At 38.2% G+C, this 72,089-nt stretch overlaps 1 long non-coding RNA gene across 1 annotated transcript; it reads right to left on the bottom strand.

The window, feature by feature from the left end:
* Positions 1-16,148: 16,148 nt before the first annotated feature.
* LOC110472836 (uncharacterized) lies at positions 16,149-46,486 on the bottom strand. Its single transcript, XR_013341713.1, has 5 exons — positions 46,437-46,486; positions 43,699-43,806; positions 40,714-40,770; positions 25,725-25,790; positions 16,149-16,315 (listed from the first exon to the last, which is right to left on the bottom strand). It is a non-coding gene; the product is annotated as an uncharacterized LOC110472836 (long non-coding RNA).
* Between the last annotated feature and the right edge of the window lie 25,603 nt (positions 46,487-72,089).

Here is a 72,089-nt window from a genome sequence, read left to right as displayed (position 1 = left end):
GTGTTTTGATGCTCTGTCAATAAAGCATCACCACACTGCCAGAGAACCATGAATGGAGATGTGTTTCCTCCTTAGCATGAAGGCAAAAAAAGAGAAGGACAGGGGAGAGGGAGTGACATGGTGTCTCTTGTCTTGTGGCATGGAGCTAGGGACTAGCAGTTCAATGTTTCATTTCCAGTGACTTAGGAAAGCCACCACTGAGAGTTTTCACCCGAGCCAAATGTGAAATATCAATGTCCTCTTCAGAGGATGGTGTCTGGCTACTTTAGACAAGCTGCAATCTCTGTTTTACTGTACATCTGTGTTGAGAATCCACTGCTGTCTGAGCATTGTTCTCCTGAAAAGCATAATAATATTTTATTTTCAGTGCTCTGTATCACTCATGTTACACAGAACTAACATCACCTATTACTGTGATGAAACATGGCAGCTGCTTAACAGAGCACAGTTATAGACAACTTCAGGAAATTAAAATTATATTGGGTTAAATTGGGACTCTGTTACACCTTGAAATAACACAGTAGTTATTCTGGACTGAGACAAATTTAACCAACGGAGTCTTAAAACCACTGCATGAAAAGTTGCAAAACAAACTGATTTTGTTTGTAGAACACCATTATTCATGGTAGAAAGTGCTGTTTGCCTCTTCCTTAAAAAATTGATAATGTTTTCTTATATCTGTTTCTGGGAGTTCTCACATCAAACTTCTTAGGTACCTCACACAGGTAACTGGGACTTGCTCAGAAATAATTGCTATGCTTTAACATAAAAAACACTGAGTGATTTTTCAGTGGCAGGTAGTGTGAAATCCAGAGCTGTTAACCATTTGGCACAACATACTTAAGTTCAGGGAAGCAAATCCCAAACAGAACTATTTATCCATGGAGAACACACATCATTGTCACAGGATATTGTGCATTCTTAAAAAAGTTCACGTGATTTCAAACAGCAGTTAGACAAATTCATGGCAGGAAAATCCACCAAGTGCTATTCAGTACTGAGGTACTTCTGCATGGGGATACCTGGCCTAGAGAAAGATGTTACCTGTTAATGTACACCAGGCAGTTACTGCAGCAGGGTTGTGCCAGTTTTCATTTTTTTTTTCCCTAGAAATCCAGTTAATCACTGACAGTGACAGGATCCTGAATTTGATCTGACTCAAGCAGCCATTCTTCTGTTCTTCCACCAGAATCTGCAGTTACTACAACTAGATATAGAATATTTACTGTGTACAGTTGATACAAACTATACAAAACCTTGTAAAATTAGGCACCATTACTGAAAATGCCCTAATCACTAAGTCAATATTCACCTCTACAGTAGTTAAATTTGTCACTGCATTTTAAGGGAAAAAAAAAAAAAATCTTGCAAGTCTAAAGCAGCAAGTGCTGATGACTGTGCTTTTAATGATGCACACCATATTACTACAGTTGTTTCTACCTTGCTGCAGTCTTTAGAAAAAACTTTAGAAAAACTTCAAAAATTTTGTTTCTTTTCATCTTGCTTATGGTGTATTGAAAAACTCTAGAGAAATATAAGAATTAAAATCAGTGTCTTAACAGAGAAACAGATAGCGAGTTTCATACTGCACTGAAACTTCAAATTTTTCCTCCCAAACTCTAACAATAAGGGGTTCAGAACAATCATAGTTTTGCTTCATTGATATATTTAATGTCAGTACACACTGAAAATTTTACATGTCATGTGAACAGTTGTATTATTCTCTTGTGAAAAAAGACCTAAAGCCTAATCTCATAATAAAGCAATCATGCCTGTCTTTACTCATTGCACACAGCTGTGATGTATTTGTAAGAATTATCTGCATTTGTATCAGTCAGTATGGATTGGAGTGTTGAGATGATTAAATGATTAAATATACAATTACACAAATGTAGCACTCAGTGTTTTACACTTTCCAATACTGAGTAAATACTAGGAAAAAAATTACATGCACAAAAATTTAAAGAGTCCTTGGAACACAGAAAAAAAAATGTAAAGTATACCAGTTTTTTAGCTAGTCCATTAAAAAAAAATCAATCTTTATGACTTCTGAAAATTGATATGCATTAGTTATGAGTCTTATGTGGTTTCTTCAATTTCTTTTTGTAAAATTTGCCAAGTTTTTTTTTTTTTTTTTTAATAACTGAAGCTGTGTATCTTATGTTAAAATTAGAAACTCTTCCTTTGTGGCCTTTTCAACTTAATTATACATCACAATAGTTTCTGATTTTAGAGCTATCACAGATTTAACCTCTAATCTCTCTTTATTACTAGCTAACTCTTTATTATCTAGCATAATAATGAAAATGCTAGACAAAGAAACAGCATCTCCAAAGTTTCCAGCTCAAAAGCATTAAAATAGATCTTTTCTCCTTAAAACTCATTGCTAGGTTTGACAGTATGGGCTTTATTTGAAGGCTGGGCTTTCAGCATTGCAAAGCCTTTTGAGAGAGAGAGCTGGACACAATCAGACACCCTTAGCTGCATCTAAATCTGGTATTACCTTCATTTCTATAAACCTGGAGTCAATCCAGTTAAGTTAAAGTGGTTATATAAAGTGGTTATATGGAAGAAAGGCAGTGTAAGATAGCAGTAATTCCTCCTTGGCCCTCCCACCTGTTTTGTACCATTTGAGACTGACTTCACTCTTTCCCCACTCTATGGCAGCCCTTTATGTTCTTAACAACTGTGCTGGTGTTTCTGGTGCTTTCCTCACACATCTTTGCCACGAGAGCCTTGGCTCCACCAGGGAGCCATCAGGAAAGAAAGGAAGGGGGTATGCCACTCTGAGGTCGAAATTTCACTTGTAGAAATGAATGCCAGGTGGGAGTTTGCCAGCCAAATAAATTGCATGTGGTTCAGCTGAATCCATTATACCTGGCAGAGAAATAACCCCATTGACAGAACCTTGCTCAGGGGTCTGAAGCTGCTGGGCTGCTGCTGTCCCCATGGGCCTTTATTTTGGCTAACAAAGGGGAAGCAGTGTTCATTATTTTCAACAAGTGGAAGGTTTTGGGAATGGCTAGAGAGGAGTGATCTTCTCCCAAGAGGCCAGAAATGCCCTTTGCCATGAACCAAGCCCCCTCCTTCAGCCTGCTGTGTTTATCACCTCCTATGAGGGTGGTTTCCTGGCAAGCAGAACACCAGAATTTGACCCACTGCAGCCTGGTACACCTGCTAAGTCTGCTGACTCTCACTGAGCTACACAAAAGACAAGTACAGTGTTCTGCTTTAATTTATTTGCTTCTCTTTGTTGTTAATGACTTGTTTTAGGAGAGGATGTATGGGCAATTGTGTGGCTTGTGTCCCAAGCAGCCAGGCACCACCAGGGTGCCTCTCTGCCTTCTCCCTCACCAGGAGAGGTTGACACCCATCTGCTGAGTCTTTTTCTTTTTCTTTTTCTTTTTCTTTTTCTTTTTCTTTTTCTTTTTCTTTTTCTTTTTCTTTTTCTTTTTCTTTTTCTTTTTCTTTTTCTTCTTCTTCTTCTTCTTCTTCTTCTTCTTCTTCTTCTTCTTCTTCTTCTTCTTCTTCTTCTTCTTCTTCTTCTTCTTCTTTTTCTTTTTCTTTTTCTTTTTCTTTTTCTTTCTCTCCCTCTCCCTCTCCCTCTCCCTTTCCCTTTCCCTTTCCCTTTCCTTTTCCCTTTCCCTTTCCCTTTCCCTTTCCCTTTCCCTTTCCCTTTCCCTTTCCCTTTCCCTTTCCCCTTCTCTTTCCCTCTCCTTTTTCTCTTTCCTTTTTCCTTTCCTTTTTTCTTTCCTTTCTGTTTTCCTTTTCCTTTTCTTCTTTTTCCTTTTCTTTTTCCTTTTCTCTTTCCTTTTATTTTTCCTTTTCTTTTTCCTTTTCATTTTTTTTCTTTTCTTCTTTTTCCTTTTCTTTTCCCTTTTCTCTTTCCTTTTATTTTTCCTTTTTCCTTTTCGTTTTTTTTCTTTTCTTCTTTTTTCTTTTCCTGAAGAAATATTGGATCAACTTTTTACAAAAAAAAAAAAAAACAAAAAAAAAACAAAAAAAAAAAAAAAAAAAAAAAAAACAAAAAAAAAGTTGAAGGAACACTCAGGCCATACTGTAGAGAGAAATACTCCTCAGCTTCATATTCCCTTGCCAGCACAATGTCAAACGAGTCAAGTCTGGCTTGAAACTAACACTGAGCTGTCTGCTGGATGCTCTGAGGAACTTCTCAGTGATAGGGATGTCCATCCAAACGAGCTTGCTCTCCCCAGCAATTTGCCATTAATCCTTCTTTGCTGCCACTGCTGGACTGACTGCAGCAAAACCACAATCCAAGCCTCTGCTTGTCTGAGGCAGAGAGAAAAACAAAATACAGGAATATTCCAGGCTAGCAGCACCAGGCAACTGAAATTCAAGGCCAACACCTCTCAGGGCTTCCACAAATAGATTTCAGTCCCCACCTACCCCTCTGGTTTCTAAAAGCCCCTGTTTCTCATAATCTCTCACACAATTTTTTATTGGGGAAAAAAATTGGGAAGCAGGAGTCTAGTATTACCTGCCTTGAACAAATGGGAATTGATGATGTGAGAAACTTGCTCAAAATCAAGCATCAGCATTGAGATAGAGGAAACAATAGAACTCATAACTCCAGAATCACAATTTTCGTCCCAAACCTTAGGCAATCATTCCTTCCCTTACATTAGGAATTCAGTGTAGGTGTAAGGGATACTTCCTGAGTAGGGTGAAACCACATAGCAGCACACCCTGCTCTCCTCCTGACTCTCATGCAAGATTATTGGCAGTGGCTGAGTTCAACATCAAGACAGAAAGCTTTGAAATTAGGGATCCCTGTCTGGATTTTGTGCCTTTCTCAGCATAATTCCACGTACCCCAGGCACACTGACATCCAGGGCACAGTACATCACACCAGCAGAGTTTTATTTCCCTTGCTCTGTGCTGGAGTGCATGACAGCAAAGTCAGTCCATTCCCAAGATGCAAGTTCATTCTTAATTTCTGAAATGTCCTTATTTTCTTACTGTGCTTATTTGGGTAATCACACTGCACCCCTGGGGCTCAGATTTGGAGTGTGCAATTCAAGCTGTGCTCTGTTGTATTATGATGCAATGTAATACAGGATAAATGCTTGCTTCCTCTGGGATACTGTATTTTAAGGCACACTGCTGCCAACACCTAGGTTTCTAAAACACAACTAATGACAACATTGAAAAATCAGGAGGTACTGGTTCAAACTCAGTAAAGGATGGAAAAAAAAATCGAGTGAAATAGCTAAAATTATAAATACTGCAGTCAATTTCAAATACAAAGCTTTTTGACAGGTATTTCTTGAACTTTGGGTGTTCTTTGGACTTTAATGCAGCCAATTCCAAAGATAAAATACAGACTCTTTCCCCTGCCTACTCTGCTATTTTGGCATAGAATCCAATTTCAGTATCTCTAACAAAAGCATAATTAGACTCACGATTACAGATGTGGGACATCAACTCCCACCACATTTTAAGTTGCAGCTTTAAGACCCATTTTCCCCAGCCTACTGCAACTACTTTTATTCTGCATAAAGCTTTCTCCTTTGTTCAAAATCTTCAGCTGTTTATAAATGTTTAACTATAAGGCAATACAAAAAAGCTGGATGTTAATCTATATAAAAAGGAAAGTCAGACATAACAAAGAGCTGCAAATATTCTAAGTTGATAACAAGAATAATCAGAAAATCCCAAAACCTACACTCGCAGTTGGCTATTGGCAATTCAATAACTTCAAAACAGGTCTCATTACACAGGGATTCCTCCTGGGCCTTTTCGAAATTTCTTTCCTAGGTGTTTATCATGGACAGAATCACTGTTGAGGTGGATGGGATGTATTCACCAATACACATGGACAGAATCACTGTGGAGGTGGATGGGATATATTCACCAATATCCACGTACCCAAACACACAGTGGGTAATTGGCTTTTGTCACATTACTGCATTTAACTCCAAAAACTCATGTTGTCATAATGGGAATAAATGAATGGCTGCAACAGAGGATAAACAGTGCTGCTTGCTAAGAAAATTGCTCAAAACTGGACCAGCCTGAATCCACTGTACACTGAGCTTTAGACTCACTAATTTCTTTGTGTGGTTTAACATCAGGCTGTCACCTCCAGCACACTGAAAACATGGGAAAACATGGTACCTGTGATTCTCACCCAGGAAATTATCAATGGCTTCCAGCTCAGACAGAGACCTGCCAACCTCTCAGCTTCTCACTGAAGATTTAGAGGCTGAAAATACAGAGGGAAGGCAGAGGTAGGATTAGCCCCACTGCAGTCAGCAGCCCCTCTACTCTGGCCAAAACACACCTGCTGCTGTGCTGCTTTGCATTGACACACTGCTTTGTGCAAATGGGCTCATCTCCTCGCCCACCACACAGCATTTACCTGATAAAATAAAGTCAAAAATACTTTTGGACCACTCTGGTTCCTACTGTGTGCAGCTCTGAAGGACAAATTTTCAGGTTACTATTTTTGCAAGCCTTAGCTGTGCTGTCTGCATCACCTAGTTTGCATCACAGGGCGCAGGGAAATTAAATATCCAGAAATTCATCAAAGGCTGAGGGCACACAAATGTCTTGTAAGTTCCTCTCCTGCTGTTGCTCAGGGACAGAGTAAAGAGATGTTTCTGTCTGTGGCATCTGGCTTGCTTGGCAATCTGAATCAAATGCCTTGAATCTGCAAACCTTCAGCTTTTGAAACAAGTAAACATTGGGTTTTAATGAGACTGAAATAAACAGATTGAGGAAATGCTAAACTGTATTCTTGGTCCTTGAAGGAACCCAGGGGAGTAGCAACAGGAGCACATGAGCGAGGTAAAAAATTACAGCAAGCTAACATCAAGCAATCCAACATAAAAATAAATGTATTCCTATCAAACAAAACCTGTGTGAGGTGCATCTCTCTGCTGGATACAATGTCAAAATATCTGCTTTTTCCATCCAGAGACTGACTGACATGTGAAGGCAAATGCTGTGTTTCTCCAGCTGTCTGGGCTACTGAGAAACAGAGGCAGCAGACACTTGGACAAAGGATCACTTTTATTTATGATGTCAAAATGTCTAAACTTCATATCACCTATCCCAAATCCAGCTGGACTAAATTTGCTAAAATTTCTCCTTGTAACTATAGGAATTTAATTTATATTACAAAACATTTACTGTCAACAGTGAAGTCTCTTTGTATAAAAAGACTAGTTATGAAAATATATATATTCATATGAAATAATTGGATATATGAATAGATATATGAGTGGGTTACTTTCTTTTCTCTCTCCATGTAAACAAGCAGGACAAGCCATTTAAGATAGATTAAATGTTACATTCTTTTTTTGACAAATGACAGAATCTCTCCAAAATACCCCAAGGTTTTGACTGATTCACGTAATTGTTTTGTCTTATTTTTTTGCAATCTGTTGAGTGAGAATATTGAAGTACATACTGTAGTTCACTCTTAGAAGTACTTTAAAAAGCTAGCATTATATTCAATTCCTGACAAACCTATGCAACATCCTTGAAATCAAAGGCTAGCTTCTCCCATCCGTTTTCACTACATTTTTTAGAAGATAATACAGTTTTTTTATTTGCTTGTTGTTTGCTATTCACATAGGCTAGCTATATGTTAGCTATAATTTCATCACCAAAGATTTATTATCTGAGAAATTCAAAAGTGATCACAAACCTAAGATTAGAGAAACCAAATGATTCTAGTGGAGTACTTCAAAGTATTTTAGGTGTCTTGAACCACTTGTGTTTCACATGTAATCCTTTTGGGTAAGTTCACAGAATATATTGGGTAACAAACCAGACAGCTCAATAGGTCATTGGCAATCCTGCAGATACCACACTCAGCTGAAAGGAGCTCCTATGAGAATTAGCAGAATTTGGTTCAGTATTTCTACAGCATTTGAAACTGAAGAATGCTACATGGACACTTAATAATACCCATGGTAATAAGGAGCCTTGAGAGCCCCAGCTCAGCATATCACTTAATATGTGCTTAAAGCCAGGCATGTTCTTTGGGTGTCAGGGTGATTATGGGTCCCAAGCAGTTCTGCAGGGCTGTATATGCATGGAGGGAAAATATCCTTCCTGACCCCCCCGTGGGCAATCATCTCAGCTCCTGGAGCATGAAATTAGAGTGGCCTTATCTTTGCTTGCATACTCTAACTACAAATGTTATTAGTGATCATAAATTTAACAAGCCCTATTTTAAAATCCATCCACAGCATTATTGCATGACTTTTGAAGACAGTCCTTTTCGAGAACTTACAACTTTTCCCCTTACATCCTTTAATTTCATTTGAGTGAACTGGGGGAGGAAGGTCACCGTCAAACCTGCTGAAATGCAAATATTAACAGTAGTCCATTTCTTCCACCTTAAAACAAACAGACACTTCCCAATGGGTAGAAATAATAGCATTAGAATAAATACCACTCTGTCCTTCCCTGGAGTCTATGAAAAACTTTACACCTTGGGCAAAAGAATCCTCAGATCCCACATTTTGAAGTGTTCTGGTCTAGTTCAAGTTTGTATCTCTTATAAACACAGTTAGCTTTTTTATTTAGCCCTTCTTTTAATGAGGAAGCCCCACCACAGCTCAGCAGAAATGATTGATCACCAGACAGAGAAATCACCAACACAAAGATAATTGGCTGTATTTGGATGACAGCAGAAAGAGCAGTGCAGGTTAACTTTTCTGTTCAGAGGGATTATTTGTGGGTATTCCTACTATTTGAAAGGAGAGAAAAGGTGAATGGCAGTGCTGCTTCCCACACGTGGAAAACCCATCTATGCACAATGAGCAACACGCGTTTTTCACTCCAGATGACTTTGTACTATAGCCTGAGGAAAAACAACAAAACCACAGTGAAAACAAACCCTTTAAAGCCTGTGGTGGGGCAGAGTAGATTTTTCACTTGACCTTTCCTGAAACCCTTCCCCCAGCAGATGAGCTCCCACTGAGACTGAGACCATGAGCAGCAGACAAGCAGATGTTAATAGCATCTTCAGTGAGCCGCTGTGCTGGTCCAGAGCTCCTGCTGAAAATGCTACTGGGCTTCATCCTCCCTCCTGTAGGCGTCTGTGCTCACACAACCACTCTGAAAGGATTGCACTTCTGCTGCAGGATCATGGAATGGAAAAAACAGAGCTGCGAGGGAAAAAGACATTTCCTGAACATCTCTCCAGAAAGCTTATTTAACAGTCAGATGGGAAAAGGCTGGCCTATCTTTTCCTTCTTGCTTCCAAGCCTTTTGAATACTCTGTGATTTACATTGCATTCGAACCTTCAGCACTGCTCACCCTCTTGGCAATTCCCTCCTTTCTATTCCATTCCCAGTCCAAGTGTCTTTGATTAAAGTAAAACCACTATATCAGAAACCTACTGAAGCAGCTGACTCCAAATATCTACAACAGCAAAAAAACCCAACCAACCAACCAAACAAACAAAAAAACCCAACCAAACAACAAACAAACAAACAAACAAACAAACAAACAAAAAACCACACAAAAAAAACCCTATCGGTTTAAAGCACCTGCAATTAACAGAAATAAAACTAAAGAAAAAAAATAGAAGAATAAAGAAAGCATCCATAAAAATAAAGGAAAAGGCCAACTGAAACTTTTAATAATTTCTATGGGATTTCTAATTCCTGTGTATTGGATAAGGTGGTAAGAGTTGAAGGAAATGAGGACTTGAACCAAAATACCATTAAAATTAACTTGTAGCAAAGGAAGCAGATGAAATAGAAAAGCAAATACAGAACTTGTCTGTGGTACTGCTGGATCAACCTCCTGGTCAATGAACATGGAACAGACATGAATGCATGTCATGATTTTCTATGCCTTGGACTGGAAGTAAAATATCTTCTTTTGAAAATATAATCCTATATATATATATTTTTTTTTTCCTTTGAGGGAGAATGACTTTTTAATGTGAAAAAAAATGCAGGTGCAACAATGGCTCCTAAATGTGCCAAAATGAGGTCTCCAATTGGTAAATGGGTAACAGCTTTTCTTGTCTTACTTTACCCCTTTGCTGGAGCTTCTGAACATTATTCAAAAATAAATGCATTTTAAGTGTATGGTTGAATTTAGGTGGAAAGTGCTATTGCATCTCCTTTTTTTTTTTCCTTTTGCTCTTCCGTCTTCTAATTGCTTCAAATGATTTTGAGCTGCAAGGCTTTTACATTAATGGCTGCCCACATTCAGCTGAATTCAAAATCCTCTTTACTATGAATACTGAAGGACAACACACGCAACACTAAAACCATCTAGATGGTTTATTTTACTCAAGCACCAGTCACATTAACATGTGAAAGACACTACTTCATGTGTTTAAAGACTTAGGAAAAGAAAGAGGCATGGGGTAATGCAGGAAGATCTGACTGAAAAGAAAGATGCTCACTGCTTTGCATGATGTCAACCAAAGAGACATCAGACTGGTGGATGTAAAAGCTATACATCCTTTTAACTGGCTTCTAAGCACCACAAAGCACCTCTCTGTAACTTTTCATGACATATTAAGAACTCTTTTGATGCTTTAGTGTTTTGCACCACACCCTGAGGTGACCTATACTGTTATGATATTATGATCGTTATTACTTTTAATGATAATAATGGGATTTATGCCATTCTTACAGCGGCCACAGGAGGAGAGGGCTCTTCCTCAGAGCCAAAGAACTGCACCTAGAGGGGTGAAGAAAACACTAAAGCATGGTGTACTTGTGCTGCTTTGTCCCACAGGAGTTCATTTAGTTGGATGCTGGGACTGACAAGGTTAGTGCACAGCGTGGCAGGTGATGATGGGGCCCATCTGTGCCTGGAAAAAGGGACTGCTGGCCTGATGTCTGTCAAAGCCTAAATTAGGTCTTGAGGTGACACTTCTATCCTTGATGTAGTGGGGAAATGAATATTACTTTAATTTGGAGACAAAGCATCAGGGATATGAAGGTGACACGTTGTTTTACACAGAAGTGCACAAAAACCACCTTCAGAAACTTAATACACCGAGAGATATTTTGTTTTTCCTTTTAGTGCTTAAGTCAACTGTATATCACCCAAGAGTATAAAACCAAATATGACAAAATAAAAATGGAAAAAAGGGCAGATGAGGAATAGGCATATTCCCTGTTTTTTTCTCCCATATCCACAGAAAGACCTCTGCAGGATGAAATGCTTTGGATGTAGCTTGTGACTTGAACCGTAAATATCCAACAAATATGAACTTAAACATAAAAGGAGGTATTCCCTATGAAGCAGAGTGACCTTTCTCTCCCTCTGTCCTTTATAATTTGAAGACATGATTTCCTTTGGAATGCTGTCTACCTGACCCTAGTACTCCAAGCAGTGACAGAATTTGGTCTGCTGCTGTGGCACAGAGCTCCTCTCAGGTTGCCTTGATGAGTCTTCAAGCCTGACCATGAAATGATTAAACTTTTTTGGCTTCCCAGGTGCTTGTCCTTTTCTCTCCTGCTGCAGAGGATGTGATCTGCCCACTTTGCAAAGGTGAGCCCAGGAAGACAGAGCATGTGGGAGGAAGGAGTGGGGGCTTGGTCTCCAATTGCTTCTTTTCAAAGGCTTTCTTGTTGAGCATGGAACAAAACAAATTCCCCCACAAATGCTCCCAGAGAAGCTTTATTTCAGCTTTTATTCCATTTGTTTGTTTCTTCAAAAAGACTGCCATTATCACGGGGAGAGAACATAGAGAGAACAAGCAAAATTTAAACAACATCCTGCTCTGAAACATTCTGGTTACGGCAGAGAGCATCTGTGCCACAGTATTTTAAATAGGCTTTTGGAGGAGAAGTAGCTCTGACAAGATGCTAATTTAGTCCTTTTGACTCCCTCACTTCAAAGTGAATCTATCTGGAAATTCTCAGAGGAAACAAAGTTTTGCTGAAAAATGCCAAATTCTTGACCCTGACCTATTTTGTTTGCAACAACAGGGGTGATAAAAACTTCTGCCAGAGAAAGTAGTATTTCTAGGATGTCAAATAGATTCATCCCTGCTTCTGAGTCACTGGGAACCCTGCCTGGCAATTTCTGTCATCAGCTGAAGAGTAAGGTCGATCTCAGTTTGCCTGGTTTTTAATTGGCCTTCCACTGGCAAGAACTGTCTGAAAAATAAACAAAAAGCAAAAAAAATCCCATCAAAAAAAGCAAATAAACCAACCTCAACCAACCAACTAACCAAAAATAAAACCCCTCACTGGCAAAGCAGAAAAAAACAATCCCCTCCCACATACAGGGAAAGCAAAACCTCCTTTTTTGTGAGGTGACCTTGATTTTTTTCTCTGTCAGTAAAGAAAATATGACTGCACTGTCAATACTGGAAGTTACTGATCTGAGATCACTTGGGCTTTATCTACACAAGGGATTTACACATATTTTCCCACTGAGGGGGAAGCAGCAATAATAGAGACTGCAGTGAAAAAGTTCTGGAGGCACAACCTATATTTTGTCTTTCCAAATGACTTATCAGCTTTTCAGGTGTTAGAATACATTTTTCTAGGAAAGAGAATGGAGGAAAAATCGCTGATATTTCTACTTCCACTAAATCCAGGCCAATGTTTCACTTGGGAAAAATTGGTGGGAACACGCTGAAAGCAATGAATTAATGTTTATTCACAACCAACCAGAGTATCTGTATTTTCATACATGAACACAAACCCACAGAGGGAGTAGCACCAGGCAACAACTGACACTAGATGGATTTTTTCATTTCCTGAGTATGGCAGTATGTTACATACCAGGAAAAATTTGCCACTGGCCTAACACTTCCATTTCACAGTACACAATACACACCATTTCAGAGGATGCTGCTGAAGTCTTTGCCTTTACTAATTTAAATATTTGCCCATCTCACAAATCTCAGCTCAGTTTCTCCTGCTTCATTGCCTCACCACTCGATGGCACGCTGTGGTTTACTGCACATGAAAAATACCAATCCTGCAAACTGGCAGATGCAGAAAAGAGCTATGATAAATTATTTTTTTCTTAAAATTTAATTAATCCAGCCACTAACATTCATTGACTCAATTTCTTAAAGCCTTGCAACGACATCTATCCTCTGGCTAGTTTCCACTGTTTATCTGTAGATAAAGTTTCTTCTCTGATAGTACTTGTGCTACTCTGATGATTTCTGAGCAATCCTTGCTCTTGGACGCTGCAAAAGTAACAGTGAAATTAGCACTCATATTCTATGAGAACTGAAAGCTTCCTCACATGAGTTGCTCAAAGGAAAAACTTCTCTTTTCTGCTTGTATTGACATGAATGAGGAAAGGAACAAAATTGGCCTCAGCTACTCAGTGCCTGATTAACAAAATACATGCTGCTGAGGCATGCTTGAAGGCTAGTAATTCAATTTAAAGGTATACATTAGAAGCACACATTACAGCTGATTCTGTGCACTTTTAAGTGGCTTAACTACCAGGTTTCCAGAGAGGAGGTGGAACTCTTGCTGAGGTGTTCCCTCAGTACAGAACAGCACGTTATGACAGACTGTCAGTTATCCCAAATTAACTGGAGTTGTGCACTACCCTTTTTTTCTCAATGTTGTTTTCTAATAAGGAAAAAATCTCCTTGTTCTCATATCCATCCCAACAAGTACTAATGCAAGCAAACTTACACCAGAATATTTCATAACCTGTCACAAAAGCTTGAACAAATTTTAAAAAATGGACAAAGCATTGCTTATTCTGCCATTTACCAAAACTTCTGTTTCAAAACTGCATTAATACTAACTGCACTCTTTTAAGAAAAAAAAAATATATTAACTTTAATTTCTATCATAATTCAGCCATCAATAACAATACCACAGTTTTGTTTGTTATCTCATTAGCCTGGTGTTCCTCATGCTTCTTTTCATAAACACTATTGAAGAGTGTTATTATAACCTTGCTGTTCATTTAATTGCCTTTAAAAATCATGATGATCAGAGAAGTCTAAAGAATTTTTGGCATCAGATTCCAAGCTTTCCACCTGGTTTCACTTCAGGATCCATAATTTCCCTGTGGCTGGCAACCCCCACTGCTGCAGCTGCATTTCTGTCAGGGTCACAAGTGCAGCTGGGGTACAGAAATCTTACACGAGGAACTGTGGTAGCTTGACCAGATCATTAAATCCAGATTTTTCCCCGTCAAATTCTTTGTCTAGCCCGGAAATTCAATATAGCAGAAGACAGGGATTCTGCATTTTAAGTGACTTGCAAGATGTGTTTATTTTTTTCTTAGATTAAGAGATCTCCAGTTGTGGGAAGCTACAGAAGTTCCACCAGCCAAGATTTTCAGGATCAGCTGGAAGCAGAAGTGGAAAAATGGAGCATCTTTCATTATTTCCTCAGAACTAAGTGTAGACTATGTGATCAAATTTTATCCATATACTTAAATCTGGAAACACTCAATTTTGGTTTCAAGGTTTCTGTGCATCAAGATCAATATACTTGATATATAATAAAAAAATTACATGGAAAAAGGCATTTTTAACCTATTTCTAAATTGAACTTAAGCTAATAGCACGGTTCATTTAATCTATAAATTTTACATCTGGAAGCAACACATATGGAAAGTTACAGATTAATAGAATTTTGTTCAGGTCCACCACAGTCCTGTACTCTGGAAAGTCTGAATATTTGTTCTGAAATTCTGTATTATGCTTATGGTATGACCTCTAAACTCTGTGCTATATAGAGATCTGAATTGTAATTAATAAGACAGTATTGTCCACAACACAGTTAAATACTTTGAAATGTTCCAGATGCAAAAGTAAATCAGAGTTTGTGTTTTTCTCTGAATATCTAAATAAAATTACTTATATGGGAACATGTAAATGGCTGTAGATTATAAATCACAGAATCCTGAAATCTACACTTATACTTCTACAAACAAGGTTTGCTGGTGGATGCAGTAAAGAGATGTAGCTTTCTGAGATGTGGATGCAAGTCACTTCCCCAGATCTAAATATCAAAGGTTAAGGGGTATCTGCAAACTCAGTATAAATGCATATCTGAGTATATGTAACAAACACTGCAGTGGAACTCATCCAAATAACAGCACAAACACTTCTTTGAATGATAAGGAATTCAAAGTCAAGTACAAACTTTCTAAGATGTTCTGTAAGCAGTTATTTCAAAGGAGGTTGAAGGTGTTCAATAGCCTTGAAAAATCACAGACACAATTGTGCAGAGCACATAGCAATACAGGTACTGGTATTATTACTCTTTTCCTCAAGAGTTTTGAGAGAGAATCCCTGGCACAGACTGTTTCAGATTCCTGCCAATATTTCAGGCTCCAGCCCAAACAATCATACCAGTTGCATAAGCCACTTTCCCAAAAATGCATTACTAGTCAATAATTTTGCACTTACAGATGCACATCTCCTACTCTTTAAAAGCATTGTTAGTGGAACTGGGGGGGTGTCCAGGGAGGAAACATAGCTTCCAGTATTTTACACATAAAAATATTAAATAAATATTAAATTTTAATGATGAACTTTACCATTCTTTTATTTGCCATCAGTTAAAAACTAACCTGAATACTTCTTCCAATCAAAGAATGTTCCTTCAGAGCTCTTCAATTCACCTGAAGCTTTCTAGTGTGTCAGAACTTGTATCATCTGAACAGCTGCAAGGGTTTGCAGTGCCATTTCCTTATTTCACAATCCTCTGTGAGGTGACAGAAGCAATTCCAAAGACTTTATTGCCATTAGAAGTGATGACTGTCAAGGATACAGAACTGCTCAAAGTTAGAAAAGGAAGGAAGCAGAAGGAACAACCCCCAGTAAGATGTTTCCCCCAAAATGAGCATAAAAGCAGAAAATTCAGGCTTCTTATTGGAATCATTCTTTGTCTCCTCTGAATCTTTGGATAAACTAAGCTCTTGCTAATGATCAAATTGACAATAAGGGGATAGCAGTCTCCTAATCCAAGTTTGCCAGCAATGTGCCAATGGTCAAAGAAAATGAATGCCCACCTACTGTACATTCTTGCTTTTTCTTCTACTATTTTAGTCTGGTTTGCCACTCATGCCAGTACTTTCCATGCATCATCATTTAGTGGCATGTTGAATTTTGACTATACTTTTCAGAAATGAGATGCCACATATGAACACAGAAATAGGGTTTAAATGGAAATAATTTTACAGCTCTAATTACATGGCATGTTTGGCACTGCCATCAATAATGAATGCTTGCTTAGTTACTCATAGAATTATTATTCTAGCAAGTGGTTTTCACTACCTCCAAAAAAATCAAATCCATCTTACCTGTCTCCGGAATTTACACACCAAGCCATCAAATGTTTATATGATGAGGATTTTATCCTATGAAAAGAACAATAATCCAAACAATTCAATGTATTATTCCATAAAAGTCAGAAATAAAGGGCTGTTAAACTAGATTAAAAGTTGGGTTGAAAATCACCTTCCTATTCCCAAGTAATAAGAATGCCATCATCTAAAGCTATAGCTTTTGATCTTGCTCATTTAAAATCAGAAAACATAATTTTTTAGATATTTCTAACAAGCATGGTAAGCTGAATGGGATACAAAATATGCTAAGTAGTATAGCAGGATAAAAATGCTTTACTGAATTCAAGACATTTCAGGGCATGGGTCTCCACCATCTTTTTGTTTTACATATGGACTGAACTCTTCCACAAGAAGTGATGCAAGTCTTTTTGTGGGGAAAAAGTAGAAACATACTAACTTTGCTATGTAACTCAAACTATATATTTCATTATGTAGATGTCTTTTTCCTTACAGGCCTTAAAGTCCCAGCAAGGTTATCAGAGATCTTTAAACACATAAGTCTTTCATTCAGCTTTTTAAATATCTGGCTTATTTCCCGATGCAGGAATTGGCTACAGTAATTCAGGTACAAATGAAACTGCCAAGAGGCAGCTGCACTCCGAGTACTCAGCCAAACACACGCTCTGACTCCAGCTTTTTACTGCTATGGTTTTGTTTCACAACATCAATAAGGCATTTCAGCTGTAATGCTCTTTAGGGATTATTACTGAACTTCTTGGGTGGTTTGAGCTACTCAGCCTCTGGCTCTGTGACTCCACATAGGCACAAAATTGTGCAGCATTCTATGTTGTTGGAACTCAAAATGTCTCTCAGACATTTTTTGGAGGTTCCAGGCTTTGGTCAGGAGCATTCTAGATCCTGGCAAGCAGCTGCAAACAGCTGTGATTTTGAGTTTGAGCCATGGAATGAGTTACCAACTTTGGAGGTGGAACAAGCAGTCACAAAGGGTTAGACAGCATAGTAAAAGTAGTTACAAAACAAAAGGGGAAATTTTTTAATATTGTACAGGGGGGTTTTAGCACCTGTACAGGGGGGTTTTTACTTTGTACATGGGGGTCAGAAGTTCTAAGATGGAGAAAAGTGGGCTGATCCTGTTCTTCCTCCTTCTTCTTCCTTGCCTCCATGTTCTTGGTGATGTTGGCACTCACAGATTAGTTTAGAGTAGAAAAGCACTTTGTAATATAGGTAGTAGGTATTGGGGGATAACTGTAACCATGTAACACGTAATGTACCATATAAAAGATAGAAAAGCACCATTTGATATAGGTAATAGGCATTGGGAAAAACTGTAAACATGTAACATGTAATGTACCATATAAAAGACAACAGCAGCCCTGGGTGGGGAGAGAAGAAGCAGTCGGGGTCAGAGAGGATGTCAGGGTGTGTGTGTGCCTCTGCCTGAGCTGTGAGCAAACCACAGCAGCCCAGAAGAAAATCTTTTAGATAACTTGCAATAAACTGCCTTGAGACCGAACAACAAGAGGCTGTGGAGATTTTCTTTGGAAGCTCGGGTTGGAGGAGAGACTGACACTTTGTAGGTATTCATTTCCATGAGTCACACCCCACACCGCTGGCAGAGGCAGCAGCCCACAAAAGCAAGTTTCCTCCTTGTCCCTTAGCCTGGAAGAGCCTGGATGAAGACATCATGCCTTACATCCCCATGAAATCTCTTGTCACCCAGTACTGGCCCACCCCACTGGGCCATCACGAGAGAGAATCAATTTATAAACTGTTGAAATAAATCTCAAAGGAACATTTTTTTCCTTTTGTTTGACTATAGTCCTAGAGGAGAAGGTGACTGGCTGTCGCTATAGGACACGAGAAAGCATGAGCCACTGCGATGGCAAGGCAAAAAAGAAGAAAGTTTATTTTTCTGACTCCAACTTTTATACTTTTCCAAAGGTGACAGTGGATTGGAGAGTGAATGGGCCACCTCTCCAAAGACATTGGACAAACCACCAGTACATCAAGTTTCTCCACCCCCACAAAGAAATGCAAAACAATATGTTGTTTATAGAAAATGTGTGGGAAAGTTTTCTAACATAATGTAAACTCAGAAGGCTTTAGAAAATCTTAAGAATCAGGGTGACAGACTGACTAATCTTAGAGTTTTCTGAATGTAGATGTTGCAAAAAAAAAAAAAAAAAAAAAGCAGATAAAGTTATTGCATCAATTTGATTTAAGTATCTTGCACTTTAAACAGATGAGAAGTTTCCTAAAGAAATTTTGATATTTAACTTTCCTTTGGACAGGAACTACTGGATCATTCCAAATTGGGCAACTTTAAATCAGAATTGCTGAATGGCAAACAAAGTTCTTCTTTAAATGAAAGGTATTCAGAAATCATAGGCTTGTTCCAATACATCTGTGTTCTAAACTGCCTGAAGGTGAAAGCCATCTGAAAAGCAGCCTAACCCCCGCTCACAGCAAGAGGAAACTATTGCTGTTTCACCACTTTTGCATGTTTTATCAGGTTCATTTACATGACTCCACTTGGCTGAAATGTGTTTAAAGAATCTATTTGATTTAAATATTTAAACTATGAATAGTTTACTAGAAAGGTTCTTCCATTGGTTTCTCATTCTCAGTACATTTCTGGAAACTTTCTCACATCTGTGTAAATTATGTTATTCAGCATTGACCATTTTAGTCTGATCACCTGGAAGTCATGCAGCAACAGAATAATCTTAAAGGGTTATATGTGTGTCAATTTTATAAAATGATTGCATGCTCTGATTTATTCCAGCTGCAGAGAAGCCAGGTTCATTTTCTCCCTTTCTCAGCTTGGTTCTGCCCACAAGAGAGAATCTCTATCTTGCATTCTCTTATCTTCAGATAAATAAGATGAGGTATTCCTCAGGCAGAACAAATAGGAATTAGATCTCTGCAAGATCTAATTCCTGCAACGAGATTGAGTCCGAACCCTTTCAAAAATTCCTCATGAAAATTCCCTGTTTACTTCTGAGTGTCTGTCCTACCCCTGTGCTTTGTTTTGTCTGCAGTCTTCTGGGAATTTTTTTGCTGCTATTGTTATGGAAGTGTGATAACTGAAGTGAGCACATCTCCCTTTTCCTCACCCAAAATTGCTGCTGTAAATTTCCAAGAAACCTGGTAAGACGTTGTGGCATTCCATTTTTCCACAGCTTCACAGTGGGTTTTCACATAGACTTGTCAACAGGCAAGTATAGTTGTGTTATCTATCTATAGGTAGAAACCACAGATACTATAAATTAGGTAACCTCTAGAATTGGCTTTGGTATGCTCACCACATAAATAAAATAAAATAAAATAAAATAAAATAAAATAAAATAAAATGAAATAAAATAAAATAAAATAAAATAAAATAAAATAAAATTATAAAAAAATAAAATAATGGAGAAAGAGCATTCTTTTGAAAGACATCAGTTAAGCATTAGTGCTATATGTCTTTAATGTGGTTTTTAGGTAGCTTAGTCAGAAAAAAATGAAAGTTTCACGTACTTTCTTTTCAGAAAAAAAGCTGAAAATCAAATGGGGCAAATATTTCTGGGAAAATAGTTGCAAGCTTGTGACTGAAAGTACAGAAAGAAAGGAGCTTGAAAAAATATTGTTTCCTTCATTCTGTTGTATAAAACCAAATGGAAACAATCTGCTGGAATTCACACGCTTGTAACTCATAAAACAAAAAGTGGGAAAATGTTGAACCAAATTTTATTCAGAGTTTTCCCCTAAATAGAAGGAATTTCAGATCTGAAACTTCTCATTCTACTCCAGTTCCATCCTATGTAACTTCACTGGAAGAAATGTCCTCCAGTTGGGTATTTGAGACAAATCAAGTGACACGATGCCAAAAGGTCACTGCACTCTGACAGAAAAGAGTCCAAGACACATCAGGCAGGTGATGCCCAAAGGCCTAAGAGAGAAAATTGATGCACACACCGTGGATCTTTCCAGCCTTGAGAGGGAAGCTGAAATTCTGCAATGGCTCAGAGAAAGGCTTGCTCATCTTCCTCGGTGCCATTGGTGTGACATCCCCATCAGCACACGGTGCTGAGGCAGGACAAATCTGTGCTCAGAGCAGGGCACTGAGTTGCTCTCCAGTCTCTCAGATCTCACTGCCCCAAGTTACATGACAAAGGCAGAGTGCTGAGAAAAGTTGGCAAAGGAACCCAGACTCTGCTCCTGCACATGCTATCTCCAGATTTATTACTCCAGAGTCACACTTCCTAACAATAAGCAGTAGAAAAATTATCACATTTTAAGCAAACTTATCTTTAAGAGAAATCAATTTTTTAAAAGTGAAATCAAACACTTTTAATTAAACTGTTCTTATCTCAGCATACAAATAGTTTTTTGGAACTATTGGTTCAGATTCTTTTGTTAAAGAACACAGATACAGTATGGGAAGGATACAGATACAGCATAGTAAGGAAAAATCAGCATGTATCTCAGTAACAAACTTGGAGGGGGTTGCAATTAGGACTGCAGAAATTCAATTTTGTTTACTTCTATAATATAAAAATGCATTAGGCAGTGGGAACAATCAGACTTGGGTATGGCAGGATTCTCTCAAAAAAAATGTTAAAGACAGAAGCCCACGAAACAGGTGAATTTTCTTGTGGCCTATCCTTGTGTTAGATAAGGACAAGGGACAACATAAACCTCATATTCTAATTTGACATGAGTGTACCTGACTGGGCAGATTATACCAAGGGAATGAATGAATAACAGACAACGTCACCATCCTAAAGCTGTACTTGTGCTAGAGCTTGACTTACAGTGAGCTTTTATGTTCAAGATATAAAAAAAACCCCAAATTAATACAGAACCCAGAAAACAATAGCATTGCAGTAATCCTACCCAGCTATCTTCATTTTCTCTAGCTTTAGCTTCTATCAGAGCCTCCTTAGGTGCTCTGCTGTGCTCATTTTTGTTAAAAACTTGTTTCAGAATTGGGATTCCAGAAAATGAGAAAGATTATTCTTCCACAGATTTCAGAGCACTGCTGGGTGAAAGCTCTGGCAGGAATGACTCCATCCCTGAAGGAGCCAGTTCCAAGCAGGCAGAGCTCCAAGGCAGAATGGAGGCACACCAGAGTTTTCCAAGAGGGCTTTGTTCCTGGAAAGGTAAAGCTGTGACCATGCCCAGATTGCTCCAGGACAGCAGCCAGAGGCTGCACCATAGAAACACCTGCAGGGTTGTATAAGAATATTGAAATGGGAGGGGAAATCATAGATGTGGATGTAGGTGGGGGTGTCTTTATCACCTGGCATCCCTCTCTGCCTCAGGAGACCCTTTTCACTGTGGGTGCTTGGAGGCAATTAGCAGCCATCATTAGCAGGTGGCAAAGAAGAGCTGAGAGGCTTGGGAGGAGGCAGGCAGATCCCAGCACTGGCAGATGGAGCTGCTGGAGCTGCAGGGACGTCCTAAGACTCTTCTGACACTTTGTCCCTAAGCCATGATCACCTGCTTGCTGCAATCTCCTCAGCAGGCCACCTCTTTTGCCCCAGCCAGAGCCTTGTTCTCCTCGTTCAACTAGTTCTTGTTCAACTAGTTCTCCTTGTTCAACTTGTTCTCCTCCTGTTTCTTACAAATAATCCCCTCTTGGTGAGCAGCTCCTTCAGCTGCTCCCTGGATCCCTCCTCTCCTTTGCTGTCTCATCCTTCCCTGTGAAGTCTTTGCACCACATCACTCTGCAAGTCAAGCATTTTCTTCTTCCATCACCTTCTTCTCTTTACCCTTTAGCTGCTCCAGGGCATAGCATTTTTTTGCAGGTTTCTAAGGTCCCAAGGTGGGCAATGGCCTCCTGAAATCCCACTGACTCCCAGGATTACAGCATGTCTGTTCTTTGTGATTTTACTTTTTTTTTTAGTATTTTTAGTGTTGTGAAATATTAAACTGCTGCCACCCACCACCACAGCCCAGCCTGCTGTTAATGTGCATGAGGAGAACACATAAATAATACTAACAAGACTTTGTGAGTAAATGTGGGGGAAAAAAAGCTACTTAGTTTTGTGGAAAACATATTTCTGACTATTTTACTAAACAGGCAAAAGCCTACTTTCTTCTTCACATACTAGGCTGCCCGTGTTCTGCAGAACACATGTGCAGCAGTTTCACATGTTATTTTCAAGTGCTATAAATAGTTCTCTTAAAATACAAATTGATGCAACCAAATGGCATGGCCTAATAAGAAAATGGAGAAAGATCAAGAGCAACATGCAATATGCAGAAGTACATAATCACACACTCTTGTGTCATGTGAAATCATTCTAAATATAACTCTATGATGATGATAAGAGAAGTACTGACAAGAGATGCAGGACAGGGGATGTGTAGATCACAGGGAGAAGGTCACAGCTTCTCTGCCAGAAGTGCTGGGACAGTGAAGTAGGAGATGGCATAGTCACATACACACCTAGGCAGGAGAAAACCTGCAACACCACTGGGATGTGCAGTGAACCCTGTTTAAGGTTTTGAAGGCATCAGCACAAATTCACTGTCAGTGCAGCCTGTCAGTGTACAGAATCAGGGCCAGATACAAGACAGACAGCAGTCTGAAAGCTTGGGAGCAAACATAACACACTCGGGCATCTTTTAATCCAGATGCCCACCAGCCAGAAACCCTTTGGTGTCTACTGGTACCTGTTGGCAAGCCTTTTCTTACCTTGAAGTGGCCAATCCCTCATCCACCAAAAAAAGCACTACCTCATCACTACTTAGCCTGCTGTGCTGTCCCTCCAAGACAGGGTTTTAGGGACAGAAGACTCAAGACCTTCCTTGACTCTTCTTCTGGTATCTCACCCACATACTCATTGATTCATGTGATGTCATTCCACTCATCATCTTTCATGTTGGTAAGAGGGAATTCTAACCTGTCCCTCCATACCTGATACCTCTCTCAGCCCATCTGTCACCAAAGCCCACTGTGACTGCTGGTCCACAGCTCCATTTTGCTTCTTCCTGTATGACTTTTGCCACAGACTTCTCTGTTTATTCTTTGTTTTCAAAGGTGCTTCCTCTGTTCAGCTGCAGTCTGCCTTAGCAGAAACCACTGGGACCGCCATGCCTTCTCCCACTGCTTTTTCATAGTGAACACAAATGTTTCCTTTCCTCCTATTCCTCACACACTCTGCCACTGCCAGTCCCAAGTTCACTCCTAGGAACATGGAGGCTTCAAATCTGACAAGCAGCGTTGAAAGCAGACCAAAGTGCCTGGGTTCTCAGCCTCTTACTTGCTAATTTTTAATTTATATGAAAAAACCACTATACCTTCAGGCTAGACAAACCATTCTGCAAATGAACATGAGTACTGCAAGTTTTTCTTAGTGCCTTTAGCTAGGCCAGACCATGGCTCATTTTCTGTAGATATCTCATTTTCTTCTCATTTCATAACACTTGTGAATAGGTGCATTTCTTTTTCTGAAGTCATACCAGAGACTTGGAGTGAGTTGAATCTCTTTGGGGAATATTTGGCTTTTATGTAAATGTTCAGATGATAAACAAAGACTTAGGAATCATCACTTGTGTGTGTAAGTGATGACATTGCTTCTCAGTTACACTCCACAGTGACTTCGTAATGAATGTTTAATTCTCTGGAGTATTGGCAAATATTTTTACTTGGTTTTCTGTAGCTATTTCAGCTGAGTTTTGATATTTTTCTTTATCTGTCCTATTTACTAATACTTCTGGTTTGCCCAGAGGCATCTATTGGAAACATGAAAAAGTTAGGATCCAACCACATATTAGTCTGTAAATGAAATGTTTTCCTTGAGCTGGAAATGTTTTGAATTCAGTACAATTTCTAATCATCATCTGGCACAAGAAGCAGCAGTCAACACAATATAATTGTGTGCTGAGAATTGTTAGCAGGAAAGTTAGAAATACTAGTAAAGATTAAGCTTAACAATAAAAATTATATGACATAAAAATAAATAATGGTCGGCTGCCTTTAAGGGCTAAGGCAGTAATTTTGAAAAAAATAAACATAAATGCCATCAAGAACATTCTGAAAATACTAGTAATAAACACATAAACAAATCATGAAAAAAGCAGAATAAACTGAGAACTCTTACAGAAGAGGAGCTAGATGCACTGAGGGCATTTTCAGTGGATTTCAAATTCTTATAGTACCAGTTATTAATTTAAATCCTGTCCAAACCATGAATGACTGAACCGAGAGAATTATCTACAGCAATCAATTAATATCAGTAAATTTCTCTGCTTTGAACTGTCCATAAATCATTATTTACAGTGTATGAATTATCATTTAATCATTTAGAAATACATGTTTTATGCATTGTATGAGCCCATGGAATGCTTGCAAATTATTTGCTGTTCAAAACTTGATGTTTGTGCAGTGAATTTCATCTTAGTCACATATTACAAAGTACAGCAGTATTTTTACAAGTTTTGCCATACATTCTGTGTGATTTAAAATAAACTTCTAGATGCCAGTTGGGAAAAAAAAAATAGAAAATTTCATGCTGAAAGCTGATTGCAGCTGCTTTCAGAATACTATTCTATCCAGAGATGAGCACATGCTTGGATAGAGATAATTCTTGTAATAAATGCTAGTCTTTCATAGCATGGAAAGAAATCCTATGCCTACAATTGCACCAAGATTGTAAGGCAACTATTATTCAATGCCACATACCATATAATTGAAAACCAGTAAAAAATCTTGATATATTTACAGGGATTTTCCTGAAGAAGTAGGTGCTAAAGATAGGGATTTGCATGCTGTAGGCTGAAAAACAGAATAGTCATGAGGAGCCCATCGTGAGACATGAGCCACAGCTTCTCAGAAAGTGTTGAAGAGGGATGATTACAGACCTCCAGATGAAAAGCTGCCTGGGCTGCTGCCAATGAGTTCAGGGGAACCTGTGCATTTGCAAATAATTGGATTAGTCCCTGAAAACCTCTTTTGTCTAAACAGTACCCAAAACATCCACTTTACATCTTCATAATATCTGTCCTTCATTGAAAAAAACGTTTCCATAACTAACCAGCTGGTCACCAGTTCATGGAAGGAACTCCTGCTAGAAGAGAGGGCAGCTGCAAAGCCTGTGAACTTCCTCAAAGACCATCCTGAGCAGTGGGATGGTCTAGTCTGTAAATAAGTTTTATAGTTCTCTTCCTGGATTATTTTCTTGCATTTTGATTTTTCCCCTTGGTAACTCTAAAGTGTAAAAATACATATATGTTTTAAAAAATATAGAGAGAAGTATTTGGAACAGGACTCAACAAATATTCATGGAAAAATACCTTGATCTGAATATGTCCAAGGTACCTCTTATCTGTGAATATGCAGTTAAATCAATTATGTGAAGGTGTGATCAGCAGAGGCCAAAGAGATAGCAGAAACCTTCTAAGGCAATTTCAAGTTCCTATCTGAAGGAACTGCTGGTTCAATAGATGTTTGCATCCATTGCCTGCTTACCATTATCATAGTTTAAACCCAGGCAGCAACTAATACCACTCGCTCCTCCAGTGGGATGGGGGAAACCTTGGAAGAGAAAAAGAAAATTTGTGAGTTGAGATAAAGACAGTTTAACAGCTAAAGCAAAAGTGGGGCACAAGCAAAGCAAAATGAAGAATTCCTTCATCACTTCTCATGGGCAGGCAGGTGTTCAGGTATTCCCAGAAGAGTGGGGCTCCATCACAAGTAACAGGGACACGGGAAAATGACAATCATCACTGCAAATGTCTCCCCTTCTTCCCTACCCTCTGCATGCTGAGCATGATGCCAGACAGTGTGGGATTTCCCCTGCTCAGCTGTGGTCAGCTATCCCATCTGTGTCCCCTCAGAGCTCCCTGAGCACCCTCAGCCTCCTCGCTGCTGGGGCAAGGAGCAGAAAAGGTCTCGACATTGTGCGAGCCCTGCTCAGCAGTACAGCATCTCTGTTTTAATAACACTTTCCAGCACAAATCCAAAACACAGACCCAAACTAGCTACTGTGAGGAAAGTTAACCCAATCAAAACCAGGCCAGATATAGAAGAAGTTGCCTCACTGAAATGAATAAAATATGTTCATATCGGCTAAGTCAGAATTTCACTCCAATCACTTAACAGCCTATGTGAATATTTTTGTCTTGGTCCTGCTCCCAGAGTGTGGATGATAGGAGTGTTGTAAGAAACCAGCTTGAAATTTAAGTTTCTTTGGGTTTTGTCACAAATTTACAAATCAGTTTATTTTCCCAGAGAACAGGACAAGTGCAAAGCAAAAATAGACTCCTTTGCTGAGAAAGCATGGCTTAACTATTAAATTGTAGTGATATTAAAAAGGGGTGAAAAAAAGCCCCAACCCAACCCTAATCTTAAAGCCCACATACCAAAATATGTAAATTTTACAAAGCATTGTGTTAGATGAAATCACAATTAATACATGGCCCATCATAACAATTTCCAGGAATTATTTAAAGAATTACAGTGGATATAACTGGATTTTACATTAGGCTTACAGTAACCATGGGACATTAATTTTGACAAAGACACAGTTCCCCCTGTCACAATTGAGATGCATTATTTCAGCAGTTTGTGAAAGCTGAACATTTGTTATTTGAATCACATTAATTTTATCAGAAAAGGCAGATATTTTCTTCAAAGTCAAAATGGTCCCCCTGCTGTGCATTCAGATCTTAAAAAAAAAAAAAACAAACCTCTAGAACTGGGCTTAAAAGGAAAAATGCAAAGAGTGCTACACACAGGTCCTTGAAGTACACCTTGATACACCACTCTTCCCCATGCTATCACAAAATCCTTTTGATAGGTAATTATAAGGGATAGGTAATCTTAGTGACATACTTAGGAGGGGAAAATGTGACTTGGCTGCCTGGAATATGAAAGAATGCCACAAATTAGATCTAGTCAAGTAGTACAAAAAGTCATTCATTAACATAGACACAAAAAGAAAGTACCAAGTTAGCGCTATCATTATTCAAGGAGGTCAAAATTAGTCCTTCATGTACATTCAGTTCATCAGCAATTTATTTGCAAGAACTTCCATGAATCCTAAAAAACCCCAGAATTCTAGCACCAGCAATTATCTTGAAAAACTTCATGAAATGTGCATTTTTATTCAACACTCAGCCTTTCCTATTTTAAATTCTTCCAATGAGGAAGTATTTTGTGCCAGCCACTAAACAGTCCCACTGGGCCAGTGCTGACCCAAGGCTGGTCAGGGATGTAAAATAAAGAACTGATTCTTGCCCACTACCATCTGTATTTGCCTCAGTGGCCACCACACATCATCTGTAATACAAACTAGTAACTTGCATAGAGCAAATGAAAGGAAGTCTGTTTGGCTAGAATTCTTAGACAATATTTGTTTGACTAGGAGATGAGAATTATCACGCTGGATGAAAATATTGATTAATCTAAATGATAACCCAGCTCCACAAGGCATGAAAATAATTCTCAGTAAGAGAGAAAAGCTTATGCAGCTGAAGATCTGCAGTTCACTGGACAGCTTGTGTGCTGGTGGGCATTTTTCCACCTTTAAATTTTTTCTTCTGCATAAAACAAACCTGGAAGCTGTCATGATCCATGTCTTTTTTTGTATGTAAAGACATCTACTAAATAAAGGCAAATGGATTTTGAAAATGGCAAACACATTCCACGTAGGAAAAACAAGGAGAAGAAATAGAAATTGTTTTCTCTTTCATTTCTCTCTGTGCACCTCTATGAAAATCCTGAGAGGGAGAGGAATGTGCTTGCCACAGTTCTGGCTTTCCGATGTTATCTTCACCTTTGTGAAAATGAGACTCCTCTAAGACTTTGGATATCCTTAGGTCAATAAGATCAGAAAACTCATGAAGATAAAGAGTCACATCAGCCAAGAGTGGTGCCAAAGACAGTTTGGCAGTCAGCAAAGAGAAGGATAAGGTGTGCTAGCTAGCAAGTGTACTCATTAATACTGCTCCTCAAAATTCTGATTGAGCAAGCTGTGTTCTGGCAAGAGCATGGGTGTAGGACGCAATGCACATCAGGGCAGCCCCAGCACTGTGACTCTGTCCATGATGGGACACTGATACCAAGGAGGTGAATCTGGTCACCTTTGTGAGGAAACTGGAGAACCAGTGGAGAACTGTGCAAATGATGTGAGCTTCTGGGAGAGTAAAACATTCCTGCACCTTCTGAATATGAAAATATTTTTGAAAAACCTATGCAAGACCAGTGCTGAGGGGATGGGGAAAAACCCAAAAAAACAACAATCCACATCTCAAATTTTCCTGTAGGTTTTTCAGTAGGAGGAGGTTATTGGATTGGCTATTAGCATGGGGCCCATTTCTTCCAGAATTTATTGTCTAGGATGCATATTGAGGGCTCATTATTCCACCTCGATATATTTTTGAGCTGTGGGTGTTCTGCATGATTAACAAAGACAAATATCATATTTTACCAAGGTTTATTCCACTCTAGGCAATTGGATTTAGTCCATAACAGAGAAAATCAAATACAGGATTAGGAAATGCCATTTTTTCTCAAATACAAGCTTGTCAACCTATGGAATTTGTGTAAAAATATATTTAAATGGATATTTGTAGGATGTTTGAACACCAAATGGTATTTTTCTTTTTTTTTTTTTATTAAATGTATTACTTGTCAGAGCGAGTAGCTAATAGAGTTGGCAGAAGACATGGAGTGCACAAGAAGTTATCGAACTGTGTAATAAAGACTCCTTGGTCACTACCACAACTTTATAAGTGTTACTTTCTTTTGGATAATTAAGGGCACTCAGAATTTCACCTCTCAGTAGCTGGACTCTGACTTAGGATGTCCTTGAGGGGCAATGACAGGGACGGGGCCTCTCAGAATAGTGACAGATGATTTTCATACTACTGGCATTGCTTATGGTTGAAGTCAGATTTCCCCTAACACTGGAAATACATGGAGATTTAGAAAATAACTTCATAAACTTGTGCAGGACCTTGGTGTTTATTGTCTGCATATGGACAGATTTTGAAATTTGTCTTACCAAGACATCAATGAACATGAAAAGCATTTAAAAGTTGCAAGCACCCAGCTTATGTTAAATTGTATTGGTTGCCTAAGATATTTCCTGGGCATACTCAGATTTGCTATAGCCTTTTGGCCTGCAGCATACACAGTCCTGACAAATATACAAAAATTTAGCTATTCTTTTCTGCTAATATCTCCGAAGCTTAACAGACCATTTCTTGGACTGGCATCTGATGAAAGGCCATTTTTATGTCCCACTATGTGCCATGACCTAGCATTCCAGAAGAATGTGTGGTACATCCATTTTTCCCCTTCTGTGCAAACACATTACAAAACATCAGTTGGTATGAAAATCTTGAAAGTACCTGCTGTCGGGTAGATATGTTTGTTGTTTTTTGTTTTTGTTTTGTTTTTGTTTTTTTTTTTCTTCTTGTTGAGATGGTTTACCTATAAAAAAATATATACTTTTATAATTTATGTGGTTGAATATGGTTACTTGCCTTTAAAAAGGGAATCCTTTGTTATAGCCAACTAGTAAAAGACAACCACTGTAACAAGGAGTCAGTTTTGCACATTGCCCCTGCAGTCATTCACCATTTTGTTCTGCACTGTGGCACAGTTTTCATACCAGTCACGGGTGGATTCTACCTTTTATCCAGAGTTTGATAAAACCTTGTGGGTCACAGACTCTCCAAGGAGGAGATGAGGACTAAGTTGAAATTGGATCAAGACCAAGAGGAAGAGAAGCAAGTTTAACCCTCCAGATCCTGTTCAAGTATGCTCACAAAAAGGCTGTGGAATAAAAGGAATTGGAAAGAGATGTGGGTAGCACCATCTGTCCCTGTTTTTTAAATTAAAAAAGGAGATTCCCTGCTGTAGGCGCCAAGATATGGGTGCGAGGGTCTACTTTACAGAGAGGATTTAATTTTGTCACTCTTAGTGGAGAAGGGACCCATTTGGCTCTGCAGTATTTAAACCACATCCCTGTGTTATAATTCCCCATCAGTCCAGCCCAAGTATCTCCCTGGCTGAATCCAGCTCAGCATCAGCCGAATTCCCCTGTGAGATGCGGACCTGTCCCAGCACAAAGAGCCCTGTGCCACGGAAGAGCTGAGTGCCTCGGACAGTTCTGCTTCGTTTGCTGAGCTGCCCAGCATGGCCATGCCCTCTGCACCTTCTGGGATGCCACTCAAACCTTTTGAGGGTTGTTTTGGGAGCCACTTGTTGGAATCTGAGGTATTGATGATTCCCAGATTGTAGAAAGTCTCTGTCTTTCAGCCCCATTGCCAAAGAAGAAGCCATAATTGGTCTGTGCTGGTTTCAAGGTTGTTTATTCTTGTTTATCTCTAACATGTTCTGCTGCCCTGCCACAGGTCTGTCCTTCAGTGGGATGTTGCAAACATTATATACCAGAAACTACCTGGGCTGGATTGACAATAACGTGCCAATATCTGTCACCTACGTTGGACAGTGTGTCCCCAGCCTGAACCAACAGAAAAATGCCAACACCACAGTGACACATGGAGGGCATGAAGAAGGAGAAAAAGGACAAGACACACCCAATTTCCTCCATCTTGTCCCCTTTGGACCCCTCATCTAGAATCCTAAAATTTTACTTTTGCACCCATGCCACACATAATTATTACTGATATCAAACCCTCAGAGCTTGTAATTCATGCTGTAAGATTGAAAACTCTTTTCCATGGGCAGAGATCACAGCCAGTGTCTCTGGGGGCTCTGTCCAGGGGGTACAGGGCAGCCAGAGGGATGCCCTGGAGTCCCGCAGCCGCTGCCTGCGGTCGGTGCTGCCGAGGAGCTGCTGCACACGCGCAGCAGCCGCGCACAGCGCTGAGCTGTGATCACACACAGCCCCTCTGCACCTCTGTGCACAGCCTGGCTGCCCCTCACCAGCCCTGGCAGGAGGGAGCACCCCCTGTCCCCACTGAGGTGACACTCTCAGACCTGTCCATCCACTCCGCTGCTCGCGGGCACATTTATTAGGACATTATCAAATATATGAGGTTGGTCAGCCTCTTTAATAAGGCCTATTGCTCTCTCCTTCATCTTTATTTCAGGCAACTGGTAAGCTACCTTTTTTTTGTTTTTTTTTTAATATAACCAGTTTCATTACTCAAGGGAACACCCTCCTGTGGCAGTATGAGTTTGCTTTGAAACTGCAGTATGTTACACAGCCATCTGCTTTTGTAGGAAAAGTGTGAGAGTTAATGCATTTTTTAAACAGAATTCCTGCCCAATACGTATACTTGTCTATACCATCTCTCACCCATCCATCAGTGAGTCTCTGAAGTGTGGTACAAATTATTGTCCAGCTTCTGCCTATGTTAAACATATTAGCAGATTTAGTTCTCTTGGGACATCCCTTTCATGATACTTTATCTATGTTCTTTCATTTCCTTAAGTAAACACATCAGGCTATTTTTGCATACATATAGATAGCATCATGCCATGCATCACGATTCTCCAGCATCACACATATTGCTAAAACAAGCAAAGGACTTATTCCAGAAGACTTAATGTCAACTACAAGGCTAGATCTTAAAGCTTATAAATATAATAAGTACATACAGCATCATGCCATGCATCACTATTCTTCAGCATCACTCATATTGCTAAAACAAGAAAAAGACTTATTCCAGAAGACTTAATGTCAACTACAAGACTAGATCTTAAAGCTTGTAAATATAATAAGTAGTGGAATTGCATTTTATAAAATAGTAAAAGTCTCCATCAGGCAATCAGGAGTGGTTTGTTTTTCAGATATTTCCCTGTTAATGTAAACATCTGCTGCCCTGGGCTTTGACAGTAGAAAAGCAGCTCTTACCCACCCAACCACGTAAATTGTCAACACTTCAGCTGCCTGTGCCTCTACCAGTTGCAAAATAATGGCAAGAGCTGCAGCAAAATTTTTTACTATCACATGCCAACTACTGCTCTGCTGTATTGCTCCCATGTTTCCCTCTGCCCACTTCAAGGGGCTGAAGAGGTAAAGAGAACAGTCTGCTCCCAATGACAGTAGTGATAACAACCATTATTACACACACAGTCACAAAAAAATGAAGGTTTTCATAGAAAGCTGCTGCCTGCCATGTAAATTAGTTATTCACTATTCACCAATCTTGTTAGTTAACAAATGCTCAGTGTTTCATTAGTTCCCTTGACAGCTGCTCCAGGGAAAAAAATTTCCTTTGAGACTGACACAATGAAGCTGGCATTTCTGCTCATTCTGCATATGCTACCAAAGGGTTTAACCCTCCCAAATTCCTGCCAGAATAAGTCTGAAAGTCCTGTCTTTTTTCAGAAGAGAGTAAAATACTAGAAAAAGAGGGTCAGGAATGGTTAACCTCTATAGTTAGCACTCCTGAGTTATCAGCAGTAGGCACGGTCTCTACAAGTTAGAGCACATTTTACTGTATATCAAGGTATTGTAAATTTTATTTAAATTTCCACTAATAAAAGAAACAAGCACAGCTTCCAAGAGGGAGGAAAGGCAGCTTGACTTTCACACTTGACACTGTATCACACTTTTAAAAACAAGACAATCTGCTCCCTCTCCTGATATCTAACAAGCAGCAAAAAAATCACAGGCTAGTTCAAACTACTTGCATAATTTGGTATTAACTCTTAGAGTTCCTGATTGAGATGCAATATTCACTCTTACAAATGCATCATTTTCCCCTACATTTTTAATTTTTTATCTCTAGGACTCAAAGAAATGGATCAGTTATTATTGATCTATTCTTTTCTTTTCACTACATTTCCCCCTTAATAACATTATTTTAATTTTATCTATGATTTCTTTATCAGTGAAAAAAGCTTTGGACTATATTGAAACCTTAAAAAAATTGGCTCTTTTTTACAATAATACTTCCCTTTATTTATCTGAAACAATATTTTATCTCCAGTCAAATATCATTGGTAGAAATATGCACATTCTTCTGAGCTGAAGTAATAATGACAAACTTCCCACACATATACCCTTAACCTGCAGATCAGCAGCCCTGCAATGTATTGGTCTGAGAAGTAAACAAAATTATGAAGGTAGACTTAGAAAATACATTTTTATATTAAAAACTACACTCCCAGTATTCTAGGTTACCTCTTTCACGTTACAATCCCCTGTTTTAAAGAACCATCTTCTATATTTGACCTCATTCAAGGATATAGCATGGGAAAGAAAAGTTATGCGTTTACTGAGAGTAAAGCAATTATATATATGTTGTATACTCTTACCTAAAAGTCTGATATAAGTCCTTCTGGAGGAGCATGAGATTTTCAGTTGACTTGATGGTAACTATATTAGTGGTAACTGAAAACCTTAGCTTTAATAACCACTGATTTCATTACTAGGGCTGAAGTTTCATGTTTTTTTTTTTTTATTATATGGGACAAAAAATGTTTCAACCAGTCAATTTTCTCTATATTAAGCTATGACTAAATTACCCAGCTTAAAAATTGATCTTCTCTCAGCAGAATGAGGGTAGATGCCAATGCTTATTTACATGGCAGTCATGAGATCAATTTGACTTAGCTAAATTTTTCTGAAGCCTGAATTAAAAACAAAGCTGTTAGATAAGTTATTAGATAAAATCACAGTCACAGATTATGTGAAAGAAAGACCATCAGATTTATATTGCTTTTCCTCCATTCTTTTGCAAGAATGTGATCAAAGAGAAAACAGATGGGTGGAGAAAGTGCAAGTAGACCAGTTACAGAACATGGCTTGGACATGTGCTAAAGATAAGATATTTGAAAGCTTGCAGAGAAAAAGTTAAAGTCATGCAGGCTTTGCATAGAGATGCATTTTAAAATTTTAGAGTACTCTTTCTGCAGATTCAGATGACATACCCACTTTATAAAATTTACAGTTAACAAAAATACAGGAAAAATTGAAAACACAATTTCTCTCTTCTAATGCTGTAGATTATACCTGTACACCAAAGTGGAGCAATGGTTGCAAAACAGTGCAGCACTCTCATGTTAACTTTTATCTTACTATTGTAACACAAAGAAAATAGGCAGTTAATGACAGATTCCTTGAATTCTTGTACCAAAAGCTTAGATTTATGCCTCCAGAGTTAATGCCACCTGCATTAGCTTAAGTAAAACAATTCTGTGTAGATACAACCTGAACATCTGCAAAATGGAAACTGAAGAACACTAAGTTTGCATAGTTTTTTGATGATGGCATCAGACACAGTGGAAAGGTCCAAGGAGAATGTTCAGAGTTAGTTCTGAGAATATTTTCTGCTTATGTTCATACTGTAACATGACAGTCATGCAGTCTGAACAGAAAATGTTGAAAATGTCACTGTGCAGCTGGTGGCATTCTCATTGGAGATGTGCTTCTCATTTGTTTTTAGGTTATGATCAGACATTCTCAGATGAGTAAAGCAGAATTAAGAGAAATCAAAGAGGACAAGGTAATAATAAAAATAAGGAAATTCAGAAAAAATAACACAGAGGTATGTATAAAGTTTCACTAAAAACACAAGACCAAGAGAAGTACTACTCCTAATAATCCAAAAGAGGAAGCAAAGGGATGATCAAAAGAGGTGAACTCTACAGATATGGTGATTGATGGACAGAGGTGCAAGGAGGGTATAAAACAATCCCCAAACACAACTTAGTGCTTATGTGGGCGTCCATGAAATTCAGAAATCAACGTTCAGCAAGTGGAATTTGTTGTCTTGCTTCATGGTGAATACTTTAGAGTTCATGTGCTGGCTGACAGCTAAGTCACAATGTGATGAAACCTTAACTAAGTGGAGGGACTTGCTGGGGACACCAACGAAGAGGGAGGCCACCAGCTTGAACTGGAAATGAGAAAAACTCCCAAGGAAAGCAATAGGAAAGAGTGGGAAATCTGGAAATCTACAGCCAAGGAACAATCAAAGGACTGGCATTATTTTGTAAGAAGGTTGGTAGAGTAGACTTGTGTGTGCAAATATGAAAATAAGAAAAAAGTCACAAAAGAAGGGTAACATACTATTTTCCATGTGTACTGGGTTAGGACAAGCAATACCAGACTTTGTTTCTAACAACTGATTTTTAGATGAATGAGGAAAATGAGTGGCTTGGTGTTACCCTCAGGGGACTTCTAAAGAAGAGATGAGAGAAAAAAAAAAAATCAAAAGAATACTTCTTTCTCAGAGTATTGATACAGAATTAAGGGATGCCTGCAGAACAGGAATCCAAGGTTTGCACTCTATACTGGTCACACAATTCACATGTGCAAGCTAGAAAAAGTTTGAAAATCAGGAGATAGCTGCTGTTAATTTGTCCTTGAACAACTGCAAAACTTCTGTACGAATTTGTAAAGAAGACATTACATACAGCAAAATCCTCTCTCAGCCACATTGCTAAGGACTGGGTTAGTAGCCAGAGGAAGCATTTTTGGCTCTGCAGCACAACTTCTGCTTGCTCATGAGGAAGTCAACTCATCTGTCCATATCTGTGACAGTTCATCCGTCCATACCTGTGAAATGAGGAACGAGTAAGGTGGGAAAAGGTTATCAAACTTATGCACATTTCTAACCATGTGAGACCAACAGAAATGGCAAAACACACGCACAAGTGTCGATCTGCTGCACATAAAAGCACATGGCCATTGTTGGAAGATTGACCTTGGACTAATGCAGACACGGCCATGAGAACAGTTTGCACATAAAAACCCTGAACAGTAGATCTTACAACGTTAATGCAAATCTGCGTGTTGGTTTCCTGTGCTTAAGACTTTATTTTCATGAATATGTAAATTTCATTAAGAACTATTCAGACCCCAGTGTCTGGGGGTGGGGAGGGAGGAGAGAAGAGCATCACGTGTAAAGGCTGCCAGCTGCCCTGCAGTCTGCTCGGGATGAGATGAGGTCACTGAGTATTTACACAAGGAGGAAAAAAAATGGAGGAAATATTGGATCAGCAGGTGATTAAAGGACACAAAGAAAATCAGGATAACAGCACTAGAATCATTGTACATGTGTCAATATCAAATTGCACCTGCAGAGAAAAAGCCAAAATATTTATCCTGAGTTAAACCCAACTGGAGTAAGGGTTACATTAAACAGTGAAATCTGTTTTTTTCAAAGGAGATTTTAAAACAATAACTTCATGTCCAAATCACAAAAGGGTCTCCTCCCTTGTGTGGTCGAGTTATTACTGTAAAGCTGCTTTCTTCAGTTCAGGATTAAAATTCCTTTTATCTTTGCTTAGATCTCCTCTGCAATATATTTAACAGAATCAGACATTTAAAGTGACTCACTAACAATTAGTCTTCTGCTTCTGAACAGAGAACTCTTTGAATGTGTATGCAGTAGGAATGTTTTGGGGATGTTCTTTCTTGCAAGATGAAATTTTTAAAAAGACATGTTTCTCTAAACGAAAAGACAAGAAAATCATTCAGTGGTAAAAAAAAGATGTTTGAATCTCAACTGTACAGAGGGGCGATAATGTTCACTCCAGAATGTCAAAAGCAGCATCACTGAAAAATTAGATTGGAACACTGAATTGTATGCAACTTAATTATATTAACAAAGTTACAGAAATCCAGAAGCTTAACAGCTGTTCCATATCTGAGCTGTGGTAAACAGAGCCTCAGCAATCTCTGCCTGAGCCATTCAAGCACCAGACAAAATTCAAAGCTGATTCAGTTGTTTATAGGCTAAAAACATCCAAAAATGTACAAAATCCACAGCCATTTGCCCATTCTTCCCAAAATGGTTAAATATGCAGTAAAAAAAAAGTGCTTATGCCCTTTCTTGCAGCAGGAAGGAAAGAGCCAGCCTGACCCATCCTGACCAGGACAGCCTTTCTCCCCTGAGCCAGATTATTAGGATTATTGGTATGGTTTACCCAGCCACACAGGGAGAAAATGCAGCTGAATATTTTCCAAAAATGCTCAAAAGTTTATCATGTTGAGAGTAAAGACTTGCTCACAGAATTTTTTGGAAAAAAAAAAAAAAACAGCTTCTTCTTACCTTGTGGTACACTCAGCTAAGTAAAAAATTACAAGGAGATTATTTGTTGCAGTATTTCAGCTCCCCAGCTTCCTAAAGAAAAATCTAATATCTGATAATATGTGTAAGAGAAATGTGGGAGCAGTGGAGACCAGAAGTTCCTATGCTGGGTTCAAGTCCACTGAGCTTGCAAAGCTCAGAGCTTGGAGAGATTTTCCAGTTCTCCCAAGGGAGATTGGTTGCCTAATTAACCCAGTTTACCCATCCTCAGGAATCTTGATGATGACAGAAATCCAGAAATTATTACTCAGGGGCTCCTATACTGAATTATTGCAACTGTTCTAGAATGATTATTTCTTGTTATTGAGGATAGAGGTTTGATTTCTCTGCAATTTTTTTTAACATCAGGGAAAAATATAAGGTCCATGACTAATAAAATAGGATTCAGACTCATTATATTCTCTTTCCTTTGGAACTCTATCTATAGTCATAGTCCAACTGAGCTTCTACTTACCTTTTCAACTGTTTATTGAAAAAGCTTCTTTTTCTTTACTGATTTATATACATAAAGTTTTCTGTTCTGTTTCTTTGCTCCTCTGGTTTTCCCACTTCTTATCAGTCTAACCTATAGCTTGTTCTTAGAGCTGAAAGCCCTTGGGAAAGAAAAGAGCTTGTCTTTCACAAATATATTTTGCTGTCTAATAAAACACTTTTACTCATTCTCTGTGGCTTTTGGTAAATACAGTGGCCAACTAAAAATTACATTGTTCTTAATTTTACCACTGACAGGTTTTTGCAACTTGCAAAAGCAAGTTTAATCTTGATTAAATAGAGTGTGTTCAAGTATAGATAAGATGCAATCAACTACGACTAGCTGACTGATTAAGTGAGAAAAAACAGGGAAGGGAGAGGCTGGCTCACTTTGAGTCTTCTCCTTTTTATTAAGAGTACTTTCAATACCGTAAAAACACCTAACTTTTTAGATAAATTAGAAATCAGAAAAGAGAAAACAACCCCCTATTCAACATAAATTCAGCCCAGATTTCTAGTAAACACAAGAAGTAGTTAAAAAAATTTAAGTCTCAAGTTTATGTACAGAACAAGTATTCTTTGTAACTAAATTTCCAACATCCTACCCACAAAAAACTGTCAATCCCAGCATCCTTCAGATTGCCTATAATTTATATAAATCAGAAACAAGCATAATGCTTTTTTCCAGGCATCATTCATTCCTTACCAAGCATTACTTTCCCCACCTGGGAAGAGGATGATAAAAACACTCCTTCAATGAAATAACTGTTGCTGCAATGCAATGGCATGACTGAGATTAAAATCCACACTTCCCAGCTGACTCTCACACATGAGAAGGAACAATCACCCTGGACTGAAGACTGGTTTAGGACAACCATCCCCACTCAAGGCTCTGAGGGATATTATGGGATAATTTTTATACCACTCATAAGACTTTTGCAACTCCATGAGTAGAAGTTGTGGCTTTTGCAAATTTAGAAGAGACTCATTCTATAAAAAAAAAAGAATTTATAATGCACTTCAGCAGTGAGCACACATACACAAGCAGGAAGGAAGCTCTCCCACATAATGAGAAAAATAAGCCTACCACAAAGTTTTCCTATTAATAAATATGTATTTTAAAAAATCAAAAGTCTGTTCCAGCTTAGACAAATATTTGTGGTGTTTCCAGGCGCAGTGGTAATCTTATATATTCAGATTGTTCCAGAGACATTTTAGCCATTGTTTGGAAACATTTCTGAGCAAATTTGCAATTTGGTGAATAGGATGAGCATCTTCATGGCTGAAAGGAAAATGCCAGTCTTTCCCCAATACTGTTTCAAGTGATCTCAAGATTTGCCCAGTCACTGCAGGAAAGTAAAGTCTTTTGACTCCTGCGTGCCCCTCAGGAAATCTGTTGTGCTGCAGACAAGAGGTGTTCCTTCTGATGAGCATTTTCAGTGCCAAATCACAAATATAGCCAGACAAATGATAGTGCAGCACTTTAAAAGCACATTTTCCCAATCTATTAAAATATTCATTAATTAGTGATTATTAGTATAATTAATTAGATAATTAGAGTACATTACAGACTGTTATCATTGTAGATGATGGTTAGTAGCAGCATCACATTGTTTTATTATTTTTAATTACTCTTTTTACTGTTTTTCAACTGGATGGTGCCCTTAGACAGTGCATTGAAGAATGGGGGAAGCATAAACTGTTTTTACTCCAGAAGCAACTCTCAGAGGCACCAGAACTTAGAAAACCCTCAAATTCCTCCTGCAAAACACTGCTGGAAGCAGGGAAACTGCCTGGGGCACCAAAACTGAAAGCTAATTGGTTTGGACTGGGGTAGACAAGGGAAAAGGATGTTTTTGTTCCTCCTTTAAGTCTCTCTGGGTATTTGCTTGTAAGCACCTCTGTGATTCCCTCCCACTGAGCAGAATTTGTTCACATGTTACCTGGCTGTGAAGATTCAGGGAACAAACTTGACTCCTCCATCCCTCCTGTAAAGCTGAACTGGGCACAAGACACACCATCCCCAAATTATTATTATTATTATTATTATTATTAGTAGTAGTAGTAGTAGTAGTAGTAGTAATAATAATAATAATAATTATTATTATTATTATTATTATTATTATTATTATTAATAATAATAATAATAAATAATATCATCTTCCCTTTTCCAGCATCACACACAGGAGGGCAGCTACAGGCACAGACTGCATCCTGTTCCACTGCCTCAAGTTGGAGCTACATTACTTTAATATAAGTTTCCTATGACATCTGAAGTAAAATTAACATTTCACAACTGAAACAAATTTCTAGGTGGTTTCCTCAATCTTGTCAAAGAAATTACATAGATAGCTATGAAATATCCAGAGGTTCAGAAAGAAAAGCAGAGGCATCCCAAAATTAGACTTGCCTCTATCCTATTTCATCAGTAAAAGTTAATAGCACACAAACCAATTTGCAGCTTTACTGTTCTAAGATTCCATACATTTCTCTATATGGCAAAAAACTTATCACAAACATTTTTTCTTTTTCAAAAAAATTTTTGGCTATATGTGAGTTTAATAAGTAATGTAAAATGGGCAGGCAGGTGACTTTGAACCAAGTTCCTCTGAGAGAAGTAGTAACAGTGGTATATAGGACAAAAAATTGTTCTCAGTCTATGAGAAAGTACAAATAATTCACAAAAATTAGGCATTTGGAGTGAATGTGAATGGAACCATTTACAGTGATTGATCCAGGAGGATCCAGCTAACCCAGTAGCTTATTAGCAATAACAAGAATTCATAGAAATATAAAAAATTGTCATTACTAAAAGCAAATGACCTGTGGAGGCAGAAAGATTAATCAATAAGAGTAACTCCCAAATAAAAGTCAGTGGTCTTTATGTGGGCTCTTTCTCATCTTTCTGCCCATTTGAATTCCTGATGAATTAAAATTGTTACCACGAAAAATATGTCTCATACCTGCAGTGCCCAGAGGTGTCCCAGAGCTGTCCTGAGTTTTGTGCTCTTTCAAAGTCTCTGAAGTAAAAAAAAAAAAAAAAAAAAAAAAAAAAAAAAAAAAAAAAAAGATAAAAAAAAATCTAAAACTGAACTGGAGCATGATTCTGAGAAAAGTCTGAAAGAAGGGCTCAGGGCACTCCAGAGCCTCTGATGGGAGCAGGTTGAAGAGGTGTTTTCCTGAATGACTTCATCCTCATTGCAGAAGGCAAGGACACTCAGCAAGAATCCATTAGACAGCCAAGCAACATCCCAAGTCATGTTGAGTGTTTTCCATGCCATCACACAGAATAAGCATAGGATAACTTCAGTCCAAAATCCACTGTGTTGTAGCTATGTCACTGGCCATTTGGACAGCATTTTGGACAGCAAGACTTCCTGCTTGATCTTCTCCATCAGTGACATGGAAGAAGGGAAGGGTCTGAGATCCAGACCAAATACAACTGGGCTAACAGCAGCCAAGGGCCCTATTTCCAAGCACTATGTGAGATTTCCTGGCTTTTAACCAAGAGCATTTTAGTCAATGCAGTTAGAGAAACTCAGTATTTTCTATCTAGTTCCCAGTTCTCCCTGACAGATTTTATTTGTGTTTGCAGTATTGATGATACATCACACACTTGTACCATGACATCCCAATGGTGGTCACTTAAATCACTGTTAGATCTCACAGAAGATTGCTTCTGTCTGAGTGGGGCACTGACATTTCCTTGTTAAAGGCTCTCACCCTTAGGGGAGTTTCTGTCACCAGAGCTATTAACAGTGATCTGGATCTAAATACTGTGCTGTATTACCTGCATCCAGATGGTATAAAAATGGAAATTCCGGTAAGATTAAGGCTTGACCTTTGGATGAAAACCATTCTTTCTCTGGTTACTGCCTGAGGTACTCTGAGGTGTTTCTTTCCAAGCATAAAAGCAAAATGGTGACTTATGATTAACATGAGAGAAAAAGAGCTTGTCCACGACTTTATGACAGGGGAAGTCAATTTCTGTGCCATTATTCCAATAAATCACAATGTTACTACTTATTCATCCTTTCATGGGTAACACATAGCTGGGTATTACTCCAGCATTCCTGTTTCATCCTCCTCTCCGTACCTTCTTATTTTACACAGAAATAAAAAAATAAATAAAATATGTCTGTGTGTATATATATGTGATTAATGGATATTTCACATGGCACATCCTATACATTCTAGAGCTCTAACATGCATATGCTGTAGTAAAGAGAATCCCTTTTCAGTGAAATATTTTATCTTTGATTTAGAAGTAAAGCTTCTGTTACATATTTAGGACAATTTGCTAAGGAGATAAAACTCATCCTTCTTTGAAAGGACAGCAGAAAGCACATGTGTCACTTCATTACTCCTTCAATACTCTTTTCTGAGGGCTAACCAGCAGCAGAGGTATTAAAGCAGTTTTCTGCACGGGGTGGAACTGGCAAGGACCTCTCATGAATGCAGGTATGCCTTTCTTGTAATCCCCAGTCTTGCTGTCTCAGGCTGTGCTTTAATTTCCCTGGTGGGCTGAGTTGCAAGTGAATTTGGCTTGAAGGAAAGACTAAGAGAATGTAAATATGAATAAGGTCGTATTCTTTTAGTAAGTGGAGCCATCTGTTGCCACATCTAGAAAATACTGTCTGTATGGAAGCTACTGTTGATGATGCTACAAAAAAGTCTCATCCACTTTTGTGACATACAATGTTATAAGTTTAATATATCAGTTTTCTGGATTGAATTTGTAGTGGGGATAGGATTTTTTTAAGGGAAGGGGGGCATCTTCACATGTTGCTGCTGCACATCAGGAGCTTCTTCCCATGGAAATTCTTACAAGTCTTTTCATAGGTGCCAGCATCCTATGAAAGTCCAAATTAGGGTACAAAATTTTATTCCATTACAGGGAAAACTTTTATCAAGTGTATTCAATAAGACTCTGCCTTACAAGAAGCCAAAAAAGGCCAGACTTATTCTGATGTTGCCACTGCTTCTGCTCTGTCAAAATTATGAATATGTCATTAGTCACATCTGCAGGAACCATCTGAGACTTGGTAATGCACCACTGTACAAGAAGAGTCAAAAAAATTATCTGAAGGCATTGCTCAAGATAAGTCTTTTAACAATTTCAATGCATTTTTGGGAGGGGATGACCATTTGTTTTTTTTTTGGTTTTTTTTTTTTTTTCAATTTATCCATATCAAAATAATAAAGAATCTGCCAAAAATCTGAAAGCTTGTTCTTATGATAAAATATTTAGTTTTTCCTAGTTGGATAAAATGTGCATTCTTTAATACTTTATTGCTCACAGACCTGGAATCAAAGATCATCTAACTAAAGAAATGTAACATATTTTCATTATTGCAAATACCTTGCACAAGTAACAGTATAAAGTCTTAATAACAAGGACTGTATGATTAAATCACTTTCTTTTTCTTTTGCAGCCATTACAAGTGTCCATTTTACAAAGGAAATTCAAATACCTAAAAATATGGCCTGTTATATCTGAAATAATTATACAGTTAGTTCATGCTTGATGTTTTCTATCCATTTTATTCATTTAGGTCCAAGCCAATTAGAATTCAGTTAATTTTCCTGAACATCATCTTCTATTTGATATCACCAGGACCATATAACTGTGATTATCTAGTGGTAAAAACAATTTTTTGATTAATCATCGCAGATAAGAGAAATAAATTCAAATGTAAGTTGTTTTCTGACGCTCCATTTTATTGAAGAGAAGCATGTGAAGTCAATTAAATGTATTTAGGCCATTTATCTAGTTAATGTGATTTTCAAAGACCATTTGGTGTATGTGATAATATATAATCAATATAGCCTGCAAGAGCCAGTTGAAGCTCTGTACAACACAATTGAGGAGGTCACAGGGATATGCAAGTGTTCATTTGATTTGGTTTAGCTTTTAATGATGTACATCAGTACATCAGCACACCTACCTTGAAGCCAGCTTCACCAGAAAATGTTGCTTTCAGAGCACTGAAAATAACATCAATGCTTTCTGTTAGATCCAGCAGCAGTTGTGTTACTGTTGAACTGTGCTCAAACTGCAACAATTTGAAAAAAAAATGAGAGAATCCCATCCTCTTCAAACAGGGGATGATGGTATTAAGACGGCTTATGAGAACTCTTTTAATCTTGAATGAAGTTAAGAAAAAATCTGAAATTTACTATCAAGCTTAAGAGTACGTGATCTACCAAGTGATTCTCCCAAAAGCTAGTCAGTTCTTGTCATTAGGGCTGCCATTTTACTCATCTGTCCTATTTAAATACATCAGTCTTGTTCCTTTCCTCTTTATTTTCACAGCACCATTTTAGAGCTTTACACTCCCTCGCTGCTCAAAAACCTGGTGCCTTTTGTGAAGCCAAATTTTTGGTGGAACAGAAATTTGTCAGAAATTAAGGACCTGCCAGGTTACAAATCTGGACAACACATTCTGCTGGACCATATTAAATAAAGACATTTGCCAAAAAGATGGAGGAGGCTAATGCAGTGTCAAGCTCATTAATGTTGGACTAGCGCTGAAGATGGATATTGTCATGTTCAACCTTGTATTAGCAGCATCCATTATTCAATAAATTATTAAATTAATAGGCAGATGCTAACAATGGGTGTATGTCCTCATTTAATTAATTGATGAGAAGGAACTGAACTTATGGTCATCTTATGTCTATAGATTTAATAATTTATAGAATAATAATTTATCGATTCCCCACTATTTCTACAGGAGATAGAATTCTATTTCAATAACCATCCATTCCTGTCGGAAGCTGTTATTACCAGGCTCTCTGGTGGCTGCACATGAGCTAATTGCAAGATGGACTAATCCTTCTGCAGCTTCATTCTAAATGCTGGGACTGGAAGGCTTAAAAAAAAAAAAAATCCCTCCAAAAAACCCTCAGTACTGAAACAGCCTGACAGCAGCACAGTCACAAAACTGACCTTTAAAAGAATGAATGGATAAAGAGAGTAAATGGTGTTATGTTTCATTAGTTTGAGCAGAACTCATTTGGTTCTTGTTGATTAATTGAGCTTTTCTAATTGAATAAAGTGCAGATTTTTTAAGGATATATTTTTGATAATCATTATTACAAGTGGAATAAAAGCTCTTTTCTAATTAAAAGTATTATTTTTGTATTTGATCCTGTGGATTACATTGCAATATATTTTGATATGGCATCAAATATGCAAAATGGGAAATACTCACTGCAATTATTAATACATAATAGCCATTTTCCTACATCTGAATTTTATTATTCAAGTTATGATCAGTTCTCTGAAGACAAATGACACCTTTCCTGTCTTTCACTTTACAGGACAGTCTGAAAAGCTAGGTAAAATTTACAATATTTTTGATTTAATTATACATTTTGCCTGTACTACGTTGGGCTGTGTGAAGTGATAAGATTTTGCAGGTTGCTGATTTCAGACTCCTTCTATGAATCTGTAGGGACAAAAGAAGCTGCAGGACTGAATGAAAAAGTTGGTTTTCTGTCCACATATACAGTCCCTCCAGAAATAATATCACAGCATCACTCTCAAGTGAAGTTTCTTCAGAAATAGGATCTCAACTTTTTTTTTAAACTTTCAAAAAGAAAAAAATTGCTCTTCCAAAAAAATGAAGAAGAATTAGTATCATGGCATGGCTAAGGGGTATTCCATGAGATATCATAGTTTAGATTGAGCCTTGTTGTTACTCACCTTGATATAGTTAATAAAACTTTGGTGGATTTTATAACAAATTTAGATCCTGGCTTAAGGAACTTCAAGTATGTTCTTTAAATAGGAAGACACTAGGTGTTAAGCAATGCTAAGGCCAGTCAGAAAGCAGACAAGGATAGTAGGAGCAGCCTTATTATATTTCTCTTCACTGATTTCTGAACAAAAACACTGCTCAGTTGGAGTAACTAGAGGAAACTCCACAAATAAAGCAGTTAAAACTTAACAGTAGGACTGAAACTCTCCATAATCATGGAAGAAACCGAAAAATACTTAAATGTTGCCTTTCTCTTTGTCTTCAAGCAGTGGTTAAAAACAGACAACAAAAAGGAGTGGTGTTATTTCTGACAACAATTGACTCTGAAGCTCTTGATGATTTTAGTAGTTTTCAGTCAACTTTTAGAAGAAGCTGTATTGAAACTGTATTATGCAAATTTGAACTGCATTCCATATAAAAGGAGAGGTGAGAGACAGTTTCTAAATGAAAAATACTGTAAGTATAGAAACCTGTCTTACAATTTTTAATGGAGTTATTTGTAAGAAACTCAGCTACTGTTGGGATGGATATAATATAAAACCCCTGTGCTGGAAGCCCCAGAATAATGTTTTGGCATAGCCGAGTGAAATCAGGTTTGCAATAGTAATAATTAAACAAAACCAAAATTTCTATAAGTCTACAAAGGATGACCAGTGGCAAAAAGCAGGAGTCAAAGCAATACTACACATTTAGGATAGGAAAAACAAATTAAAAAAAAAAAAAATACCATAAAATTGCAATAACAATAAAGCTTCCAAGAAGCAAGGGAAATGATAATTAGAAGATGAATAACCAATGAGGCCTCTGTTAATTTCAGGTCAAGAAAGGTTTCCAAAGTAATTCATGAAACAAAAGGAAAAAGTGTTTGTAAAGCTACAGGTAGGAAGGAATGACCACATAAAAGAGGGAGATGATCTTACCTGCATGAATCAGTGGGTGAACAAAGAAGTAGGACATAAAAGCACCTTCCACTCCCCTAGAGAAAAACAGAAGTTAATATAAGCAATACTTGGCAAAATAGAATTCTGACTTCCATCTCAGCAGGGAAGTATTGCCAGGAAGGCTACCCAAAATACATAAGGATTTTTAGGCCCTGTTTCCCATAAATGTCCAGCTTTCCAGGTTGCTAGGAGAATTAATTTATATTCAAAGTCACAAATAAGTGGAAAAGCAAATAAAATTTCAATCATTTGACAGTTTCCATTCCAGACTTTATCAACAATATTAGTGCTTTTTACTTACTAGGTTTGATTCTTGAGAGTCAGCTAACTTTTTTTTGAAGTGCATGCTGAAGAAAACATGTTAGGTTGAGAAAGATTAAAAATTAATTTAAAAGTATTTTGTCCTAAACAAAAGGTTATCAGCATGGGTACCACCAGGAAAAAATAATAAAATAAACTTGACTAAAAAAAACCCAAACACAAAAATTAAAAAAAAATAGTGTGTATATTTGATGTTACTGTTGATTGACATAACAAAACAACCAACATCCTCCCACCCGTGTTTCTCCCAACTCTTCCATCCTCACAAGAAAAAAAAACAGCAAAACAAGGCAACCTACAAAAAGAATAAAAATGCTCAACTAGCTACCCAAATATTATCAAGAGTTTCCCTGGAGTAATATTCTCCCTCTCTGCAAAGAGGTAGATACTACAGATAAAGAAATAATTGTGCATCTGAAATTCCCATTCCACTGTTATTGCTACAACTTATCTCCACATCTGACCACAGCACATGGTTAAATGAGCATTAATTTACAGAGAAAAAAGATTTAGACATGTCACCACAGCTAGCTGCTATTGCCCATCTGAAGTATTGACAGAAAAGAGTTTCAATCTGTATTAGAGTTTTGCAAAAAGCCTGCAGAAGACAAACTCTATTATATATTTGGGCCATACAATTGCAGACCAAAAATAAAGAACAGTTTGGCCTCTGCTGATACTCTCTTCCCCAAAATAAATTGTGCTAGATCTTCACACCACAGTCCCTAAAGGCATGAAACAGAAAATACCTTGGAAAAAAATCCCAGTTGTATTTGGGGTCCCAGAAATGGCCACAGCATTCTCAGCAACTCTATAAAACACAATGGTCAGGAACACAGTGGAAGTAAAGGGGAAAGCCTGTGGGAGTTTGTGAGATTTTCATCACAGCCCTACAGTTAACAAAAGGCATTTTTTTCCAAATCCCAATGTCAGACAAAAAGGACAGAAATCTGACTTGGCCCAGGCAAACAAACAGCAGTCACAGCAGGCTGGGTCAGCTGGGCCAGGACACAGGACATGGAAAAATAAAAGTCTTAATACTTCTTGACACTACTGTAGGTAATACTTTAAGAAAGACTCACAAGCCTGCTAAAGCACACAGAATCCCACAAAAGAATCAAGCTTTCATCATGAGCGTGATGAATACAGAGGTTACAAACACGAGAAATTCTGTATTGTGTTTGGCTGGGAAAGGAAAACTCACATTTTTAGGCATGTGCTAGTTAGGAAGGCTGATGTGCAGACCCAGGTGACACCACAGTGTATGATGAGAAAGTTGATCTGGATTAAATTGGATTCTGAGAGGGCCACCAACAGAGCTTTGGGGTCCATTTCAGTACTTCAATTTACCTTTGGTGAAGAAAACCTGCTTGATCAGTTATTACTGATTAGTCCCAATGACTTCAAATTATTTTAAACCAAAAATTAAATAATTTCTAGCTTATGAAGAGGAAAAAAAAGAAAACCTTTATAAAAATATTTTACTGCACCCTGAATGTTGGTTTCTCTTGGTGTAACAGCTGCAAATGTTATACAATAATGGCTAGAAGTGATTATTTTGACTTCTCTTTTCCTTCCTTTTTTGTGGTGGTGATGCCTTAAGTTTTAGCTTTCATATTTTCCAGATTCTGTACTGTATTAGTATATAACTCTGAACTTCACATAAAGTGTTAGCAAGTTCTCCTCAAAGTTTAGTTAGACACAACAATTCTTTTCCAGCCCAAGAACCAAGGACACCATTGCAGCTTCAGGCCCAAAAAGTGCAAACAGGGAATTGAGAAGAGCAGTCTGGGAGGATGGGACTGCATCACCTGAAGGTGTAATGGGACAATTAACCCCAATATGGACCAAATGGACCAAAACTTATAAAAGTGTGAAAATGTGTGACCCATTGTCCATCCTGGGTGTAGCCTCAGCCAGGCTCTTCCACTGCCCAAGTGTATCATTTGAAGGCCTTTTTAATAAATACCTACTTTATTCCTTTTACACTGTCTAGCTTCTGCTCCAGGTAGCCTCTCAAGGCATCAGTGGCTGTTGTTCTGAATGTCCACATCACTATTAAACATAAACATGGAGTGTCCCAAGAAAAATGAAACACACTCAGAGCTGTTTAAAGCTCATTTTGATGAAGTGTGTAGTACTCTAATATTTCCCAAGTTAAAACCTTCTGATTTAAGGCTGTTAGCAATAGCATGAGATAAACATATGCAAGTTATGAAGCATTCAGAAAGATTTTTCAAAAGGAAAAAAACAAATACGGAACCCAAATTAATTAACTTGCTTTGAAAGTAGAAGTGTACATCCTGTATTATTAAGTATGCAATTACTGTGTAATGAGGCACAACTGTAAAATATTTAAACTGTTTTTCAATAATTCTGGTTTGGTAAAACTGCAATATTTCTGACAATTCTAGCATTGTTAATATGAGAGGTAGTTCTCCAACAGATGTTTGGAAATGGCCATCATACAATAATCAGAAGGGTTTTTTGCTCTTCATGAAGAGAAGGGCAAAATTTCTGAGAGTGCCTGAGTTAGTTAGAAGTATAAATTTTGCTTTGGAAGACAGAGCACGCACAGTGACTACAATAAAAAGTGAGTTTGAATGCTGTTCTTTGTACAAAACTGAAAGACAGAATTTCTTCACCAACTACACTGAATACATTTGAGCTACTCCTCAGACAAAGTCTAGCAGAAAACATAGACAATTTTCTTAAACAAGAAAAGTTTTTAACTGAAATTTTTAAGCATAGGTAGCATATAAATGAAAGGCCACCAAGAATTATATTTTTATATCTCAACATTATAATTCTGTTCCTATTTTGAAAAAGCAAGCTGTGAAACAAAGACAATGCACTATTCTTATGTTCTGCTTACACAAGCACAGGTAACACCATACATTCCAGCCAGTGCTGATCTAGTCCATGGTTAATAATTTCATTTATTTCTTCTGTTCCAATGACAGTACTTAGGCAGTACTTAGATTATAGGTCTAAATTCTGTATGAGACCTGACTACAGAATTCTGTAACAAAATCTGTGTGGGAAAAGGAAACAGGTCTCATTACCTCAACTCTAGCTGTATGATGTTCCCAATCAGAATTTAGCTTCACAGTTTAGAAAGGCAAGATTATAAAGGTGAAACATGTCAGTACAATCCTCAGAGATGTATAGTGAAAGCCACTGAGAACTAAAAGCACCAAGCTCCAGACAAGGAACCTACCTGCATGCACAATCATGCCATTGGCCTTCTTGGCCACCTGGGCACACACGGGCTCATGCTGCCCTCAAGGTTCTGCTTTCCTTGGCTTCTCTGCATTAATGTGACCCAAATATGGGCACAGGCTCTTGGTCTTGTTGAGTCTCACCCCACTGGCCTTGACCCAGTGATCCAGCCTGCCCAGATCCCTTCTGCAGAGCCTTCCTGCCCTCCAGCACATCAACATTCCCACCCAACTTGGCATTGTCCATGAACAGAATGGGTGCACTCCATCCTCACATCCAGAGCATCAATAACAACCTTAAACAGGACTGATGCCAGCACTGCATCAGCTGAATGCTAAAGAATGGACATACTTCATATGAGGGCTACAAAAGGGAGGCTGGAAGGGGGAAAATCACATATTGTTCACTTGTGGCCCCTTTAGAAGCCTGGGAAAGATTGGTATTCTTTGAAAAGATTAATATATAGTCATTTAAGAAAATAAACATTAGCTGCTCTGGAATAACCTGAAGATGGAGGAGGAAGATGTTTGACAGGGAGTACTGATGCCTTAAGTTTTGGCTTTTATATTTTTCAGATCCTGTACTGCATTAGTGTGTAACTCTGAACTTCATATAGTGTGTTAGTTAGCTCTCTTTGCATTTGGTCAGATAAAACAATCCTCCCAGGCCTGAGAACCATGGTTATCATCACAGCCTTAGGCCTCAAAAAGTATAAACAAAGGTGACTTGGGGAGGAGCAAACTGGGGGAATTACCTGAAGCTGTAATTGAAAAATTAATCTCTAATATGCAATTAGACCAAACTTTTATCTGTCTGAAAAACTTGTGACTGTCATCCATCTTGGGTGCAGCCTCTGGAAAGCTTTTGGGCTGCCTAAGGTGTGTCTATTAAAGGTCTTTAATAAATACCTACTTTATTACCTACTCTGTCTAGCCTCTGTTCTAGGTAGCCCTTCCAAGGTATCAGTACCAGAACACATCAGGAACATAACAAAGGTGATGAGAACTGTGAAAAGAATCCAATAGCCTTCTTGTAAAGCACAGAACCTCTCAGAGATGAGTCTCTGAGTAAAATATAAAACTTTTTTCAGTTTTCCTGCATTAATAATTCAAAAAGAAGAAATAGCTTTTAGACAAACACTCATAGTACCCCCTACAAACCAAATATATTCTGCATTTGCTACCTACAACACAAACAATACGTAGGTAATGTGAATCCTGGGTGACCAAGTCACAAAACCAGATGTAACACAATGTGACTTGCTGTTACCACAACATGGAAAAAGCCTTTACATAGAAAACCATGATTAAGGAAAATGACTCAGGGAAGTTTAAGACATTTAAGGCATTTGACGACTGCTGAAATCTTTCCACAAATAATTATTAAGTATTAGCTACCAAATTGTCATTCTGTTTGCAGGTAAATCTTTGAGGCCTTGGAGACACTAGGACCTGCACAACGTGTTATTTCCAGCACTGTAAGTATTACATTCCAATGACATATTGCTGCTCCTGGGAAATAGGACTTGGAGGTATTTTATAGCTACATGTTCAGGCTAGCAACAAATAAGCATTTGAGCCTTTGTTTGGGAAGAGTGGCACAAAAAACTGTGAGTAAAACTGTGAAATTTCATTTGGATGGGTATGGATATCAATTCCTTAATGGATATGTGCATGGACTATTGTCTTTATTGTCATATACTACAGGTATATGTATATACACACAGACTCAGGGTAGCATCAAAATAACTGAATGAGAAAAACCTATGAAGAAATAACTCTGAAATCCTTGAAGAAAGCCAGTCCTTACTCACAGATCCTATTCAGTCTCAAACCTTCACTTTCCACTCTCCAGGCAGCTGAGTCATAATTCCAGCAACTCTGTCTCACACAGGAAGATGATGAGCAGATGGCCAGATTTATAAAACATGATTTATCCATCTATCACACCCCATTTTTCCTCTTCAATATCCATCTTGCCCATCCTCCATGCTCTGTGACTTTGAAGAGACACTGAAGATACCAAACTAACGTTTAGGAATTATCCCTTCTCTATTCTACTTGCACCAGATAGTGCAAAAATCTTTTACCTTGCATGGATATCATCAATGCTAGCGACTGCTTCCAGGTTTATGCCATGCACTGCGTCCTTAAAATGATTTTACCTCATTTTTGATCACAGAAACATTTCAACATCATTCATGCAAGATGCTCTAATTAGCCAAAAAGAGGAAGAAAGACTGAAGGTTGGGTATTTCTAAGTCTGAGATTCTCTTGGACTACTATTACCAACAAGGGGAGTGGTGTGAAGCTGAGACGGGATTTTGCTGTTCTTGTTACCGAGACCATTGCTGAAATAACTTGAAAATTGCTGCTGGTAGCTTGAAGTAAGCATTCAAAAATGCTTCTGTTTTTTTTTTTTTTTTTTTTTTTTTTTTTTTTTTTTTTTGTACCAGAAATATAATTGCAGTGAAGAAAGAGATCAAAACACAAAGTGCAAGACAGAGCTTACCAGAGAAGTAGTATCAGCCCTGCTCTCAGTGGTTGGAAAAATGATGGAGACAGGATCCTGAGGTAGTAAGAGTGCTGGCCTTTAGCAGCATTACAAGCAAAATGACAGCTGAAAGAGCTTTGAAAAGTTTATCTTTTGCTGCTTATAACTCATACCAGAATACACAAAGAGCCAAACCCAAACAAAGCACCAATAGGAAAGTCTTAGAATACATTTTTCCTGAGCAGATGACTACAGTTTTTACGGTGTGGCAGAGACGATTCTGCACTCTTGGACAAACTGCTGGATACTCAGAGAAAGCTGGTCATAAAGAGAGACAAATCACTGCTGATGTTTAAACACATCCTAGCCCTTGTATAAAATACACACAGCAAAATCAGCTCTAATTGTTCCAGTATCAGTTCAATAAAGTTATTTTATTCCTTCCAATCAATTCTTTCCATATTCACATGGAACTGAGCTTTCAAGCTCAGTCTTACTCACAATACAACATCTGCTTTTTTATAAAGTTCTATACCTATAATTGGCTTGCTTTCAAGTTCCTAGTCTTTTCTTGAAGTAGAGGTTAATCTTCCTTAGAAGCTTAGCTTTTATTATTGGAAGCCTGCCTTTTATTCGTGTTTAATTTTGCTCAAGGAAGTTGTTTTGCATTTCACAAAAGTGTTTCATGTAACTGCTTTGGAAATCAAGTGGTGATGCTCAGAGCATATTACATTTTTACTACATAAAAATTTCCAGATTTTTTTTTCCCAAGAAAAGCTCAATTGTTTCTGCTTTTTATGCCAGCAGTTTTCCAAATATCAAAAATTGTTGCTGTCCTGTCCTGATTTTATCTGGGATACTGTTAATTTTCTTCCTGGGAGCCACTGTAATCTGTAGTAGTGTGTTTTGGATTTAGAATGAGAATAATGTTGCTAACACGTTGGTTGTTTTAGCTGATGCTAAGTAGTGCTTACATTGAATCAAAGCGTTTTCTGCTTCTCCCATGGCCCCACCAGCCAGTGGGTTGAGGGGAACAAGAAGCTGGGAAAGTACACAGAGGGGACAGTAATATCCCACATCATGGGATATTTTGCTCAGAATATAAACTGTGAGGAAAGCTGGATGAGGGAGGCACTGTTGGGGAACTGGCTGGGCATCACTTGGTAGGGAGTAAGTAATTGCATTGTGCATCACTTGCTTTCTATATTCTATTATCATAATTATGATCATCATTAGAGTGTCTTCTGTTTCTTTCCTATTAAATTGTCTTTATCTTAAAACAAGAATTTTACTTTTTTTTTCCCCCAGATCCTCTCCTCCATCCCACCAAGCCTGTATGGTGATTAGCTCTCTGCTGGGTTAAACTATGACAATTGCTTCTTGCTACAGAAGCACAGGAGGGATGATACACGTGTCTAGTAAAGCCTTAGTGACTTTTATAAACAAAAACAGATGCAGCAGTACAAGCAGCTTTTGTAGGTCTTACCCCTAAATTCAGAAAATTCCACCATATGAATGTAATAAATGTAATAAATTCATGAATGTCGGGGTTCATTTAGTGAGCAGGAGACTGTTGCTCTGGTTTGTGGATCCCAGGCAAATTCACAGTCAGCCATTCTGAAATTAAATACCACAGGACAAGATACTAGTTTAAATTCAAGGCAGAGATAAATTCATATAACTTGTTCTAAAATTTCTGAGTGTTAAAAAATAAATTCTCCCATTTTGTTTCATGCTGGTGGTCCTGGCTGTCAGATTTAGTGAGTGATTAGCAATACAGAGTATAAAAAGAGCACAGGGGTACAAAGGAAGGTGAAGGCATGCTACCTGATTAAGCCCTCAAACATTGTAGAGCCAGGATGTCACCAAACAGCCAGACTGGATAACCAGGCTGACTGAGAGGAAAATACCACTAACGTAAGGAAAAAAAAAAAAGGCTTTCTCATCTGCTGCAGACTAGGTCTGCTTCTGGAGAGGTATTAATGGAATAGTAGAGAAGCAGACCTGAGCAATTTGGATGCTATTTGTGTAGCTGAATGGGAGACATCAAGCCTCTATGAATCAGTTCCCTGGGCAGCTTGCAGACAGGAGAACTTTCACTTCCCTCTCCAAGCAGGGAGGCTGAGCTATTCTTTTAGCACATAATAAAAGCAGAGACACTGACATGCCAAACACGTCCAAAGGCCTTGGCTGAGGTGATTACTGCAGCCAGCCTTTCACCCTTGCGTGGACTTAAAGAGTCTCAATGTGTGTAAGTTCAGTTATTAAACTGATAACTTGTAAAGTCGTAGCTTATAAAATTTGTAACACAACATGGAAGAAACTTTTATATAGATTCACTTTCAATGGGATCTATTAAAAGATGTAGGTCTTAGAAATCTTTTAAATCTGTTTAAAATCACACAAAACCTCTTACAAATGTATCACCTTTACTCCTCTAATACATAGATAGGAGTGCAAATAATATAACATCCAGGTAAAATGATGTAGACACAGCTGACTGGTAAATTCACACCTGGTATCTTGATTTCTTTGTGTTGAGGGATAAAGGCAAAAAACAAAGAAAAAATTCTGATTATCTGATAGAATATAGAGATGAGATTGGAGTTCACAAGGCACAAGTTCACAGATTTCTATTCTCTTTCCCTGCAGGTAAAAACATTAACAGGATATTGGGGTTCTGAAAGATTTGTCTCTAAGAGTGTACAGCCTGCACTAACAATCAATATAAACTCAGGCTTGCTACATATTTGAACCTGAGATGTGCTTTGGAAGATAGCCAGCCAATTTAGGAGTATACATTACAGGAATTATGGAAAATAATTTTTAACGGGAAAGAGTTCATTTGTGGAGGAAATGCAATGTAGACAAGCAAAATACAAGCTTCTTATTTTCCTCTTTCTCTGCCTGCAGGTGCTATACAGCACACAGGGAATACAGGGAGCCAAAATGCTGAGGAGAGGTAAGAAATAAATACAACCAAAATTGGTTGTATTTATTTCTTAATAATAAGAAATGACGAACAGCCTGACAAACAGCTCTCTTTTCACCTCTGGAAAGCAGAAGTGGTCTCAAACTCCACTGGAACTAAATCACATGAGATCCATTATTCCATCTGAAACACAAAGCATGTGTTAGCACTAAATAACTCCTATGAAATCTGAACTGTATAATTCCTTCTATATGGCCTCCTTCCCTGAGGATTTTTATTTCATTAACAAAAAACAAAACTCTTGTTTAAAAGAAACACACTGTTCAGCACTTCCACTTGAAAAATGCCTTGATCTTAAAGAAAGCAGCCTCATCAGTTTAATGGCTGTTTGTTGATTACTTGCCATTATAATGGACAAAAAAATATGGCTTTGTAAGAGGCAATTTAACCTTTCAATTAAAATACACCTTCTTGTCACTCCCCCATCTTGGTCTCTCTATTTCATTCCCTTTTAGATATTTATTATTCACCTCCTTTCTGTTCTTACCTGAAAGCTTTTGCCAAGGCACAGTCTGAAGGAAAACAAAGGCTGGTTTCATCCCAGGTGCATGAGGGGACTGTGACAAACGGTCCCAGTGCCTCAGCTCATGGGTAAGACACAGTTAGCAGAAAGGAAGATTTTCACAGCAGCTTAGAAACTGAGGAGGGGACATCAGCATCACATTTTGTGCCTCTGTTTCTCCTGTAGACCAGTTGCCCTTATGGAAAACACTTCCAGTAGAGACAGGTAGCTCAGTACTGCTCTCTGCTGCTTCTTCCAGCTCTTGCAGCCACAGCTTTAAACTGTCATTGAGAAGAGAAATCCCTCAGGTGTAGGAAAAAAAGCAGAAGATGATCACTTCAAGTGCTTCATTCTATAGTAAAATTAAATTCAAGCCCTCTTCCCATTTACTCCTTCTCCCATCCCAACATGAGACCTGCTTTCTCAACTGTCTCCCCTTTGAATTCTAGAGAGGAAAAAAGGTCTATTTTTCAAAATTTGGTGCTTGATCTCATACAATATTCAAACTACCTTGCATTCACCTTTTCAAAGAAGAATGCACACTGTAAAGAATACACCAGGCATTATTTGTCACTTCCACACATGTTAGTGCATGGTGGCTGACTGCAAATAAGTCAAGCTGGTTTGTTTCTAAAGCAAATGGAAATATGTGGAGGTGGTGGGAGGAAGGATGGAGAGGGAGGGGAAGGGGCAGGGGCAGGAGTGGACAGCTCCCTAAAAGAGCAGAGAACATTTCAAACAACTGGAAAATACAGCTGGCACAATCCTTCTTAGCATGCTTTGGACAAGAAGACATGACTTGGGGCTGTGAGCTGCTGTGGCTTAAGGAGACACCAGAGAAGATGAATTCAGCCTTGCAGTAGGTCTGCAAATGCAACTGGGCAACTGCCAGTACAGAGCAGGGACACAGGAGGAAATAACAGCAATAGCACAGAATTCTCAGTCTCATCCTACCTACTGCTCCAGGGACAGCCACAGCAGAATGGGAAAAGCTGCTCATCTCCATTTCAAGAGTCTCAACACAATCTATCTTGTCCAGACTGCTGGTTAAGACAGCACATCATATATGATAATAAAGGGCAAAAGAATGGAAGCCAGTGCCTAGCCTACAAATGGAGGTCTGTGCCTTGAGCTAGCACCAATATAATCTTTGATCAAACACCCTGGCTACCACCAAAGCAGAAAGTTCTGCTGTTAAAAGATTTACAGCTCTTAATAGCACACAAGAGTACAATACGTTGGAAAGTGTTATGAGGGAACATTTGAGGTGGGGTTTCAAAAATGAGACATATGCACATTTAGCCTAATATGCTTTAGTAGCAAGTGTCAGAAAATGCCAAGAAGGTTACTGAATACTGCAGATCATCCTCTTCCTATAGCCATAACTACGCTGAAGTGTTGATATCAATGGTTTCAGAATTGCCTCAGCTGGAAGGGGAAGGCAGACCTGATCACGCAGTGATTTGAACATCCTCTGCCTGATGTGCTTCCAAAGGAGCCTGACCTTGTTAGGCAGGGAACTGCAGGCAACTAAGACATCAGAGAAATTGCTGGCAGTAACAGGAGGCTAAAAACTTGGGTAGTGAAGATCATCTTGAAGCAACTAGACATAAGAGCCCTAGTTTCAGAGGCAGCTCTTTGACCTGTGTGAAATCCATGCCTGTGAAATGGGGATACCATCTTTTTATCTTTCTACTTAGAGCACACAACCTCATTAATGTGGGAACCACACAAGAACACAGCAGTTAACTGCAACTGAAATCACACAACAGTGCAACACTTGTCACTACACATGGCTTGCTTTGCTGAGACTTCCAGACCCCAGTAAAATGTAAAGCTCAAGAAAGACTAAACTCAGAAATGTTCCTTCCTCAAATCACTGTTTTCTGTTCTCTCTTCCCTTAGAGAAGGGAAAACCCAAAGACAGCACTATATTCTGGTGACCAGGATTTAAAACTCAATTAATAACTCATAATAAGTACTGGATTTATATCTTAATCATGGAAGGTTTGTGCAACAATAGATGGACTGGGATGGATTGGGTTTTTCAGGTAGATTTTTGTTTTGCTCTGAGGCAGGCTTCAGCTCAAGAGCCTGAGACTTTCCAGTTTGCTCTGGGGAGCAGGATTAGTCTCACATTCTGATTTTGAATTCCATTCCCAGCTTTCTGGTTGTTGCTACGTGTGGCTATGAGAAATGCTTTCTGGAGGTTAATGCCTACAGCCTAGACCATTCAATTCCTCTTAATGCAACTTTCATTGCTTCAGTGCTTAGGGGATGAAGAGGATCTTGTTATTGTTTTAATTTTGCACCTAGCATCAACATATATTCCCACACTTATAACAAGAACAAAATAACAGGAAGAAAATTAAAACATGCTGCAAAGGGACAGCTGTTTGGCCTTAATTTATAAATGCAAGTTTTATCATCACTCTAACTGGAAATCTAAATAATAAAAGATAGTAATCAAACATGGTTCTTATTATGCAGCAATAGCTAACATTCCCAAAAACAGAGGCACTGTCCAGAATCTTATTGATGGTGTTCTGATGTTGGTATCCTGCTATTCATGCCTGAGCAAGAAAAATGACTCCTCACCTTAGAATTCACAGCACTTAAATTCAGAGGAAGTTTAACATTACTCTACCAGGGCCAGGTGCTTTAATAAGTGAGATTTCTTATCAGAGCTTGCATGGGAGGAAAATGGGGTAGAAAACTTTAAGCTATTGTTTTTATTTGCAGCATAACTACATGGACCTCTGGACAAAGCAGGTTTGTGGAATCCAGATTGGTAACACTAGGCTGAAGGGAAGATCAGTCTGAAATAACTTGGAGATCACCAGCTGCCCCATGGGAACATTAATCTAGATGAAACAGATATGCAGTGGCTGCACTAACAATGAAAATTATTAGAGAGAGTGATTCACTGTCCCTTTTTCCTGTTTAGTACCATCTGGCAGTGTGAATATGAGACCAGGAGTAAAAAGTGCAGTTTTGTTCAGTCTGACAAAAGCTGGCTAACATGAACTGTTTAAAGAAAGGTGCTTCATTGCTTTACAACCACTACTCACCTAGGCTGTTTTCCAAAGCCTTATGCAAAAAGGAAAATGTTAGTTTACAAGGAAGTGATCTCTTTCCCATTCCAAATATAAAGAAGGGAAAAGGGGTTACAGCATGAGCTGATCCACTCCACACTCAGCTGTCAGGGCTTGCTGAACCAGTTTTCTGGAAGTTCTCAGGGAACCAGTGACTTCTCTATTTAAACAGTTACAAGCTTTCATTCATTCATTCATTCATTCATTCATTCATTCATTCATTTTTGTTTGGAGGTTGTCACACAGAAAGGACTAAACCTAGAGCCTTTCCTTACTAGGAAGAAAGCAGAAAATATGCTTTTCCCCTCATTCAGAGACTGTATTTGGACTAGCTGTTAAATCTTAAACCAGTAAACTTTTAAACTATTGCCTTCTTGAGAAGGCCTCAATTTCCTACTGTGCACACCTTAAAATAATCCTCAATATGACACACACTGCCAGCTCAGGAGGAAGGATATGCTTTTGCCTAGTTTTCAGAAGAGAGGATGCTGCTTGCAGCAGCCCTGAAGCACTAAACCAGCAGGAGGAACCCCAGAAAACACACAAACTGTTCTTCACACCTCTCGGTAGGTGTTAGACACACAAAGGGATTCATTAATGCTAGTGGAATACATGTTATCTTTCAATTATTTCATCTGTCAGGATCTTTACGGAGGTTTTAATAAAAGTTTCAAAGCATCTCAAACAAATCACTACATTTAATTTTCCACCATATCCAAACTGCAAAGGCCCTTAAACCAGTTCTAAACTTTGCAAACAAGTATGACTTGGTTCTAACACAAAATACCCAGGATGTTAAATGACACAGATGTACTTACCTATTACATCATTTACAAAGCAAAGCACTTAAAACCCAAGAAGTGAATATTAAAAGCCATAATAAATTTTACATTGCCTACATAACAGACATCCATTATTCATATATTATTCACATTTACATAAAAGGAATGCATTTTTCATCGTTACAGGATAACCTTTACTCTGACCTGTGGATTTTCTCCATGTATTTGTTGAACTAGTTTTGGTTTCTAAATTTTTTATATTAAGTGTTACATGGGAAATACTATCACTCATTAACTTTCTGAACTGACAATTTTAATTAGTTCTTCCAGAGGATAGCATTGAACATACAGCTTCATAAAGTGTATAACAGTGTTGATTTATGAAAAAATTATGCATCTCTATTTACATTTGGGAATGATTAAAATATTATTAATGTGTAGATACATCTTTTAAGTTTGTATTGGGATTAGAGCTGAAGGTTGGCTATGAAAATAAGATTTTAATCCTTCAAAAACCCTGACTCTGCATTTGAGCTATAAGTCAAATGCAAAAGAATCTTAATATTCCTTCCAGTCTCCCACTGGATCAGGTACCTGCACAGTCAAACACAAAGGCTCCTTTCGCCCAGCAGCCATATAAATGTTTCCAGTTGTTACTTTAAACAGACTCACAGCACATAATATGTGAATCAGGATTAACACTGATGCCACTAGATTAAATTTGTTTCTTAGTAAGCACAGGAAAGTAGGGTCAAAAGGGATCTCCTTGGTCATCTTTCTTCCTGCTTAAAGCAGTGTAAAATATTTGCATCTTGATTACATCATGCAGAGGCTATAAAGCTGATGATGTTGTTAAGTATTCATCTAATTCTCATTGCTTGTGTTGCCTAAGTACTTCAACATGCTAACATAATTTGGCTATTCCACTGCTTCTAATATGGATTGGATGACATGAAAATTTACCCACAAATCAACACTCATCTTTTAATTACTTGAAATTCTTATTTGTGCTAATGAGATTAAAGGAACCCACTAAGTTAAATATGCAAAATGTTTAGAGGATTACAGCCATAGTACCCATCCTAAATCTTGGAAATGAACATGGATCCATACAAACCCTAAATTTAAATTCATCTGTAGTTTTGGCTAGTCAGACTCAAGATCCAGACACTGTTGAGACAGCACATGATCCCCTAACATTTACCAGCTTTATTTCAACACAGTGCTTACAGTAGTAGTTCCTCTTAGTGCAGTACTTTTAATAATGTTTGGTTTCTGGCAGTTTATTTATTTTCTGGCATTTTTTCATGTAAGCCTGTCCATACTGAAGCCATAACTCCCTTCTTTATTCTCATTTGTCTTTGCTTGCTGATGAGAATTCTGAATGTAAGAGAGGAAGTTGAAGGGGAAATTAGGAAAAAAATCAATTAAAGGACAGCAAAAATGCTCTGAATGAAAGGTGTAAAAAGATGCAAGTCAATAGAAGAGAAACGTATCAATTTCCTTATTGTGACTGTATTAGAAAGCTGTGGCTTCTGCTTGCCAAAAGCATGAAATCAGTCATTCTTTCCTTTATCATTATAGATTATGGTGACATGACTTAGGTACGGTAAGAGGAGAGATCTAATTACCAACTGATGAGTCATGCTATACAATTTTCGTTGTAATCAGTCATGTTCTAAACAGAATTCAACTTGCATCCTGGTAATTATCCACTGTGGATGGAAAGATGTGATGATTTATTTTTCAAACTGGCAGTGTCATCTGATATATTACAAAAAAAACTACAAAAAGAAGTAACTGTCTAACAAAATATTTACACAGCATGAAAAATACCTTCATTTCTACAGGTATCACAACCCCAGATTTCAGTCCTGAATGTTAATGGTCATCTCAGAGTCCACCATTTCCTATATGAGCCCACAACACCTTTTCCCAGTATGTCCCTTCACATTTTATACTGAATTTAATGTGCAATTTTATTGCCCAGTCTTTCAGTCTTGCAAAATCCTTCATCTGTTCTTCAGTTTGATAAAACTTTGTATCTTCACCACCTCTCATCCCTTTTTATGTCTTCTGAGAATACCATGACTGCCACAACATGCAACAGACAGCCAAGCAAAACTCTGACTTTTCTGTTGTCTTTCATTCCTATTTTAACTGATTCTTTATCCATGATTATTTACCTCATCCACTGCCAGCCTGATTTTCTTACAAGCCTTTGCCAAAAGCTCCTTAAAATTTAACTAGGCTGTACTAATAAATTCATTCTTATGCATGTTTGTAGTCCCTTCAAAGGAGGCCAAGAGGCTTCTAAAGCTGAACTTTAAAGCAGTCATGATGACTCCTCACAAGTAGGTCATGTATTTCCATGTTTACATTCATCATTTATAGTTTTCACTAATTAGCCTGTGAAAATGATCAAGCTTAGAGGCCCTCTACACTGCTGTAAAGACTGGTAATATTTTTCAGTCTTCTGGTACCAAAGAAATTTAAGCCTTCCCAGCAATGCTACTAAATCCACTCACTCACCTGCAATCACCTTGCCTTGCAAATACCAACTGATTCTAGTTTTCTGTTTGTTACTGATCACTTGGTGTATTTTTCATGTACCTTTTCTTATGACCGCTTCAAACTTTCATTCAATTCTCTGATGGTTCTGATACTTGCTTCAAACTTGGGCTCCATGAAGTCATCAAACAAAAAACGTTCCACAGAAAACAGGCTGCTATTGAAAATACGAAATTCAAACACTGTAAGTAGATCATGAAGCAGATATGGCCACCTCATTTGTTTGCTGTAAGACTTGCGCTACCTCTGATAAATACCGAGTGGCATTTATCACCCAAATCTACCAGCAGATAGAGGCAGAATGGCCCCAAACACCTTGAGTCCTCCTCATAAAGCAACGTTTGTTTAAAGACCTTACCTTACCTTAGACCAGCTTTGGATTTTGACCTTCGTAATGTTGTGTCATACACTGGAGCCCTTTTGGAGCAAAGCAAGTGGATTTGCCAAGGAAACTCAGCCACAAGTAGAGAGAAATTCACCTGCAAGGCAGCCTGGAAGAAGAGGCTGGAGACAAGAGGCTTGGTCAATCCAATCCCAGCTCTGAACAGAAGCACAAACAAATGCTTCAGACACCCCTGTTTGGCTGAATCTTGCAAATCTTGGTCTCCTTCAGAGCCTATAAAGAGAATATGTTTGGCTCAGTGCCTAATTTCTACATTATTATTATTCGGAGAGATAGATTTTAACTTCTGTGATTCAGATTCTCCTTCATAAAACATTGGGATCAGAGTCCTGCCCTGTACCTCAGGGGAAAAAACACATTAAATATTTTAAAATGTTCCAATATAGCTCCTGGAATGGAGCTCTCAAAATTAATGCTTTACAGGGAACTCGGAGAATTAAGAGCAATTAGTTATGTTAATTGCTGTATTTTGTAATTTCGTGCACATTTCAGGAAGTTTCTTGTTCAGCTCTGTTGAAGAATATTTTAAGTTATCTAAGCCAGCTTAGACAAGGAGCCTGTTCTAAAACCTAGACTGAAAATGCTAAGAAAATTATAGTGTTTGGGTACATTGGCATTTTATACCAATTTTACACTAGATGCTCATAAAGAGAATGTGTGTGACAAAATGAAATGTAATGAATTTTTTTTTTATATTGGAGAAGTTTAAGACTTGGAGACTCAGGCTGATTTTTATTTTATCATATAAATTTGATCTTCTCTAATAAATATAAAGTTATTATAGAGTTTATAAAATAGGTATTATTATTTACTTAATGGCCCATAACAACTTCCACAGAGAATTTATATTTCACAGATCATTGACTTGATAGATTGTGACAGCTCTTCTGAAAATGTTCTGGTCTACTGGGTCATTACAGATAGCATGAACAGACAGTAAATCTGTGTCCTAAATATCCCAGTAATATTATGTTCAAAACTTTTAAGTGAATGGGATAAACATTTATTTTATTTTTAAAAGACAAAACAGCATGAAGCACATTACAGACTATTTGCTAGCAAGTGCTTGAAAAAGACATGTTGCAAATTATGTTTTGTGTAAAAACACAAGTGTTTTTACCTATGCACTGTTGAAAAAAAGCAGACATGTCACAGGAGATAGTTTATTCCTCTATCTCAGAGAACTTACACTGAAAACCCTCTTATCCCAAAGATATCCCCTGTTGGTTTCATACACAGTAGTGAGTAATCTCTCTGGATTTTGATTATTACAAGATATTTAGTCCCATTATTACAAGATATCTAGCCCTGAAGACCACATGTAACCTTCCTGTCATGAACTGCCCATTGCTTTGACAGAAATTGTTTTCACAGGCACCTCTTTTTTCTCACATGATTTCAGACTAGTTTGGGGAGGCAGAGAAATCCTTTAGCAAATGAGAAGGAAAACATTGAGCAGAAAGGCTGTGGTAATATATAATCATGAAGCACCACTTCTAGACAAGGTGTAAAATTTGAAGATCTGTTAGACTCTTTAAAATAAAGAGGAACACTGCTGATGTCCTCTTAGGATCCTCTTACTGATGTCCTCTTAGAAACTGGCTGAAAAAAACCTTTTCTTTTTCCTTTTGAAAATCACGATAAAATAAGTAATTCCTCCAGCTGCTATCCCATATTATCAAAAGTGGATAATCTAAACTAGAAGCTGTTTGCTAAAGTAAGACATAATGAAAAGAGTGAGATCTTGAATTCTAGTGCCAAGAATGGCACCGTTCAGCCACCAATTTAAATTCCAAAACCTCAATTACTACTTACAAATCAGATCCACAGCAACAACCCACAACAGAAGCATGCAAACAAAGCACCAGATAGAAAGATATGGAGGATGGAATATATTAAAAAAAAAAGTCAGTGAACAATAGCAGGTGAAAAAGAGGACAAATTTTTGACTTGAGTAGGCTTAGATTCAGGAGAGCAGAGATTTAGCACTTGGCCTAAGGCTGATGCTGATTTCCTCAGAACAGCTCTCCACCAAGCACTCCTGAGGAGCAAATCAGTTTAGAGGCATGTAACCAGCCTCTTCTTATGAAAGGTTAAAAAGAGGGTGATTCTAAACCAGCTGCTGCTTGGGAGTAGAGAAATGCCAGGGGAACAGACACACTATTAATAACAAAAATGGTAACAGAGGGGTGGAGAAATTGTAGGCTGATATATACTGAACAGCTCAGAAATATAAATGTCAACTCTTTAGTAGTAGAGGAAAGCATCTCCTCTGTCAAAAAATACTGTTCTCTATTTCGGTCTCTCATAATGAAGCCCTATCATGGCACAACCAAAAAGAAAAAAAAACCAACAAATTTTAGTATTTTTATGATTATGTTGGCAAACTACCAGCTAACTTTAATCTGAACTAAAATTAGTTCAGATTAAATTAACCAGCAAGCATCTGATGGAACAGGCTGAAGTACCCGTGATTCACATCTGGACATTTGGCAGACATCCCGTCTGGCAAGCAACTGTACTTTTATACAAAACACGGTGCCACAACCAGCTCTCGTCCTCCCCTGTCTGCATTTTAAAAAGCAGAGCTGCCCACCAGCTCTCCATGCAGGCAATACATGCTGGCAGTGCAGCAGCTTGCAGGCAGACCTAAGCAGGAAGAGGTGCTCCCCAGAACCCCAAGAGAGGCAGTGACATCTTGAGAAATATAAGACTTCTTCTCTGCCTTTTTTCCCCACAATTTCTGACTGTTAAACCTTCAGAGAGCTGCATGCTGTTTGGGCTGACATTAGCTACTGTCGCCCTGATTCTTAAGATTTTCTAAAGCCTTCTGAGTTTGCATTCTGTTAGAAAACTTTCTCACACAATTTTCTATAAGCAACGTATTGTTTTGCACTCCTTCATGGGGGTGGAGAAACGTGAAGTACTGGTGGTTTGTCCAATGTCTTTGGAGAGGTGGCCCATTCACTCTCCAATCCACTGTCACCTTTGGAAAAGTATAAAAGTTGGAATCAGAGAATAAACTTCCTTCTTCTTTACCTTGCAAACAGCAATGGCTCGTGTTGTGCTTTCATGTGTCCTATAGCGACAAGCTACCTTTACTCTTAGCACAAGGTCCACCTTCAGCTGCTGATTTTCTGCAGAGTTCCCACTCTGGTGTGAGGCATTTCACACTGAGGCACCAGAGCACGCAGCTTTTGGAAGAGGATGCAGCAATTTCAAACTCTGCATTTGAATTTTCTCTTGAGAGACTGGTGAAGTTTCATGCAGAATACTTCTATTCTGTACCTAATAAAGCAAATATCATGCTTCTACTAATCACTTACACTGGCTCACTGAGCTCTATCACGTGCATGGAAAACAGTATTAACCAGTCCTTAGTCTTACTCTATTTTTAGTATTGTTGACCATATGCTTTGGACCATATTACATTTTATTTGGGTCAATGTATTTACAGACAGGACCTAGGTAAGGAGGTAATAAAAACAGATGAAGCAAGACTTTGGTGCAGTTACCAACTTAAAAAAAACCCAGATTTTAGCCTTTCTTCTCCTTGGAAATTATTAAATAAGAATGCACCAAGCTTTCATCTCAGAAGTGGAGAAAAACAGAATAGAAAGTACCTGCTCTACATTCTTTTAGACAGGACATTTTTTAGACAGGATAATAGACCTGAGGTGTTAGAATGGCTAATCGGATGATTTTCTCCATACTTCACCAAAATCCCACTTGCATTGTCTTTTACACTTTTGGCCAAGAGCCATGACTACTGCTTATTTTCCTGGGCAACTGAGCTGACTTTTACACTGCCTGACCTGTCTGTGCTCACTTTGGGCAGCACATGGGATTTGGCAAAAATAAACTGAGTAGCCCCATCACAGCCACTTGGGACAGTGAAATAATGGGGAGGTGATTCTTTTACAGAAATTGATTTATGCGACAGATTTTGTCCTTGTTTTTGTCTAAGAATGTTTCATGGCTGGATTTCATGCTTCTGAAATGTGATTATTATTCAAAATTTATTGCATATAAGAGGAGCTGCATAGTTTGTAGGTTTGTAACTTTTGACCATCACATTTATCTTGAAAGAGTGCTCTTCAGTAAAGCTCATTGCTCATATTGGATAGTTGAAATCTAATAAATACCAAAAGGTAAAAGTCTTCCAGTGGCTCTGCATAGGTGAGGGGGACACTGGGCAACAGGCAGATCTACAGAGTTTTAGAAAAATTCCCAATAAGGGCAGTGCTATCCTTTACTAAAGTCTGGGCTCTCTGAGGGAAGATTGACACAAAGATCCAATTCATCAACACATCTTGTGAGTTTTTTCTGTTTGTAACCAGAAAAATAAAATTTAATTTTACTATCACACCCACAGATAAATGTCTGCATGTGTTGTGACACATTTGTGACACAGACATTTGCTGTGAAGAGTGATATATCCAGATCCTGTTTTGATGTCACTGTGGTCCAACTGCAGCTGGGATTTCCCCACCATCTCAGCTGTGGAGCCCATTTCTATGCACGCTCTTGGTTATTTTTCTAGGGCCACTTTTCAAACCTGACGTTTTTTGGAGCAATGAAGTTCTGGACACGTTATCAGCACGTATCCCACAGGTGTCAGTCCTTCCCTCACCTGTCAGGCATCAGTGCTGCAGCCCCTCCTCTGCCTGCTGCCATCCAGGTTTCTGTGGAGCCTCGTCCCTGGTGCAAGTGTCACGGGCAGGCCAGACACCAGGAGGACAGCAGGACAAGTGACATTGCCTCTGTTTTCTGTAGCTCTTTCTAATGTTATTAGATATATACTGAACAGCACAGAAATATCAATGCATTAACAGCTTCACCGGGCACCACACATCTCTGCTGGAACAGCTATTTTTAAGTGCCTCTGAAAACATCTCCCCGTTCTTCATAACTTTTAAATACTTCTGAAAACATCTCCCCCTTTCTTACTAATTTTTAAGTACCTCTGAAAACAAATCCCCTTTCTTCCTAATTTTAAATACTTCTGAAAACATCTCCCCTTTCTTCCTAATTTTTAAGTACCTCTGAAAACATCTCCCCTTTCTTCCTAATTTTAAATACTTCTGAAAACATCTCCCCTTTCTTTAATTTCTAAATGAACTATAGGAAAAACAAAAGAGTAGTTTTACATCCCCACAACAAAGAAGAAGCCTAGAACCTACTGAGGAATATATTTCTTCATTTTATTTAATTAAGCTTGTCCCTGTCAGGATTCCTGATACTCATTTTTTAGGTTTTCCTTCCTAGGTAAAAACCTGTTACAACATTTATATGACAGGAAGAAAAATATTTGTTAGGCATGTAGTTAATCACTTAAATTCATGACTGCAGCCTCCCCTAATTTTTTTTTTTAAGCAATGATACTCTTTTTTTGTTCTGCAGGTTTTGATCTAGGATTATTTTGAACCAACATCTGTTCTCTCCTCAGGAGAAAAAGTAATAACAAATACAATTTCACAGTTGTCCATATAGGTAAACTCTGTGTTCCCCGCCTGAACATGTACAACTTCAAAAATTTTGTGAGTGACAGTGAGAAGTAAATAAATTACATATCTAAAAACTATCCTTGCTTTGTCTTGTTCTGTGTTAATATTTTGTAGAAGGAAGATTTCAGATGATCATCACATAATCTACTTAGCAATTGCATACTATTTTAGTGAATGTCTAAATTTTTTTTTTATTTGCTATAAATATTTCATCTTTACACAGATTCTACATTGCAAGACTGTAGAAAACAAAGAAAAAAATAAATAGGAGGTGATAGGATTAAAAAAAAAATAAGGAAAAAATGTGCAGGACTGCTTGGGGAAGGTTGTAGTTATCAAAAGCTTTCATTTTTGACAACTGTGTATTTCATCTCTTGGCTGCAGGCTTGCTGAGGTAGGAGCTGTCTCCTGCTGTGTGGCTGTACAATGGTTTAGTGCACTTGGGCTTCTCATCTGGGGTTTTTAAGCTCTAGTAATGAGGATAAAACTTATTTAAGAGATAGGGAAGTTTTATTGCAGCTGTCAGTTATGCTTGAATAGTTCAGATCAGTCTTCAGGCTTTTGCTTATCTGTTAACTTAATGCAACAGGCAAAGAAATCTGGAAAATAGATACCTGATATAACCTATCTACAAGTATTCTGTAGCCAGGTGGGTGTTGTTCTGGGAAAAGAGACCAAGTGACAGAACAAGAAGAAATTGCCTGAAGTTGTGCCAGGGGAGGTTTATACTGTATACTAGAAAATATTACATCATCAAAAAATTGCCAAGAATTGGAACAGGTTGTCCAAGAGAATGGTTGAGTCACCAACACTGGAGGTATTTTAAAGAGGTGTAGATATGGCACTTATGCAGATTTTAGTGGTGGGCTTGGCAGTATGAGGACTGGACTCAAGGGTCTTTTCCAACCTTAGGGATTTTGTGATTATATGATTCTCTATTTACTTTTTGTTAGTCCAGTTTGAACTCTGGTTTGTCCTTGTGTAAAATTAGTATCAGAATTATCAGCATGTTTACCACAACTTTTTTTTAGGATGACATAAAGAGGTAAATGAACGATTTCTAGATTTAAAACTGGGCAGTATCCATTTCAGTTGATTACAGATCACTTCCACTTCTTGTGAGCTGTTGTGAAAATGATTGTCTTCCCTCCCGGGAAGGCTGTGGGACTGAGGACAGACCATGGCATGAGGAATTCTTCCTGCCCACAAAGTCCACTGCAGCCTTCTGCAAGAGGTGAAATGTTCCTGCAACAGAGCTCAGATGGTGCTGCTTGGGTTCTGGGGAACATTTTTCCAGTGGGATAGGTGAGGGCAAACCAAGAATAAGAAAGCCTGAAGGGCATCTGAGGTGACACAGAGGAGTCTGCTGAAATAACAGCCAGCCAGGGAGCTGGGGTGGCACAACATCACCCCTGGGATACAGAGGGGCTGCACAGCATTTTTCAACTAAAAGCTGAATACTACTGCACTGGGAATCAGTCTTAAAGACTGCTCCACCAGGACAAAAAAAGGGCATGGGGCAGTTTTGTTCACAAACCTCTTATATGAATTTCAATTTACTCTAAGCTTTTCCAGTACCAAAAAGAGTTCAGAGGTATGATGTGGGGTGTCTACAATGTGCAATCCTGCTAAACTCTGTATTTTGACATTCAAAGCCCTTTCTCCTGTGTGAGTGTTTATATCAAGGAAATGGTCCAAAGAAGGGCACTGATCCACTGATCTCCCCGCTCTCCAAGCTCAGGAACCTATAAAGAGTTGTCTGGTCAAAATTGTGATTAAAGTAAAGAGTTTGGAAGAAGGCATGCCATAGGAAATGGAAGTGAATTTCTAACCCTTGGGTATCCACAGACTTCTATGAAGAGGACCTAGCTGCAGGAAACATAGCTAAGGCAACATTCAGGCTGACCTGTAATAAAGATTATCTCTTGCTTGGATGTTTTTTTAAAAAGTTTATAAATCAAAAGTAATTTGAAAAAAAAAAAAAAAAAAACCACCAGTAAAATCACCAAAAGAGACAACTATATCAGACACAGAGAATTAAATCATCTGTTAATAAATTCAGGTTAAAGTTATCACTATTGAAACCACAAATTGCTTTCACAATCCTCTATTATTGGAAACATTTTAAGCTTTATTCTTTTAGCTTTTTAGGCAGTTACTTATCTGGGCTTTGGGAGCCACACAATTAATTGGAAGGGTTTGAACCTGTATCTTGCATCTCCCAGGAGTGTGCCCACAACCATTACTCTGAGGTGGTTTTCTCTTGTTTCCTGCTGTTACTTTTCTAGCTGGTGTGAAATGCTTAAAAAGTCATTGAAAGGGAAAGAAATCACCAGGTGATGAGGACAACTTTATGAGTCTCAAGGATGGGACATGGATCAGCAAGGATACAAAGGATCTAGAAGCCTGTGGAAAGATGAGGCACTCACCTGAAAGCTGAGAACTTTGGATTGTGATTAAACCACAAAACCAAACCAAAAAAAAAAGAAAAAAAAAAAACAAGGAACAACAAAAAAAAACCAAAACCCCCCAAAACAAACAAACAAACAAAAGAGAACATCAGCACTTCCTTTTACAAAGGGCTTCAAATTTTGCATTTCTCATATTAAAAAAGAAAAAAAGAGGAAAACCTAAAAACTAGATCTTTCTAGTAGAAGCAATAGCATCATGAACAGCAAAATTTCTAAACTGAAAAACTTATAAAGAAGAGCTGAGGGAATTTGGCTTGTTCAGCCTGAAGAATAGACTTAGGGGTGGCTTCATTCAGGTTTGCACCTCCCTAAGGAGGGCAGCAAGGGGAAGTTCTGATCTCCCTCTCTGGGGACCAGCAGAGCACACAAGGAAAGGGTGCATCAGTGGCTGCACCTTCACTGAGAGAGAATTTGGTCACTGGAATGGTCTCCCAGGCACCAAGCCTGTCACAATTCAGGCAGTGTCTGGATTTCTTACTCACATAATTTAATTTTAGGTAGTTCTGTGAGGAACGGGGAGTTGTACTTGATGATCCTAATGGTTCCTTCCTAACTCAAGATATTCTGTGATTCTATGATGCTATCTATGATCTATAGTTTCTTTAAAGTTTTATATAATCCAATAGTTCACTATTTCATGCTACACAATTATGTCTATTAATTGCATTCAACATATTAAGAAGAAGAGTTAAATTATTTCCAGGCCCATGCAGGAAGTGGGTCATTTGTCTTAGCAAATGAACCATTAGATAAGATAGAAAGATCAATGTTTCAATTCTTCACAATATTGATACAAAACCAAGATTAAGCCATTCCGAAAAATTATCCTGGTTTTAAAAGTTTCTATTGAGCAGAAAGTCTCTGTAGAGATGGGAGAACAGAGAAATGACTGACTATGATCTGGAATTAAAGAATATTACAGACAATACTGTATTATCAGACTATCTTCCCACATGAAGTTTTCCACAGAACAAAATATGAAAACAGATGAGTAACTCCCAACAATACATCAAAAATTGTGATCTAAGTTAATTTAAAGGGTTTTGGTAGCTTTTTAAAAATTCTCTAGCTGTTAATGATAGACAAGGAGAGGCAGAAGGAAATTCAAGAAATGAGGAAGGCCAAATGGTTATTGCAAAGTAAAAAGGAGCTTTATGTAGTACAGACTCAGAAGAGAACAGGACAATGTTATTTTTTCAGAGATCCTACAGAGCAACTAATTGTATTACTGTCATTTAATTTCTTGGGGGGGGGGGGGGAAGAAAAAAAGGAC

The sequence above is a fragment of the Lonchura striata genome, chromosome 2 (genome assembly GCF_046129695.1).
Source record: "Lonchura striata isolate bLonStr1 chromosome 2, bLonStr1.mat, whole genome shotgun sequence".
Taxonomy (NCBI): Eukaryota; Metazoa; Chordata; class Aves; order Passeriformes; family Estrildidae; genus Lonchura; species Lonchura striata.
The sequence above is the reverse complement of the archived record's forward strand: the minus strand, read 5'-3'. Positions and strand labels throughout refer to the sequence as shown.